General features: G+C 34.4%; 3 protein-coding genes and 1 pseudogene across 17 annotated transcripts; all 4 read left to right on the top strand.

Annotated features, from left to right (window-relative positions):
• Positions 1-21,559: 21,559 nt before the first annotated feature.
• LOC107911481 (ATP synthase subunit delta', mitochondrial) lies at positions 21,560-31,929 on the top strand. 2 transcript variants are annotated; one of them, XM_016839298.2, is made up of 2 exons: positions 21,560-22,106; positions 23,282-23,822. In XM_016839298.2, exons 1-2 carry the CDS (start codon positions 21,846-21,848, stop codon positions 23,330-23,332), a joined length of 312 nt encoding a protein of 103 aa, XP_016694787.1. In that variant the 5' UTR covers positions 21,560-21,845; the 3' UTR covers positions 23,333-23,822. The 2 variants fall into 2 exon arrangements, with proteins under 2 accessions (XP_016694787.1, XP_016694786.1); XM_016839297.2 differs by lacking the exon at positions 23,282-23,822 and adding an exon at positions 31,588-31,929 and having other exon boundaries at positions 21,577-22,106.
• A 2,977-nt stretch (positions 31,930-34,906) lies between these two features.
• LOC107911482 (EH domain-containing protein 1) lies at positions 34,907-49,013 on the top strand. 14 transcript variants are annotated; one of them, XR_005920606.1, is made up of 14 exons: positions 34,907-35,038; positions 38,643-38,726; positions 40,017-40,364; positions 40,624-40,765; positions 40,854-40,909; positions 41,000-41,042; positions 41,129-41,190; positions 41,473-41,586; positions 41,700-41,802; positions 41,905-41,954; positions 42,477-42,580; positions 42,838-42,930; positions 43,081-43,142; positions 48,782-49,013. XR_005920606.1 is itself a non-coding variant. In XM_041104509.1 (14 exons), the coding sequence occupies exons 6-13, from the start codon at positions 40,883-40,885 to the stop codon at positions 42,905-42,907; spliced, it is 573 nt and encodes a 190-aa protein (XP_040960443.1). In that variant the 5' UTR covers positions 34,907-35,038; positions 38,643-38,726; positions 40,017-40,245; positions 40,330-40,364; positions 40,624-40,765; positions 40,854-40,882; the 3' UTR covers positions 42,908-42,930; positions 43,081-43,287. The 14 variants fall into 14 exon arrangements, 13 of the variants coding, with proteins under 13 accessions (XP_040960443.1, XP_040960442.1, XP_016694789.1 ...); XM_041104509.1 differs by lacking the exon at positions 48,782-49,013 and having other exon boundaries at positions 40,017-40,245; positions 40,330-40,364; positions 43,081-43,287; XM_041104508.1 differs by lacking the exon at positions 48,782-49,013 and having other exon boundaries at positions 43,081-43,287.
• A 2,661-nt stretch (positions 49,014-51,674) lies between these two features.
• On the top strand, positions 51,675-56,294 carry LOC107911484 (dnaJ protein P58IPK homolog; annotated as a pseudogene).
• A 1,355-nt stretch (positions 56,295-57,649) lies between these two features.
• LOC107911485 (uncharacterized) lies at positions 57,650-62,265 on the top strand. Its single transcript, XM_041104506.1, has 3 exons — positions 57,650-58,208; positions 58,901-60,413; positions 61,027-62,265. Exons 1-3 carry the CDS (start codon positions 57,827-57,829, stop codon positions 62,150-62,152), a joined length of 3,021 nt encoding a protein of 1,006 aa, XP_040960440.1. The 5' UTR covers positions 57,650-57,826; the 3' UTR covers positions 62,153-62,265.
• The last annotated feature ends 9,824 nt before the right edge of the window (positions 62,266-72,089 follow it).

The following is a 72,089-nucleotide window of genomic DNA, read 5'->3' as shown; positions in this document are numbered from 1 at the left end:
CTAAGCAGTAGTGGAGCAGATCGAAGTCCCCAGCCTTATCTCCCTGAGCAGCAGTGGAGTAGGTCAAAAATTACAGATCTTATCTCCCTAAGCAGTAGTGTAGCAGATCAAAGTCCTCAGCCTTGTCTCCCTGAGCAGCAGTGGAGTATGTCAAAAATTACAGATCTTATCTTCCTAAGCAGTAGTGGAGCAGATCGAAGTCCCCAACTTTGTCTCCCTGAGCAGCAGTAGAGTAGGTTGAAAATTACAGATCTTATCTCCCTAAGCAGTAGTGGAGCAGATCAAAGTCCCCAGCCTTGTCTCCCTGAGTAGCAGTGGAGTAGGTTGAAAATTACAGATCTTATCTCCCTAAGCGGTAGTGGAGCAGATCGAAATCCCCAGCCTTGTCTCCCTGAGCAGCAGTGGAGTAGGTTGAAAATTACCGATCTTATCTCCCTAACAGTAGTGGAGCAGATCGAGGATGTGGAGTAGATTGAAGCACTATTTCCTATACCTCTGAAGATACAGCAGGAAGGAATGAGGCTACTTGAAGAACACCAAGGTCCAGCACGATTGGGCAAAATTGCCTATTTTTAAAGTCTTTGCTTCATTCCCGTTTCACGACAACGAGCAAAGAGGGGCAGCTGTAATACCCAATTTTCGCCCAGCCCGTTAAGGCCAAATAAAACCAAATGTCCAAATGCGATAGTCCATTTACAAGTTTCAGTCGGCCCAGAATACAAGGCCCATAAAACAAATAGTGGCCCAAACCCAATTACAACAAAATAGGCCTAAAATAAATTACCCAAACCTAAAGCCCAATTACAGTTTAGCCCAAATGGCGAGAACAGTTTCTGAAACCCCAGCAACAGCAACGCCTCGCGCCGCAGCCCTCCGAATCTCCGTGGGTCTTCACCTACGCATCAAGGAAAAACAAGAAAAGGAAACACAATCAAAGATTCGAAAATCAAATAAAGAAACAGATTTTGTTTCTTCTTTTAATTGTTTCATTCTGCTATAAAAAAGCCACCAATACATTGTAAAAGGGATCGAAATTCGAAATCAATAAAAAAGCACGATTATATTCACAACGAAAAAGAGAATAAAATACAGAGAAAAAGTTAGTCCAAAGGTTTACATTTATATTTTTATTTTAATTCGCTTTATTTTAATCTACTGTTGTTTTTATTTTTATTTTTTTATCTGTATATAAATAAAACAAAATAAAAAAGAAAGAAACCACCTTTCTTTGGACTCCAAAGCGGTGCTGAAGCGTTTGAGGGAGCCACGCTGAGGATCGGTGGCCAGAAACCGTAGCGTTTCCTTGACATCCTTGCGGTTTTCGTCGATATTTTGAAAACTCCAAACCCAGATTTGGGTTTAGAAAGGCCGAAGGAACTGAATGCGGAATTTTCGTATTTTTCGGCCACCGCAGACGGCGGTGCCGGCATCGGAGATCGGCGGCCGGCACGGTGGTCGGTGACCGGCCGATGACCGGACGACTGAGAAGGGGGGAGAGCTTTTTTAAAGTTTTTGGAAGTTTTTTTAAAAAAATGATGGAAAATGATTTTTTGAATAAATTTTTTGGCTTAAATAGCCTAGTGAAACGACATCGTTTCACCAGGCCTCCCCAGATGCCAAAACGACGTCATTTTGGGGAGGCCGACCCGACTTCGACCTGACCCGGCCTAGGATCAGCGTGTTTTTGAGCGGATGGGTAAATTGCGCTTTCAGCCCTTCCAACTTTTAATGCTTTTGCAATTGAGTTTTTGTTATTTTTAAATTTGCCCTTTAATTTATTTACAATTTCAATTCAGTCCTAATATGAACGACGCCGTTTTAGAGGAGAGGGGAAAATTTCCCTTCCAACCCCTCTATGTAATTCGTGTATTCAATTTAGTCCTTTGGGCTTTATTTATTTGCGAATCTACCCCGGATTTTTATATTTGTAGTTCAATTTAGTCTCTTTTAATATTTTTCTTAAAATTAATTAATTTTAATAAAGTAAGTATTATTTTTTAAAAAAACTATATTTATGTATATTTATTTTTTTACATGTACATATTTATTTTTTTAACTAATATTTTTCATATTTATAAATATATATTTTTAATGTAGATATTATTTAATTATTTTTAATGTATTTTACATGTATACATATTTATTTTTTCTCGAATATTCTATTATATTTTCGTATACATACGTACATTTCTTTATATTTTCGAAAATGCTTAAATACATATTTATATCTTTAACACATATGTTTAAAAAATTTACATATGTATATTTATTTATATTTCATAAATGCATTATATATATTTTGTTTTAAATTCTATAGTCCAAAATTTTATATGTAATCCCATGCGTATGTCTTCTATTCTTTCTATTTTTATGTATATATTTTGTACCTTTTTTTCTCTTTTTATTTTTTGTTTATTTCATTCATTTGCTTATTGATTTATGTTTTCATTTATATTTTGTTCATTTGATGCTTTGCATGTTGTTGTTTTTTTATGTACGTTAATTTCATTTATTTTCATAGATGTATTTATTATTACATTTTACACTTAATGTAGCATCACATCATTTTTACTCAATTTTAAAATTTTCAAAAAAATTGAGATAGCACTCGTATTTAGGATTTTCAAGGAAATTGAGCCCTAACGTATTGGGTTCCGGTTTTCTTCGTTTAATTTAACGATCGAGAGTTGCTCATTAATCAAAAATAATAAAATGAAAAGCTTGTCGTTGAGAATTTAATATGTTGTATCCTAACGTATTGGATGTGACGTATTTTTTTCTCGAGACAAAGATTTTTTTAAAATAATAAAGGAAATATTCCAAGTTTAGGATTTTGAGGAATTGTGCCCTAACGTATTGGGCCACGATTCCTTAAATCTTAAACAAATGAATATTCTTTTAAATTTTTATTAGACGAGTATTTTGGACTAATTCATTTTTGAGGAATTAGAATGTCGTGCTCTAACACATTGGGTGTGGCATTTTCTTTCTCCAAAATGATAAAAGTCTTAATAAGTAATGATTTTTTTTAGTTTTATTAAGGATCATATTTTTAAACTCTCGATTCTAAGACATTAATTAATCAATTTGGTACCAATTTTTGGGCGTTGCGAGGGTGCTAATCTTTCCTCGTACGTAACTGACTCCCGAACCCGTTTTTAAAACTCGTAGACCAAAGTCGTTTTTAGGTGGTCCAATCACACCTTAATAAAAGATTGGTGGCGACTCTAATTTTCATCGACAACTAATTTTTTGGTTTTAAAAGAAAATGGTTTCGACAATTATTATTATTATTATTATTATTATTATTATTATTATCACCGAAAAAAGCTTACTATTCTTTAATTTAATCAATTTACAATTCAAAAGAAGTAAATTTAGCATTTTAAAAGTGCTTACAAATATATTTAAAAATAATAATAATTAATTGCTTTAAAATCATACAATTAATGGTCTTTTTGTCATCCACCTCTTAATGTAGACTATTTGTTACCATCAATCCCACCCCCAAAACATTATTCTCACTTTTCCGAGAAACCGAAATTTTTTAAGTGTGAGTAAATGTGGTTCCCATTCTCTATTATGTGTATAAAAAAAATAAATTATCAAAATTTTGGTTTTTTATATATAAAGTATAATAATAAATGTAACTCTTGACTTTTACGCCTTTATTTAATTTGATCCCTATTTTATTTTATTTTGTGTAAATTGACCCTCAATCATTTGTTGCTAAGATGACACTATTTTGACATAAATTCATGTCAACAAATAATTTAATTTTTTAAAATTTAAAAATTCATAAATAAAATTTATAATTTTCAAAATTATGAAGATATTTTTTTCATAGGCTTATATGTCAAAAAAACCCTTAAGAATATTAAATTTTCACTCAATTAAGCCCCTCCATTAACAATTTTCGTCATTGACCACACTGACCGTTCAAATAAATTGATGAACCAATCAGATAGTGACACGTGGTGGCTTATGATTTAATCTAATATTTTTCCCATAAAAAATTAAAAATACTGAAATTGATACTAACTTATTAAAATTATAAAAAAAATAATAATAACCTATAAATATTATAAAAATACAATAAATATAATAAATTATTAAAAATTTTATAAAATTAATAAAACTTAAATATTTAAAATTAAAAAAATGTATTAGAATTCTTAAAAAAGAATAAAAATTGTAAAAAAAATTATTAAAATATATTAAAATTGATATAAACTTTAAAAATTATAAAAAAATCATTAAAACTTGAACAGGACAGATTAGCTCGAAACTAGCAAGTGTATTGATCCGAGAAAAGCTATTAGACCTGTTGACTTGGAAATCGAGCGGTTGAATCGATTTTTTATTTTTTAATATTTTTATCAAATCAGAAGTTCATTATCCAACTACTAGCATATGTCAGAATAAAACATTCTAATAAAGGTTTTCAAAACTAGACCAACCGATCAAACTATCGATTTTCCAGTTCGGTTGTCTGTCCAGTTCAATTAAATAAAATAATAATAGTAATAATAATAATAATAATTGATTCAACCTTTCGGTTTCCAAATCAACCGATCTAATGAGTTCCTCTGAACTGATACCTTTGCCAATTTCGGTCTAATCGGTCCAACCAAATGATTTGATCCAATTCAAGTTTTATGATTTTTTTTTATAAGTTTATATCAATTTTAATACTTTTGATATATTTTTTTTATAATTTTATGGTTTTTATAGAATTTTAATATGTTTTTTATAAAATTTTAAATATTTTAAAAATGTTTTGTTAATTTTATATATTTTTATAATTTATTAGAATTTTTATATTTTTATGATTTTTTTAATTTTTTTAATTTTTAAGTTTATATCAATTTTCATATTTTCTAATATTTAATATTTTTTATATTTTTCTGATTTTTGATAATTTATTATGATTTTTTAAACATTTTAATAGGAAAATATTAGAATAAACCAGAAGCTATCATGTGTCACCATATGATTAGTCAATCAATTTATTTTAACGATTAATGATGGAAACTGTTAACTGAGGAAATTAATTGATTATTTTAATTAATGGCAGAGCTTAATTATTTTATTTTATTTTTTGCATTTTCTTAAGGGCTTTTTTAACATATAAGATTTTTTTCATAAATTTTATAATTAGCATTTTTATTTATGATCTTTAAATTTTTTAAATGATGTAAAATATAAGATAAAATATGTTAGGTCAAGAAAAGAGGCTAAATTAAATAAAGGTGTAAACTTTTGGCTCTCCAGGAGTAGTTGAGGTTCATGAGGGAACAAATGGTTGTGCAATAGGCACGGTTCGAACAATAAAAGACTCTTCAACAGGAGTTACTAAAGCAGAATAAGGAGTTAAGAAAGAAGGTACACTCTAATAATTCTTATTTTTATGATAATGTAAATATATAAGATGACGTTCCAAGCATGCATGCAAGAGAATGGCGGAACGCGGTGGATGAATTGCGACAAGATGTGAGAGCATTACACCCCGAGTCTCAAGACATGTATTGGCTATTTTGTTCCAATAATCCATTGACCCCTGAAATAGCAGCGGTGAACTTGCTGCGTGACTTTAAGGTCCCAACGGACATCCCACGGGGCATTCATGAGTATGCCTATGGGGTTCATATCAGTGAAACAGAGAGAATCTGAGCCTGTCTAAGATTATATGAAGTGGATTCATGCGGTAACTTTGAACACGAAGAATTTAGAGGATCGGTGGGCTATTGACGCTTTCATCATGGGGGTCCAGAATGGTCATATAAAATACTCCTTTATTGATAATAGACCACAAAGTTTAGCAGATTTGTACGAGCGAGCTCACAAGTTTGCAGAAGTAGATGAAATTAAGATGGCATCGCGCGGCAACATCCAAAGGAAAGACAAGCAATTTAGAAATCGAGAGGGAGCACGTAGTAAGCAGGGACTACCAACTCAGGCCTTACGTGTTCGAAGCGATAGACAACAGAGAACATAAGCACCAGGAAGTTCTACCAGTGCACCTTAGAGATCTCAACCCGAGTAAACGAGGTATGTCCCACAAGGTGGGTTTGAAGCTTATACTCCATTGAACACTACTCGTGCATATATTTTGAACTGGGTGAAGAGTTCAGGCATCTTGCCCTATCCATCCCCTATGAGGTGTAGTGAGAGGAGGTTGAGTTCGACAGATATCTGTGCCTTCCATAATGATATGGGGCACCGAACTGAAGATTGTTTTACTTTGAAAGACACCATTGAAGAGGCAGCTAGGGATGGTGAGCTCGCCGAGTACATGGATCGTGGTACTCCTCAATAGGTGTAGGGTTTGCGTAACAACCCTTAAGGCAAACAGACGGTCAGAGGTATTATACACTAAGAGAAAACGCTCGTCACCTCAAAAAAATGTGTGTAAACTCTTATTTTTTAATAAAAAAGCATCATTTCATTAATATGCTTACTTCAAGTTGTCCCTCCAAAATAGTTAACGCGAGCTCAAGCTCTAATGCGATCCCAATCGCATCATGTTATGGCGCCACTCGTTGCCATCGAGATTGGCCTAAACACGAGGGCCCCAAGTGCAAGATGAAGCTCAACATCAGCTCAACGAGCTCAATCTTAGTTTTCCCAGCTTGAATTTAGCTCCTCAAGCTCCATTTAGCTCGGTTCAGCTCATATGAGTTTAATTCAGCTTACATGAGCTTAATTTAGCTCGTTTGAGCTCGGTTTAATTTCTTTTCAGCTCATTAATTTTATTTCCTGGAATAAAGTAGTTTAAAGTATTTAATTAATTTAGTTAAGTGTTAAATGTGTTTTTAAGCTATTTAGTGTGTCTGGATAATTTTGGTATTAATGAGTTTAAGGCCATTTAATTTTTCTTAATTCCTACAGCCATTCAATATGTCTCAGTCTAAGACAACTTAATTAGGTGCCATAATTAAATTTAATGTGCAGGTTTTTTTTGCTGCCGAATTTAATGTGTCTTAAGGTAATTAATTTTGTTCATTTGATTTGTGCAGCACATGTATGGATGGCATTAAAAAAAGGAATGGCTACCAAATTAAAACACATTCATGAAGGAGCTAGATGCATGAACAACAAGTTACAATGAAAGCAAGAATGCATGCATGTCTAGATACATGAATTTTGCTGATCCTTTGAATCTCCTGGGTGACCATTCGACCAAGAGGCATCTATTGGAGGTGTCCTTCAAGCCTTGGCCGAATTTAGACAAAACGATTCACCTCCCTACAGCCAAATTCATCCAGCTAAATTTTTCTTTATCATTAAGCTGCCCATTGGCGTCCCATGTGGCTGAATGTGGATTGGCCATTAGCCTCCCTCAAGCATTCACCTTTCCCAGTTTATTGCTCAATCTAGAAGCTAAATTTTCATACCTTCAAGGTTATTCACGTTCTCCTGTAATACTGGTATCTTTTCATCCAAGAATTGCATTTTAATGAACTCATTTAAGCTCAATTGGCTGAACGTAGCTGCTGCCATGCACCATTGACATTTCCAGGTTCATTTGCCCATTCTAGAAGCTGTCTTTTGGACTTCATTCAGCCGAATCTTGCTAAGGATTTTTAATGGTTTTATTTTGGAATTTTTTAGCTTATTCTAACTGAATTTTACTTAGTTCTTATGACTTATTTGTGACAATTCGGCTAGCTAGTGCCTAGGCTATAAATAGTTGTTTATTCTCATTGTAAAAGGACTTTTGAACCTTTGATTAATGTTTATACATTTTGTGAGTTTTTCAACTCTCTTATTTCGTTTTAGACTCAAGTAGACTTATCTAGCTTGCTAGTGGCGTCTTCCTTGTTTCTTCAAACTTATCACTCAATCCCGAGTGTGGCATTCAACCATTTGATACCTTTGGTTCCTAACTCTTATAGTTAGCGGGTCAAGGTCCTTTCCACCAGCTTTAAGTGTTTTTATAAGAATCGGGTTGGTACTCCATTTTAGTACTGGTTCCTTCTTGACCTTAAAGCCATTCTAACCATCCGCAAATCCGTCTTCAAATAACTTTTAGCCTCTTCACTTAACCGAATCCATTACATACCTTACTTAGCCATCTTGAACCTATTTTGGAAACTAAATACCACACTTAGCCGAATTTAACCCCTTTATTTTAAATCGAGAGATACTTCTCATTTTAACGATCGGGCACATTAACGACTCGACTCACATCATCGAGCCAGATCGCATCAAGCTCCTAGCTGTACTCTTAAGGCTCACTGATTTAATATCATGGCCTCCAAAATAGTTAGTGTGAGCTTAAGCTCTCAACTGTACTCTTAAGGCTCACTGATTCAATATTGCGGCCTCCAAAATTGTTAGCACAAGCTCAAGCTGTACTCTTAAGGCTTGCTAATTCAATATTGCGGCCTTTAAAATTGTTAGCACAAGCTCAAGCTCCCAACTGTACTCTTAAGGCTCGTTGATTCAATACCGCAGCCCCCAAAACAGTTAGCGGGAGCTTAAGCTGCCAGCTATATTCTTAAGGCTTGCTAATTCAATATTACGACCTCCAAAATAGTTAACCAGCAGTACTCTTAAGGTTCGCTGATTCAATATCGCGACCTCGAAAATAGTTAATACGAGCCTACACTCACAGTCGATATTATACTCGCATGCGCAAGCTCACAAATCCAATCAAATTAATGGCTCGAATTGCATTAAATTGCTTATAGATTTGGGAGAAGACAGTTTAAAATCTACTTGAGTTCAGAATTCACTTAAGTCCCAAATATGCTTAAGTTCCAGATTTGATTAAGCTCAAAATTTTCTAAGTTCAAAACATGCTTAGGACTTAATGTTTGATTATATTTGAGAGTTTACTCGAGTTTGTAGAAGAACACGATGCCATAACACCAATAAGTGAACTTCAAATATTTCCAACTCTAAATTTTTATTCAAAATATAAAAAGGGTAATACATGTACATAAACAATCAAATCGTATTTTCTCTTTAGGGCCTCTTATGACCTCAGCTTCCCTCTCTTCAACTTCAACATTTTCAGCAGGAGCAGTAGTGGTATCATTATTAGCGAGCACAACAGTCGACTCAGAAGGACCCTCCTCAAGGTAAAAATCCTTTGAGTTCTTCCACTTAAATGTGAACTCATCCCAAGTAGTTTCCGAAGGGACGTGAACACCAAAGTCTAACTAGTCCATATCAACCTCACAGAGGGCAATGAAATCAACCTTACGAGCATCAAAAGGCCCAACTGTGACTTGAGTGTGTAGGGGAATGTTTGACTTAAGTTCAGGGAAAAGGTTTTTTAGAGTTGCCAAAGTTTCTTCCTTAAATAATTCTAAGGCCTCTACTTGTTTCTGTTCTGAGGTTGCTATCACGAACTCATGTTCCGAGGTAATTCGGTTCATAGTAACTCTGTTCTCCTCCTTCACTCTCTGTAGCTTGACCCCTAAAGCTTTGTTCCTCTCTTTCTCACTAGTAACTTCGACAAATAGCTCATCATTTCTTACTTCAATAGCTCTTAAACTCCCATCGAGCTCCCCATTTTACTTATAGAGCTTCTTATTTTCCTCCCTCATTTTCAAGTATTGCTCATGGGTCCTCTCTAATTTTTGTGCGAGCTCCTTATGGTTAGTCTCAACCCACTAACATTTTTGTTAAGGCTTAGGCTAAGCACGGTGGCTTCTACCATAAAGGTTTGCAGAGACGTCGTTAACTTTGATAGGGAAGGCATATCAGAACTGGTCAATGCTTCAACGACACATATTTGCCTTATCGCAAACTCTGGCATTAAGGCCTTCCATTTTTCAATAATATTTTGTAATTCCTTTGTGCTTAAGCTACTGCATTGTAGGAACAGCTCACTTTCATCCTCAGAAATTGTTTCCCCAACTGGGGGAAAGAAGAGGAAGGAATACAGGGAGAAGAAGCATGAGGTGGGCTACTACGAACATCAATTGGAGGACTTACAAGATTAGGTAGTGGAGAGCTCACTCTTGGAGTAGCAAGGGTAGTAACTGCCACAGAAGAAGGCTCGGTATGGTCTGTTCTCCTTTTACAACGGGACTCTAATCTTTCACTGTTGATAAATATATTCACAGCCCCTGCCTCAGCTATGTGCTTCATTTACATACCTCTCAAAGTAGCTCGTAGGTCCATTACTTCGTTAAGCTCGCGGGATAGACTAGTAGTGTCCTCGAAGTCGCTTCTAAAAGTGCTAGTTCTGTCTACACCACCAATAATTCTAGTATCAGTATGAACAGTTATCAAATTATTAGTGGCATTGCTTTCTTCTCGAGATGAGACCTTTGAAATCTAGGGGCAAGGTCTCATCCTACAGTAAGTGTAAAAGAATTTTTTAGGTTCCCTTTGGAACCATGTCAAAATCAGACCAAATTTATCTTGGGCACTCTTGGGAACGTGAGGCTATATACGTTTTTCAAAGTCCGCACCTAGCGCTTCAGCAACCTCCTTACTATCACCTTGCCTGTACCTATTAGGGCTAAGGCCCTCCAAGCAGTATTGATATACATTTCTCACAGTTATGGTATCTTCAATGACCAAAGGACTCCCGACACGAAGCCTTTCGAGCTGGGCTAAACCGTTATCTTTCCTAATGGTGCGTTTGAATGAACACATGTCCTTGCTCAGTGCGAACCACTCTATGGGAAAGCCAAAACCATTGATGAGATTGCATCTAACCCTAATATACTTTTCCCAATTCAGGAAAAAGTTGGTGTATTGGTTCGCAATTATGGTCTCAACTTTGTCGCAATGAGAGAAATAGTATAATCCCACCGAATTTCCCCACTTTTGGGCCTTTAGCAGGTATAAGCTTTGAAATACTGCAAGCTATGGTGCTTCTTTGTGCAAGCAGCAATCGATAAAGTAAGCCACCGTGATCCACTAGAAGAACCCGTAAATTTGACCCAGAGCTATTTGGTATTCTTAAAGAAGATGGCAGAAAAATAAATACAATAGCAAGTGAAATCTGGCCTCCAAGGCATGGAGGGGAGCAGGAAGCTGCCATTGCTTGTGTCGTCGAGCCTGTGTAGCCCCTCATGTATGGAGAAATCGTATGCAAAGTTAGGAATTTGGATCCCTCGTACGCTGAAAACTCGAATCATTTCTTCTCCTTTGGTACTGAAATAGAAGAAGTTGGCGTTTACAAGCACTCTCAAAGAACATTCTTATGGTAGGTAACTAGAAATTACCTAACCTCTAGCTCCTCTCATTATTCTCATGATTTCAATGATAGAAAAAGCTAAAGTTTAAAGTGCAGAGAGAGATAAGTTTTACCTTGCAAAGAGAGCTTTAATTAAGTCTAGTTACAGAAGTATTGAGTTGTGAATTTTGGGTTTTCAAATTTCCCCTTTTAAAGAGTTCTTCCCCCATGTTTTGACGATTCAAGTAACCGAGGGCCACCAGTGTTCAGATGAAGATAGATAAAATCCAATCATACACATGGCAGAACCAACGTCATGTGTCAACACTTGAAACGTTCCCAACAAGGCCTTTTAAGTACGAGCTAATGGCTCTAAGAAACGTCACTTTATAACCCTTTTTAGATCCAGCTGGGGGGACAAGATTGTTATGTATTAATGACTGTCGACCCGAAACCTGGATAGAGTTCGGGTCGCGAAGATCCTACTAGTGGAATGTTTACAGGTCTTATGGAGGGAGTTCGCCAAGCAAGCTCGCCAGTGTGGATTGCATCGCCAACGCTCATGTACCAAGTAGTTCACAGGCGAGGACTATGAATTATGACAGAAAGAGCATTATACGTGTCTAACATGCCAGGAGTTCACTCAGAACGTCAGTTCCATGAATAGTAAATTCATTTTTATGAATAGTGGCAACCTGTATAAATATTTGATTGTCCCCTTTAATGGGACAAAATGAAAAATTACTCAACAAGCAATGTTATTATTTCATTCACAATTTTAGGTAGGTTTTTTTTAAAGTTAGGTAGTTGTTATTTAAACACTAATCCTGAGATTGTAAACATTTTATTAATTAATTAAAATTATTAATTTTATAAAAAAATGTGAATAAGTTTGTTTAAAGAAAAAGGAAAGGACTTTTATTTATGATAAATAAGTAAAAATAACTCAGAGTGGAAAAAGGAAATGCAATTTATTTTGGGTTAGCACCCAAATCCGAACCATGGAGTTTGAATCAAACAAGAACACAGTAGCATTATCGAGCATTATAATTATATCCAACATTCATTAGCATGCCATTGACTTTATCTAGAAGAAGAAGAAGAAGAAGAAGCGTATCTGTGTTTGAAGATGTTTATCTAGGCGGCTCCAACTGTATAAAGAAAAAGAAAAATATTGATGGAGAAATCCCACTACATTAACCATTTCTTCTACTTGAAATGTTTATAGTACTGTAACGTCCCAAGCCCGGCCTAGACATTATGGCTAGATTGAGAAGGCTACATTAGCCACCAAAATGGTTAAGCTAACTTACATTACTTTTGAAGACTTTAAATAAATTCATTTTAGAGAAAACCGTAGTTGTACTTTGAGTTAGCTTAAAAGCATTCATTCATTAGGTCGTGTATGTTTATGATTCATTTTATTTTTGATAGTGTTGTTTTAGAAAAATCGTTTGCTTGTCGCTATTCTTTAAAAAAAACTCCATGTTAAACTAATACAGCAGAAAAACCATTTTTCAAGTCATTTTGGAAACTTGGTTGCCTTATTGATTTTTTTTTAAATGGTTCATTTGCAATGCAACGGAAACTAGGAAACAGTATCAAAACATTATCTGGTTATTATGTTTGAGTAATCCATGCATGTAAGAATCCCCAAAAGAAAAGTTACCAAGCCACAAACCAGAAATAATTAAAAGTTACAAACAAAAACCAATAAAGACTTAATAATACTTATTAAGAAAAATAATCTGAGGCCTAAGGTGATTCTCCAAATGCCGAGTCTAGTCCTAATTTCAAGGTTTACCTAAAAAGTTAAACACTATTGGGCGTGAGCTTATGAAAAGGTCAGTGTGAGTCGAACAATTATTTAAACAAACAAAAATATCAAATATAGGGAAACATATTAGCATTAAGAGAAGAACACAGAACCATCACCGAAACTCCATATCATTACATAGTCATTATCAATATCGATGTCAAACGGTGTATGAGCATAGGTCATCATTCATTCGAGTAACAATCATTAATCCTGACACCATTCAATACAACAAAATACAATAGTAGCATAAATCAATAACATTCGAATATGTCTTGCACATGATACAATGTAAAAAGGTTCCTTCCCATACCATTCATTACACACCACGAGTTCCCCAAAACCCATCATCCGAACTCCAAAACATTATGGGCTTAAGCCCGTGTGTTTAAAACCACCGGTGACAATATGCAAAAAACTCTGCCAATAAAAATGAAGACAAGCTGCCAAAAAAATGTGATAAATCACCATTCCCCTCGGTACTCCAGGTGCGATGCACTGACTACGAATAATACGGACTTAATATGCCGTCGGTACTCCACAGAACTCCTCCGTCAACCACAAAATCCCAACCCAATGCATATGCAATATGTCACACAATCTCATACATAATCATATCTCATTACTTATCACATTCATTTGACATGCTCAGCATGTCCTCAACAATCACATACTTTCAGCAAATGGAAACAGTATTCCAATATTTTAAATTACCATTGTGTTAGTATCAATGTATATCGTTCAATTTCACATACTTTATGGATTTTCATTGTGCATAAATAGTGCCCTTTTCAATACACAATATAACAAATATCTCATGTGTTTAAATCAAACATAAGTTTAATATCACGACACATTATATCATTCAGTCAAACATTCTCATATCTCATAACTCAAATATGAAATTACAAACTCAATCAAACATTCATACTATCAAACTAGCAATTTTGCCAACATGTCAATCTTTTAAGGCTCGAAACATACTTGGTTCGACCACTCACTAAATCAATAATTTGGATATTAAGAAAATCCAATCAGCAAAGCTAATTCATCAAATATAACATGGTATTTAACATTTTCAAACAATTTTATGAGTTTGGGACCCACACCTTATTTTTTGCTTCCTCGCAGCACACTAACGAATCTGCCAATGAACCTAAACCAAAATTCAGTGTAAATTCAATCAATTTACCATTAAACCAGCCCTCAAACACCCACTTATGAGTTCAAACCAATCATTGAAATTATAACTATTTTATGAATCCAAACTAGTTAGATTCCTTACAATGTATCGATGCAAACCGTACGTACAATCATTCTTCGCCTTTACAGATGGTTTTGGGCATTTGGGTAAGCACTTAATTCAATAATATACTGGAAAATTAGTAGCTAATTAGTGATTAAATTTCTTCACTTAATCAATTCATTACCTTTACCTAAAAACTACGTCGAAAAAACAAACTAGTTATCCTTAATTGCACTTACGCTACATGATTTGCGAGTTTCGAATTACAAATCGATCAAGAACATTTTTCCTTAATTGACATGGGTTTAAAAGCTAATTAGGAGGGTTCAAGAACTCAAATTAAGGTTATAATTAATTGGTCAAGATTCAAGAAACAAAACAGCCCCCTTTCTTGCACATAAGCGCACGCACCACCACCTATGGTGGCCAAAATTGAGGTTGAATTTTAAAACGATTTGAGATCTCATTAAAATCTAGAAAAATACCTTTGAATTCATTTAAAATCCTCCAAATTCTATATCTAGAAATTTTAGTTTTTAATTGAAAAGATTAATCAAGAAATTAAAGAGAAAAGAGATCTTATCTAAGCTAGTTAGGAGAAACGGCAATAACACTTTCTTGGCAATGTTCGGGATCGATCTTGGAGTTCAAGATTTTAGATTTGGGGTTGATTTTAATGAGGATAAATGGAATAAATATAATAAATAAGATGGTGCACAATCTTGATGTAAAAAGAAAAAGAAAGAGATTGTAAAATGGGAGGTGTAGGCGACGACATTAACGGAGGAAAGGAAAAAAATAAAATCAAAGAGAGGGAGAGGAGGAGATGATCGACTAGGGAAATGAGGAGGAGGGTTAAAGGCTGATTATTTGTGAAAAATTAACATCTATACCTAGGGTTACAAGGCTTGGGTGGCACACACATTAAAAACAAGTGATTTTTGCCAAAAATTAATTTATTTCGCAAAAGAAAGGATTCGAACATGACCTCTTTTAATTTTCATGCTTTCTCTTATTTCTTTTAACCATTAGGATTTTTCCTCATTATTGAAATAATTTTTCAATATTTATCTTAAAAACAAGGCATGTCGCATACTAAGGTTTAAGGCAAAATTTGCAAATTAATAAAATGATGAGAGAGAAGGGATTTGAACTTGGGTTTCAAGGTACGTTTCACTAACACTTATCTAACAAACCAATACCTCATTTATTTCCTAAAAATGCATAGATAATTTTAAAAAAATTAAGGCATGACTACTCTCTCTCAATTTACAAACCTGATTCTACTAATCCCCTATTTTTAGGATGTTACAAGTATTATTGGGGGGTAGGGTGGGAGAATCTTGACACAGTGAAAAGGGAAAACTTGTAACCTTCTTAGATGGAAAAAGCTTAACAGACACATGCATCAATTAAAGTATTTGGAAATTGCATGGCATCCCAAGAATAACCACATAAATTGGTAATAAAGAAATGAATCTAGCTGCCTTTTTTCTTCTTTGATGCCAAATATGGATCTAAGAATTGTAAAGGAGAGCATTTTTGTTAATCATGAATTATGGCAGCATAATAAGTTTCTTAATTAATTCATATTGTATATCATAGCCAACGTAATGTACGTAATTGTATCAAATCATATTCCTCAATGATGGTATTGTGGAGATTGCTGTTAAAGATCACAGAAGAAGGGAGTTGCTCCATTGAATGACGACTGTGTAACTGCACCTCATTTCTCTTCTAAACCATTCCAATAAGATTGAGCTAAGTCGTAAGTAACTTCACCAACTTTCTCCAGAACCAATTAAAAGACCAAACAACCATTTCTAATATCTATTACATATCTATAAAACTAATATAAGTGTGAATACATAATTAGGGACTGTATATGTCCTTACCCATGCTAATGAGACGTGTTCAAACTTTTTTTCGTTTTTCAATTTGGCTAGCGTAAAGAAGAAATGGAGATGGGAAAGGAAAAGAGCAATAAATAAACAAATAAAGGAAAGAAAGCAAAACAAAACGAATAAAACTATTTTGTATTTTTTTCTATTTAAAATATTATAAACTTGTATGAATTTGGTATGTATTGAGATATTTGTGTATTTGTAATGTCTTTATGCTATTTTTCATTTCTTTTTTTAGTTTTTTTTTAGTTTGAAGGTAAAAAAAAGCCTCAAAAAAAATCATCCTATTGAGTCCTTAATGACCAAAAAATAATTAACTATGCCTTTTCGTTAACGGACACCATTAGTTGATCAGTTTGACCATTAAAGGCAATGACAGACTAATGACAACCACCAGGAAAGGACATGTAGAAGAATGTTGATGTGGCATGCCACATCAGCAATTTTTTTAAAATACTTTTTATGAAAATAATTATTTTTTGGAAAAGAATTACAAAAAATAATTAACATTACATCTAAAATTAACCTAGACATATGATTGTTCATGTTCACTTGACAACTCTTTCTAGATGAGTTAAAAACTATAAAAAAATATTATTAATAATTTTAAAATTCTAAAAGACTATGAAAATTTTTTAAAAAATTAAAAAAATTCAAATTTTAATTTTTATTAATAATTTATATATATTTGATTGTTTGTATGTAACGACCCGGTTTCTAGTGGTGTCAAAGAATGCAGTTTCAGGATCTCATTTCCACAAATCGAGTTCATAAATATTAAATAAGAATATTTATGAAGTTAGCGTATAGATGAATTGAAACTTGCTTAAGCAATTTAGCCGAAATTGCAAGTAATCATGGCTTAGGGACTAAATCGTAAAAGTTTAATCATTATAGATTTTTAATTAGAATAAGGTTTGGGGACTTAAATAACAGTTATTCAAAGGACCAAAATAGCAAATGGACCAAAGTGAGATAGATGTTAGTGGGATGTGATGTTAATTATCATAAGATTAAATTAATTAAAGTTTAAGCCTAATTAATTATAATTAAGTTAATTAACTAAGTTTAAATAAAACAAACCTAAGTATATAAGCAAATTAAGTGGGAAAAAGATGAAAAAAGTTGCCATCTTCTTCCCAAAGACAATAGAAACCATTTTAGGAGAAAAGAGAAAGCTTTCAAACTTTATTCAATATTTGACCCTTAATTGCAAGTAAGTCCCTGGCCATTTTTCATTGAATTTTATAGATTTGAGATCGTGGGAGCTTGATTTAGCTAGCCCATGTACCAATTTTTGAAAATATTAAAGTTCCTAAATAGTTAGAAATTAAGCTTAGTATATGAAAAAGGACTAAATTGTAAAGTTTAATTATTTGTTTTGTACATTAGGGACTAAATTAAATAAAATGTAAAACTATCATGAAAAGTTGGTAGGGATAGAAAATAAAAGGTCCCTAATGATTTATGGTGAAATCAAATTTTAATCCAAAGCCTTAAATTGAAAGTTTCGCTTGTCCTGGTTTTAGGGACTAAATTGAATAAATTGTAAAATGTGTGTAACTTGATAATTGGTTATGAATTCGTTGGAATTTTATTGTATAATATGTTTTGTGATTATTCATAGCTAATGATGACACAAAACCGTCAAGAGGGAAAGAAAAAGTGAAAGTCGTCGACGAGTGATGCACAAAACATCGATTTGTACTTTTATGATTCGGGAAAGATTTAATTTTTTGTGTATATATTTGTTAATTTATTGATTTATCATTGAGATAAGTATATACTAATAGTATGAATTGTTTTGATTGAGTTTGATGTGAGATATATCGAAATATAGGACTAAAATGAATAAAATGAAAAATAACATGAAATACTTGAATTATGTTATATGAAATGGTAAATGGATAAAAATATGCCGTATGGTAACTAGTACATGTGATTTGATGATGAATTGGATTATAGTTGTGATTATGATCTAGTAATGATATATATACTAAATTGCAAAGCGAAATGTGATAAATGATTGTTATGCAATAGAACAGTGAACAAGGTACGAAAATGCATATGTGATCGAATATAGGGTATGAGTATGTGAATAAGTTTATTACAAGTATGGAAATGCTTATATGTATAATTGATGCACATGTGAACTTAGTAAAAGGTTAGGATACAGCATGCTAATAAGGTTATATGTGTAACACCCCAATCCCGATTGACAAGATTTGACCTGAATCTGGCGTGCCACATTAGCCACCTAAGTGAATCTCTGTTAACTCCCAACTTAACCTCCAACACACCACTTACCGATAGCATGCAAATAAGTCTTTTAAACTTTAAAAAAACAGCGAAAATCATACATTCATAAAACACAAAGGGTCGCATGCAAGATAGATTAAAGTATATAATCATGCAAAACAATAATTCCATTTACTTAGAAATATTTATAAGTTCGCATTACACTTAGGCACTCACAGAGCAATCAAACATAGGTTGTATATCTTACTATCATAAGAGATCGTAGACCAACACACAGACATGAGTTCACAGTTTAATATAGGTTCGCACACACATAAGGTTTCGCAAAGCTAAGGGTACGCATGTAAATATGGTAAACATTCCTAGGGTCTCGCATGTCATAAAATTATCACAACAAGGGTGCGCTTGTAAATATGATTCGCAGTAAATAGTGGTTCGCATGTGAATAAACTAACACTACATGGGTACGCAAGTAATTTATGTAACATACATGGATCACAAATCACGATACTCAGCAAAACAACAAATTGCTCATGCATGAATAACATTGATTTAGTAATAAATAAAAACTAAATTCCAAGTCATGGTTCGTAGAAATAAAATTTAACTTGAAGCAAAATATTCTAAATTCAAACTTGAGTAAATTGTTCAGTAATCAAATCAATGATATAAATAATGTTCTAATCCACATAATATAAACCCATCGCCCATCCTTATGGTTTGCCCATATCAGTCAAGTGCCTCACCAGATCGCCAACCTCGCCAATGTTATCTGCAACCTACTTACCTGAGAAGTAAGAGAGGAGTGGGTGAGTTCATTGAAAACTCAATGAATGATCATAAACCAATAGGTTATACTTAAAGATAGTATTTGAAAATAGTAGAAAACTTTAGTTTGAAAACATTTTGCGTATTGGGTTCGGATGTAAGGTTGCGAGACCTAGTTCGCATAGGAAAACATATTTTGTGAAAACAGTGTTAAAAAGAATGCTTATTAATCCTTTCTTTAAAAACTTGCTAAAGAATGTTTATTAATCCTTTCTTTAAAAACTTTCTTTAAAAAGGCTCGCTTTGAAATCATGAGGCCAATACTTTCAAAATCATTTAAAAACCTAAGACTAGGTTCGCCTTAGGTCGCGAAACCAACTCGCTTATAGTTTTTAGAAAACTTTGAATAAGGTCTGCCTTAGGTCGCAAGACTGATAACTCTTGAAAGGAGTTATAATTCATAATTTTTAAACTTAATTAATTGCTTGTGCTTAAGTAAAATTAGCTTCATTTTAGGTAATTGCATGATCATTTCTATTCAATCGAGTAGTGCATCTAATAACTTGCGATGGTGATTACTTTATTGCATCTTTACTTTTAATTACTTTTGGAAATGTCTTGTTGTGGTTGAATGACATGTTTGAGGGAGAATGCTAGTAAAGGATGGAGGTTTGTCTAGGCATTATGAGAGATTGACATGGTAATGCTGGTGAAGAAAATGACAAACACCCAATCGGCAATGAGGGCACTCAGTATTTGGTCCCCTACATGCACGTGTAATAGAGAATATTCAACTTAAAATTAGGGAAAAAAACAATCATTGGCTGACGGATTTTACCCTAGAGGACAACCCAGTATAAAAGGCAAAGAAAGGAGGGAGACATGAGATGTTTTCGGAGCTTGGACAGAGGTCTCATTGTGGCAATAAGGGCAAGTTGAGCTGACTGTGAACTTTGGTGAAGGCGAGCAACAAGATATCGAGTTGGGAGGATTGGAGTTTTGAAACCCAGATTTCTTCTTCTACATTTTGTTTCAATTCTTTTATTCTAAAATGATATTTTGGGATATTGATGTGTAGCCAAGCCATGAGCTAACTTAATACGGTTGGGGTTTGCTTTAAATGATGTTTTAACTTTGATTAATATTTATGGATTAATATGGTTCATGTTTCTGCTTTAATCAATGGTTGTTTTAGTTTAAAAGCTTAAGAAAGTGTTGATGAATGCTCAATAAGTCTTAAGGTAGCTTGACACCGACGGATTAGGTTACCTAGACTGAAGTTGGGTAATATAAGTGAGTGTTGAATGAAATACTAGTGTAAACTCTAGACATAGAGCCTTACCTTATACAATTTAGAAGGTTGAGTTTTAGTAGTAGTTGTTAATCCCGAGCCTATAGACATATAGTGTCTTAGGGGTGAGTAACTCTAGGTCTTGCTTTCGATAGAGGTAAACCACAATAGTGCCCAATCGAATAGTAAGTTCGCCATAGTTTTGCCACGACATTCACGGGTTAGAACATATTCCTTAGTAATCCCAGCCTTCACGACCAATATTCCAACCTTGCTATAGTCCTTAGTACTCTTGTTTGATTTGTTGCCATGGTAATCTCTGTTAGTATACTTGATTACTCTCATTTCTAATGTGTTAATCCCATTTTAATTTCATTAAACATCATTCGATACATTTATCTTTTATATTCAATTGTGATAACATAGACAAAGAGCACTCATCCAATCCTCGTGGGAATGATACTCATTCAACATGCACAATTGCACAATTCGCACATCATATTCACACGCGACAAAGACCAGTTCACATATATCATAACAGAGTCGGCCTTAGGTCGCACGATGGTTTGTCAAACAAAAAACATGAATAGGGTCTACCTTAGGTCACAAGACCGGTTCGGTTAAAGCATGCTTACTAACAAGCTGATGAGCACTCACAATCTTTGATATACCAATCAAAAGGCTCACAAAAGAGCTCACAGAACAAAAAGCTCGCACTAAAGCAAAGCTAAACAAGTAGCTCATACAAAGCGAACTTAATAAAGAGCACGCACGAAGCAGAGCTGAAACATTTGCTTATAAAAAACTTGGACATTAAGTGCCTTTAAAACACAATTTAAAAACCATTCTTTCAAAACATACCTAAAACATTGGCTCACATAAAACTATGTTTTAAAATAATCTTTTCAAAATCGTGTTTTGAAAATAGAGTTTCGTAGATTAAAACAGATCTTTTTCAGAAAACTTACTTTTGGTTTCAAAAATAAAGTTTCTTTTGAAAAAACCAAAACAATTAATATAGATTGTGTTTGTTTACTTGTAAAAATAAAAGAGCCTTTTTTAAGGTTTGTTTGGCTAAAAATAGTTTCCCATCCTAAACCTTTTACAAAACATGGAAAAATAAATGTTTATTTTACGAAAATGTCTTACAAATTTTATTTTGGTAAGACCTTTTTCAAAGATTTTCCCTTCACCAGTAAACTCAACCTGATGCCTCTTCCCCTTCCCCCTTCCCCCTTCCCCCTTCCCCCATCCTTGTCACCCTGATCTACTGCTTGCCGTTAGCCAGCAGCGGTTTCAAAAATACAAAGTACCAAAACAAAAAAGAGTGAAGAAAGAGACTGAACGACCCCTCTTCTCCGACGCTGTCTCTGACCTTGCAATAGCCGAGCGATCACCACCAACCCCCTCCCAGAATGTTGCGTCCAGCATCAATGCTATTGGCCCGTCGACCCATTTTGGCAGCAAGGGCTCGATCGTTCTCCACTGATCTGCCAGCGGCTCCCTTTGCGGATGCCACGTTCACGGAGGCGTGTTCTAAAGTGATCCCCAATATGGAACCTCCTAAAACTCCTCTCTCTTTCATGCAACCTCATCCTCCCACTCCTTCCTCCATTCCTTCCAAACTCACTGTCCATTTCGTCCTTCCTTATGCTTCTGAGTTGGCCACCATAGAGGTAACATTTGGGTTTTTTTCTTTAAATTCTATTTGGGATATTTCCGATTTGTCTTCAATTCTGTTTTCTGGGATTAGGATTGTGGAAATGAATATTTTCATGCTATTATCTGGTACAAGGCAAAATGTCAAACCTTTATTTTTTATTTTTGCTAAAATTATGTTAGTTGTTTTTTCGATAGAATGCAATGCCAATTACTTTTATTTTGTCTTGATTATCTGAATGGGTCTATAATTGTACGGCATTACTGTTGATTTCAAACATTTGCCCCATACAACTCCTATTGATGAATTTATTTGATAATGATACCATTCAATGCAGTCTTTAAATCGGGTTACAAATTCTGAAACAAAATTAAATTCCCTGGAAGACAAGACAACAAACTGTGGTATTGCACTGCAATTTAGAGTGTATTCGTATTACCTTTACTGATTTTCATATTCAGAAACTGATCATAGGATATCTTTTAGGCTTTTAGCTGCAGCTCATTTATCCCAAAAGAAATATTTGTTTTCATATTTGTTGTCTATTTCTTGTCAATGCCAATTCTGCTACTCCTTTTAGATGAAAAAGTTAATGGCCATATCAGGATTATTGGATTGTGAGTTCATTGGGAATGCACTTAAAAATGCAGTGACATTGATAACTAGTGTCCTTAAAATCCTTGAGTAGACAAATAGAGAGTGAGGGTTGTATTTTTATTAGCATTTGCTATCCTACTTTACTTCGTGCACTTGCACGCCTTACCGTCATGATATTTCTAAGCATTCACTCGGATACCTGGAGCATTTGTGTTGGAAAGTTGGATTTGCTTATAAAAAACTTATGTGTTCATAATTTTAGTTCCACAATATTCCTTATTATGCTATATATATTTTTATTTAATTTTCAAAAGCATTTGCCTTGCTCTGAATTTTGGACATCGAATGGAACCTCATAATTTTGCACAAAGATAATTAATTTCAGCTCATGGGCATAGATTGGTAATGAGGGAAAAGATGTAATTCTAAAGGATTGCACCTAACTACCAAAACTAATGTCTATCTATCACTTATATTTGTTCCTTGAAGGATGATGATAATACTGATACTTGATCAAGTTTGCCAATCCTTGCTATGATTTGATTCCACTATTCAAACATTTTTCTTCCATTCTGTCTTTATTTCTTTTGATAGGTTCCAACACCAAAGGCCACTAAGAAGTCTCCTAATATTCTCAAAATGTAATTCTAGCCATATCTATCCCTTCCTTTTAAACAGGTCACTCAAGTGACAAAGTTAACTGTTGAAGGTTTTTTTGCATAAATACACTTTTTTTTTAAGGGGAAAGGGGTAAGAGATTAATTCAGAGATCAAACTTGAGACCAATGTCAACTGAAGACTTGATAGTAAATCCTTTGTCACTCCACTAGTGTTTATTTATGTTCTACTCTTTGTGTTTTGGTATGGGTTTGCCTATGAAAATTGAAAATAAGAATGCAACTTTTCATGGTGCCTTTGCCAAGTAGGAAAAACGTAGAGTGTATGAAGGAAAGTAATGGATAATATAGTCTTTTATGAATTAGCTCGGTTATTATCAGCTTCTTGTGTTACTAGAAATATGTTCCTCCATTGGTAATTAATAATTTAATAGGATAGGATGTTTAAAAGTGGAGATGTTTTGATTTGTTGAGTTTAGTTACTGCAAATGTTACAAATATGATATTGTGATTCCAAGATTTTGAGTATTGTTGTATGAAAAATGAATATTTATAAATAAATCATTGCAATATATGTAAAAATAATGTAAAATATAAATTTAATAGATATAAAATAAGCTCAATTAAACAATGAAAAAATAATAAATTCTCAAATGTATGTTTAATTTAAATTAGTTTTTATAAAATATTTTCAGGAAATCTACCAAACAATAGAAAATATTTTACACAGATTCATTCAAACACAAAAAAATATCAACATTTTCAGAAAAGTAAGTCATTTTTCAGAAATCATTTTTCGGAAATTATTTTCAGTCAAACAAACGGGCCCATAGTTTCTGAACACAATTAGAATAATTTCTGGCCACTTACACTTTTGAAAGGCATAGCGATTAGCAATAATCTGACAATTACCTATCACTTACCGAAAACGAAGAAACTTAAAAGAGTTTGGCTTCGCCTTTGTCCTTGCTAGAAGATGGTCGAATTGGTCGTAACAAACAAACAGATTACTAACAGAGCATAGAAATTTCACACATGCAAGCGAACCTAGCTTTTGGGACGATCAACTTTAACAAGACAGAGACTTACCAGGATTGCTACTAACAGAAACTAGAATAGAGACTTTGATGGCAGAATTTTCAGTGAAGAATTTCATAGAATTAAGGGTCGTCTTTATAGACCTAAAGTCCTAGATATCTTTGGATACTCTATCTGACTTAGGAAAGTTGTTACTTGCATGTAAAGTATTCCTAGATACACTAAATCACTTTTTCCTAATTTGAGTCTAATTGTATCTTTGACCGGCAAACCCAGTTTGCAACTCAATTGGTGAACCCAGTTCGCAACTTACCTGGCGAACCTAATTCACCACATAGATTGGCAAACCCCCAACTTACCAACACATTAGCGAACCTGCCTCGCAATGAAACTGATGAACCGCTTACCATTTCATTTGATGCACACTACTGCTGGCGAGCACCCCTTATTGAAACTCTCTTAGTGAACACCCAGCTCGTCTGAATCTTGGCGAACCTTCACAATGTACGACCAAAACTTCCAGCCCCGATCTCGGGACGTGACAATATGCACGCTTGTACGGAATATGTGATTATACGTAGATCATTACAGATTATATCGAGATCTAGCATTTGTTGCGGATCATCAAGTATTATATGTCTCTACGAAGACCTTGGTGTGGTGGAAGGAATATGAGAATGCATTTGATGCCTACGGGCTTTGCACTTCGGTGCTCTAGTGTGGAATACTTTAAGCACTTACGAGCTATCTAAAGTGATGCAGTTTACTTGTGTATCCAGGTCTGTTTTACTAGGTTTCCATTGAGCGTAACATTATACTTGAAATTGGAAAACTTGAAAAGGTAGTGGAATAGACTAATAATAGAATATAGTATTGAAATGAATATGAATGAGTCGATAAACTCAAAGAGATTCAGACGATATGTTAAACAAATTTTTTATATGAAATAAACTTGATATTGAATGTTATAATGAATAGATTATAAATGTTTTAAATTGTGCATTGGTATTCATAGCTAAAGACCTTAAGATAGGTTTTGGTATATATAATTAGATTTGATCATTCTTTTGCCAGGATAGTTGAATTAGTTTGCCCTTGATACTTTCATACCTTCATATGTAATTGTTTATATACTTGTGTTACAATATAGAATATGTATTTGTAACATCTAGAATTTTAGCTTAATAGGAATGCAAAATTATTTCAAAAATGAGGAAATAACCCAGTGGTTAAAAGGAAAATATGAAAGCATGGAAATTAGATTAAGGTTCCAAGTTTGATTCCCTTCCGTTGCAAAATAATTTAATTTTGCAAAAATCCCTCTTTCTTTTATATGTGCTGCCCATACCTAGTAAAACCTAGGTATAAATACTACTTTTAATTAATTTGATCAGCCTTTAATCAATCTTTCTCTACCTTAGTCGCCCCTTCCTCTCCTCTCCTCTTCTTCAATTTTTCTTTTCTTTTCCCCTTAGCGTTTAAAAACCAAATTGCAAAGAAAATTTTCACAAAAAATATGATTAAGGCAATAGTCCTCAGCAACGGTGCCAAAAACTTGTAACACGTAAGTTTGTACGAGTGTACACAATCGTTATCAAGTAATAAGTAAGTAAAAGAATTATCGTCTCCACAAGGACTGTATATGTTAATCAAATAATTACAAAATTATGAATTTACAAGTTGGTAAAGAAAACAAAATAATTTTGAAGTGGTGGATGTTAAAATTAAATTGATTAACTAGATGCAAATTAACCTAAATGTAAATGAGATAAAATAAAATGCAGGGTGATGGTTTAGCAGCAATTTCAGAAGTTCAACAATAATAACATGAATAAGCTAGAATAATTACAACACTTGACTCAATTCATTTTCATCATGTTTAACAATGTTTACAAAATATTTCATGGCAACTCGATTGTTCATTAACTAGGAATCTTATATAAGTTCAACTGAATCTTATACTTAGAAAAATATGCATAAATCAATGTCATAATTTAACTAAGGATTCATTAGAATTTATATAAAGTAACAGAGATAGATTAGGTTTGAAACAATTTAATCACATAAACCTAAAGTTATGCAAGGTAATAAGTTCTATTATTCTATTATGAACCCCTAATTTATTCTGATTAGGATATAAGTTAAGCATGCGCATTCCAATTAGTGTGTCCATTAGTTAGCATCTGATTAGGATTGACTAACTAATTCTAATGCATTCAAACATATTTTAATGTATGAAATACATAATGATTTTAATTGGAAGTATGAACAATTAATGCACAGAACAATATAAACATGAATTAAATGAATTTTATCTAGTAATTGCAATTATTCTAACTAAACAAAATTAAGTCAATATTGTCAATGGAAAAACATCACTACAATTTGAAAACATGTTGAATAACTAAAAACAAAATTAAAGAATAAGGAAGAAGAAAGAAGAAACTCTTGATGATTTCGGTGATTCTCCGAAGACTGATTGTGGAGGCTTCCTCTGATTCTCGTGATTACTCCTTCGCAAAATGCTCCTCAAGGTGGCTGACCAAGAGTGATTTTCCTTAAGGGAAAGACTAGCTAAATAAAATGGGAATGGGAATGTCTTGTACGTGAAGAGAGAAACAAAGAGAAGGAAAAATAAGAGATAAATGAATGACGAAGGATTATGGAAATGGGAATGGGAATGAAAGGTGGTATTTATAGTAGAGGGATGGTTAAGAAGTTTGCTAAAAATAGCATGGAGATCCCTTGAAATGCTCTCTTTCTTGGTCGGCCATGAAATGTGGAGGAAGAGGTTGGTGGTTGCTTGATTCATGCTTGATTTCATACATGAATCATGCAAAGGGTTGGATGATCTCCTGGGTATTAGTTGGAGGCTGATTTCTGATTTTTTTTTTCACAACTGTAGGGGCCTCCAAATAATTCTTCCAAAAGTTAATTTTGGGCTACTCATATGCCTTTGCCGAATTTGGGTCATTCTCCCCTTATTAGACGGTTTTTGACACCCAACTAAGAGCAAACTTTATCCTTTTGAACAAACATCTTCCAAGTTTGGTTGAATGGAATCTTTGGGTCCAATTCGATGAGCTTGTCGTCCACATGAAGTACAATTTAACTTGTGCTCATGTGTGATATTAATTAGCTCCCTTACTTTATTAATTCGATGGTCCATCTGCAACTTTTTGAGTAAAAAATTAACATCCAACATAAAATAATAAAATAATGCAAAATTAATACTATTTTATATAAAATTGAAAACTTCACTTAATTTATGTTTAATGTCTTAATATGAATTAAAATAACTCAATTAGCTACCCATATGCTCGAAATTTGCATCAATTATGAATAAAAATGGGTTAATAAAACCTATATAATTTAAATGTATCACACCCCCAAACTTAATTCGTTGCTCGTCCCGAGTAATGCAAAGAAAAAATTTAGGGCAATCTTGCATAATATTTCCATAGAATCAACTTTTCACATAATCATGCATCAACAACTTTATACTCACAAACTCTTCTTACTAATAAATTGCTCACATGTAGTTATCATTTCATAATCTTTTGTTAAGTAAAAGAAAATGCTATCATAAGTCATAATTTGCATGTATCTCAAAGTTGTATATAAAATTCACCATTCAACAAATTTTCCTTATCTAATTAGACAAATAAATCATAAGGATTAATTATTGGCCTTCATATGTTGCACCTAGTAATTTCTCTTCACTAATGCAGTTGGCATAATCATCAAAATCAATAGGTCTTTAATAAGGTTGTAATTGGCCTAGGTGTAAGGTAGAGATTAAGAGAAGTGATTTTTTTAGGTTCGATCATCTTAACCTTAACTTTGTCTTGGATCTTTTGGGGTACAACCTTTCTAATAATGGGTTTTAACACCCCCAAACTTAATTTGAGACTTATGCTCAACAATACATTTCATCAACTGAGCATATTTTTTTTCAAATATATACATCTTTTTGTATTTTTCCCTGAAATTTTCTCACCAAGACAAGTATAGTTAGGATAGGTGTAAAATAGGATAAAAATTTAAAATATGGAAATATGGTGGTTTATTGGGTAAATAAAATAGGCTATATGGCTCAAACTAATTTTTCAAAGGTTAAATTTGCATGGTAAGCTTGAAAGACTCAAATGATCCAAAAAAAATTGTGCCTAAATCATATTTAGATTCTTATGTCTCATAGGATTTCGCATCAAGAAAGTTACTAAGACAATTCTAAAGATTTAAACCTTCATGCATGTCTATTTTTAAGGAGAGTAAGGTTTCATGGCACAGACTATATAAAACTAATGAAAATACAAACATATTATAACTAAGCTAGCATATAACAAGAACTTAAATAATATTAGAAATTATATTTGCATATGAGCTAACTTATTAACAAAAATTATTTCTAAACATCATTTTATTTCAACATACTTATGTGAAAAAATTGAAATTCATAAAAGATTGGCCCTTACCCCCTTTAAAAAGATGCAATGTCCTCATTGCAAAATAACAGAGTAGTGAATGAAAACTGTACACTAGGTAGGACCCAAAAAAGAGGGGTGAGTCATGAAGACTACTTAAGTACCAATTCTTTTTTGAAAAATTCAATCCTTAGACATGTACATTCACATTGCCACATTACTATGCTTTTTACTAGAGAACAAAATTAATGAAAGGTATTAGGTTAGTTTATTCATAGAAAGCAAATTATTCAACTTTATTATGCAATAAATAAAATATTCCTAAAATAAATAAAATGTCTTAAAAGTAATACTAAGAAAAAAGAATTCCCCCTTTTTATTAATCTAAATTATCCCGCTTATCTTGCTCCTTTGCCTTCTCATTCTCATTTATATTCTCATTCTCTTTTGTCCATGACTTGAAGATATGATCTCGGATACCAGGAATAAAATTGTTAGAGATATTCTTAAAAGTATTCCTTATGGAATCATCTCGAATTTTCGTATATTTCTAGTAAGTTTGTTGTTGGTTATGTATAAATTTCCACATATCTATCATAGTTGAAAATTTCAATTTCTTCAGTGTTTAAAGAAGTGGGCATAGGAATGGTCAACTCGGGATTAACACTTGACTCAACTAGTTTAGCAATGTTTGGCTCCACTCTCAGTTTAGGGCTATTTGGTTCCACTCTCGGTAAAAGACTGTTTGGTTCTCCTTCAAATTTTGCTTCATCTATTTCATTTACTGAGTCATAGCACTTCCTCAAGCAAAGTAAAGTAATCAATAATGGAAAGTAGGTACTTCCTCCCTTTTTCATAGCACAATCTTGGATTTCTTTGAGAATAATTTTTCCAACATTGATAGACGTTTCTGTCATAATTGCATATAACAAAAGCATTCGTTCTATCGAGATGGTGGAACTATGTGAGATAAACATGAAGTTATATCGAACAAAGTAGAACCATACATTCGCCACTAGTTTTAAGTATTCCCTTCAGCAAGAATGACTACCATACTTTCTTATAATCGATTGGGATATCGGGTTTGTAACGACATTAAGTACTTGTTGAAGAAAATCCTAATTGATATTTGTCATCATGGAAAAATACTCATATTCTTCAACATCAGGTAGATTAAACAAATCATTAATGGATTTAGAAGCAAGGGGTACCTTCTTTTTTCGAACAATAACTTTACAAGCATCTGCCACAATTAAGTTGGCGTAAAACTCTCATACTAGTTCCTCTTTAGGCAGTAATCGTGCATCACAAATTCATCTTCTTCTTTCTTGTTTATCTACCATCGATACACCATGGTTGAAGAACACCAAGGTTTGGCCAAGCTATTTCCCCTTGCATGGTATGATATTTAAGTTAGTTTTTAGTAATTTTTATGTTTTTGAGATCGTTGTAGCTTAATCTAGCTAACCATTTGTGAAATTTTTAAAAATTATAAGGACTTACCATAAATAGATTGAATGTGTTTTAGGTTTAGTTGATAGATTATTAAGTTTGGTTGTTAAATAAAAGCATTTTGTTAAATGATTTTTTGTAATTTTAATGTTTAAAGATTTTTTTTTGTGAAAATAGTAAAACTTAATGGAATTTTAGTGAATTTTTGATAAAAGTGGGCTGAGTAGGGAGTAAGTAAAAATCGACTAGCATGGGTTTTCTTTAATTGTGCTTAATTTGTGAGTTTTGAGTTTAAGGATTAAATTGTATAAAAGGTAAAATGTTGGCGTAATTTTATAAAATGATGATGGAAGGACTTAATTGAATAAAATTGTTTATTTAAGTGTTGGAATTATATTAATTGAATGAAATTATTATTTAGATCAAGAAATTGGCCAATTAGTTTTAAATCGTGGAAAAGCTAAAGTATCAAATTAGTCGTCGACTTCAGTTTTACAACTGTTTTCGTCTAGGTAAGTTTCTATATCATTTTAAAGTATTACATATGAATTTATAAGATTAATTGATATCTTTACATATGTATCAATGAATTGGTGTTTGGAATAGCCTTGATTGAGAAAAGGAAAAAACCGTGATTAAAATACATCATGATATTATTCTCAAAAAGAAAAAAAGACCATGGTTGAAAGATACCATGGCATTACATTCGGTATTTCTGAATCAACGAAAAGGTTGAAAAAGATGTTATCCGAAAAGGTCAGTATCTCATCCTTTAATCATTCGTTATTTAGGTAATATGTTTTAGGTGAGATATATATCATAAGTATGAATATGAGATGAATGTTTTGATTAGTATAGTTGATAATGAATATTAATGCCTTGGTAAATATATGTTTCATATGTCTATAAATATGTTATCTAGTTATGTTGTGTGTTTAGAGAATTAAATAGTTATATAAGTATTTTTCCAAGTATCCGATGATATTCTATTTGGCTCAACGAGAAAATAAAGCTTTAAATGGTATATGATTACATGAAATGAATCATGATTTTTGAGTAATGATATGGATTGTGATGAAATGTGTAATTTAAAGGTAAAGATGGTTTACTGTATATGTATGAGTAATGAATTATGAAAATAAAATCTTGGATATGATTTTTATGTCATGCTTTGATTGGATTTATATATGCAATGTTACACTCACTAACTTTGTAAGGTGGTGTGTATAGGAAAGGAAAATTGGCTTATGACATAATGAAATTATGTTTGGTTGTTTAACTTAAATTGTTCGGTAAGTTTAAGTTTCCTTTATACGAGTTTATTAAGCATTAGTTGCTTTCACAGGTGTTTTTCTTTATTTTGTAGATCATCGGAAAGCTCAATCAGTTGGAATCTTGTCGAAGTACCATCATACTATCCATTCGTCATATTGGTAGTTTTGGTTAACGGTTATAAATGGCATGCAATAGGAGTTTATTTTATGCTTTTTATCAATGTGTGATGTAGTTTAAAATATGAATTTATGGTATTGAGTTTAAGTTGATTTGGATGTTAACTTATGGTACCAATGAGGGTACATTGGATAAACATTTAGATTAAATGATTTATGTGTGTTTTGGCAATTTGGTATGTTTGAGTGGTGCTAAGGTTATGTATGCCTTAATGTTTATAGTTAATGGATGGTATAAATTGATAGGTTGTTGAATACTTATGCATTACTTGTTTTGATAGGTAAATCATGGTTGAATGACATGTATGTTTGAAATGAATTTGGTATATTTGATATGCGCTTAATTAATGAACTTGAGATGTTGGTTGGATTGATTTTGGTGTATGAATTGTGGTGCCTTTTGGTGGCATATTAGTTAAGTTTATAGGATGGTTGATTTGGTATGGCTGAAAGTGTTTTGGTCATGTGAAAATGATTGGAAATGGTTTGGTTTGTTGTGCAAGAAAAGGGTAATGTTTTGGCATATTTTAGGGGCAACTTATCTTGCACACAACTTGGGACATAGGTTGTCCCATGGTCGAGTGTTTTTCAAGTTAGTATGCTACACGGTTTAAGACACAGCCTACGATATGGCCATGTGGCCCTATTTTGAATATTGCATGTGCTGGGACACGGTCTTCGAATGTCCACATGGTCTCGGCTATGTCATATGGCCATGTGACCCTTGTTTCTAAAATGTCATATGTCCACATTTGACTATACAAAGCCTTGCACACATAAAGCTTCCACTGATGAGATTTCATAGGTGTAATATCAGAATACAAGTTTATAAATGTTTGGCCTCTTGGCGGATTATCCTTCTTGTGGATTCTACATTCACTAGTTGCCTTTGCGAACTTTTATGCATCTAATTCTTTGAGAGAAAATCCTTATGCATTCTTACTTGCAGACTTATGAAGGAAAACCCATAGATAATTCCCATAGCACGTCTTGCACAAATAAATACATATAACCAAATAAGATAGATCTTGACGAATAGTTCCTGGTGCGAACTGTTATTAGTAGCTCGCCCTAACAGACTCAGATTCGTAGTACAATCCTTGTGGATTCATGTTTTAGACCCAATTACGCGAATTCATACTTTACGAAACATATCAATGGATTCATAACGAAGACCCTCATTACGGATTAAAAAGAAAGACAGCCTCATTTAGCGAAGTCATTAACTCCTTTCTTAAATTTCCATAATAAAACTCGTACCATATTCAAAAACCCTATTTTAACAAAATTAAACTATCTTTGAATTATTCGTAACCCTATATTTATAATACAGACGTGGTGATCAGTTAGACCTTTAATTAATTAACATACTTTTTTTTATTGACTCCTTTAATCTTAATTTAATAATTTTATAATTTAATCTAAAGATGTCAAATTCGAATTATTGTTTTGATATAATTTTTGATTTAACAAGAGCTGAATCATACTCTATAGGATTTGAACCTTGGACGATAGGTTTTGAAGACCCACGTGCTACCGAACTAAACTAATATCACTTTCTTATCATAATAAATAAAATTGTAAAAAAAAATCCTTTTATTTTATAACCCTAATACAATACATTGTATGTCGTATATAATATGAGAAAATGATAGATTGAGCAAAATTGCATAATAGGTTGTGTTCAAAATTCAAATTCTTTTTGGTTTAGAGGGTTTTATGTTTGGTCAGTGATAAATTAATGTATCAGATTGATATGGATAGGAATTGAATAATATAAAATCATGATTAATGTCTCAATCTTTAATACAAATTTGATATATAAGAGATTAATTGCTTACATTAGATAATTCTAACTTAATAATTTTTTTTTTGAAATAAGTTTCAGATTGGGCTTTATTTTAAAATAAATAAATGTTACACATAATATCCTAGAAAAAACAACCAACGAGCCCAATTAAAAAAATTGAGCCCAGCAAAAGAAAACTAAAAGACAAAAATTGAAAAACCAACTCTCCTAGAGAAATGAAAAAGGAAACAAAATCTGATTCTAATAAATGTTTACTATTCTACCTGCCCAATCAGTCTTAAAAGACTACAAACGTCTTATCTCTTCAATTTTATTTACTTTTCCAAGACGCTTGAGATTACTCTAGGGCTGCTGAAATAACTTTGATGTCTGCCCTTCTCTATACTCTCATCCCTTCATTTCTCGCTTTCTTCCTTCAATCTGGTTCTTTTGCCCTCTCAGTTTCTGCTTGGATTTCTGCCGCTTCAGGGACTCGTCCGATCAGGTAGGCTCCTCTACTACTCTTCAGCGCTTTATTTGCTAATATATGCGCAAGGTTGTTTGCTAATCTTGGGATATGCTCAAACCTACACTCCTTGAATTTAAGCAGAAGTTGATGAATATCATGTAAATACGCACTAATCAATGATTTATCGGGCCTTTTTGTTTTACATTTTCTTATTATTGATAAAGAATCCCCTTCAATAATAACTTTTTCCCACTTCATGTTAACGCCGATCTGGAGGGCTTTCCGAGATGCTATTGCTTCAGCCCCAAAGGCTGAGGGAACTCTTTGATGAACCTCCGTACATGATAGAAGAACTGAACCCTCCTTATCGCGGGCCATAACCCCAATAGCCGCTTTACTTTGTCTACCGTCGTATGCTGCATCGAAATTGATTTTGACTACCTTGTCCACTGGCTTTGTCCATATTTTTACAGGTATGGAAGATTGCAACCTATTTTTACCAACTGCATCAAGATCTGAAATATAGCTATGAACAAATCTCCCAACTTCTTTTCCAGATTTACCATCTTTTTTATGCAATCTATTGTTCCTGTCTCCCCAGATGGCCCATACTGCAACACAAAAGATTCGATGCTGAGGAGTCGAGCTTTGTGAGAAAACCCAGGCTAGCCACTGTAGAAACCCCATTTGATTGTCTTGCAAAAACCTATGAAAAGATAACTCTCTCCATACTGCTATTGTAGTAGGACATTCCCGGAAGAGATGGTCCATAGTTTTAGTTCCTGAACTACAGCGAGGACATACTGACGTGTTCGTCAGTCTTCTAAGTAGCATATTAGCTCGCGTAGCTAGAAAATTCCAAGATATCTTCCAAACTGTAATTTTAATTTTTGAAGGAAGATCAAGTAGCCATAGTTTTCTATAGAAGTCCTTGTAGTCATTTTGTAAAGCATAAGCTTCAGGGTTATTTTCAATGCTTTGTAATAGTTTATAGGTGCTCCGTGTTGTGAACTCACCCGTCGCTTCAACGCTCCAAACTTGGAAATCTTCGTGCGGTGTTTCAGCTAGTGGGATACTGAGGATCTTCTCTGCTACATCCTCCGGAAAGGTATGCTCTACCAACTCTTGTTTCCATGTTCTGCTACTTGAATCAATTAGCTCTGCAACTTTACTATCATTCAAATTTGAACTTAAAACTGGTAATCTATCACGAGGTAAAACTGGAATCCAATAATCACGACTGATTGAAATTCTTGTACCTCGCCCCACCTTCCAACATAAGCCCTCTGCTAGGATGCCCTTAGCAGCCCAAATACTTTTCCATGTATACAATATATTATTCCCCAACTGTGAGTTTAAAAAATCAACACTTGGAAAATATTTCGCTTTTAATACTTGCGCAACTAAAGAATTTGGATTGTTTATAATACGCCATCCTTGCTTAGCTAAAAGTGAAACATTAAATTGAGCCATATTTCTAAAGCCCAATCCACCCTCTTCTTTAGGACGGCATAAGAACTTCCACTGACACCAATGAATACCTCTCCTACCATGCGTTTTTTGCCACCAAAATTTAGCAAAAATATTTTCAAATTCTCCACAAAGAGTCTTTGGTAATAAGAAGCATGACATAGCGTATGTTGGAATGGCCTGTAACACCGATTTAATAAAGACTTCTTTACCTCCTTGAGATAACATTCTAGTACTCCACCCATCAATCCTGGTAGCAATCTTTTCTTTTAAATGCTGAAAGGATTCCTTCTTTCGTCGACCAACCATGTTTGGAAGCCCTAGATATCGTTCTAAGTTTGTTGAGATCCTAACCCCCAATTTTGCCGAAACTTCATTCATTTTTTCTTCTGACGTATTGGTGCTGAAAAATATGGTAGACTTGTTGAAATTAACGCACTGTCCAGAACACTTTTCATATTCCTTCAAAATTTCCTTTAGTATATTGGCACCCCTATCAGATGCTTCCCCAAACAACATACAATCATCTGCAAAGAGTAGATGTGAAATTTCTGGTCCTCTTCTGCTTGCTTTTGCACCCTTTATCAGTCCCTTTTCTGAAGCCAATCTCATTAAAGATGATAACCCCTCACTACAAATTAGAAAAAGAAAGGGGCTCAGCGGATCTCCTTGACGTAAGCCTTGAGACGGTGAAAAAACTCTTCCACTTCTACCATTTGTATTAACTGCATAGGATGTTGTGGAAACACAAGCCATAATCAGCTTAACCCACTCTGGTGTGAAGCCCATTCGTAACATCACTTCCTTCAAGAATCCCCACTCAACCCTATCATAGGCTTTGCTCATGTCAAGTTTAACTGCCATGTATCCTTTTTTCCTGTGCGCTTTTGCCGAAAAGTATGTAAGATCTTATAAGCTAGTATCACATTGTCTGTTATTAGCCTTCCCGGGACGAACGCACTTTGAGCAGCATCAATGCATCTTCTAATAACTGCTTGTAGTCGAGTTGCAATTGTTTTTGCCATCATTTTGTAGATTACTGAACATAAACTGATAGGTCTGAAATTAACTATGCTAGTGGGATTTGGAATTTTTGGAATCAGCACAATGTCGGTGTGATTTAAATTACCAAAACTTGCACCGTTATTTAAAATTTCCAAGCAAAGATTGGTTATTTCCTTACCTACGATATGCCAGAATTTCTGAAAGAAAATGGCTGAAAAACCATCATATCCTGGAGCTTTTGTTGGTCCCATTTCCTTTAATGCCGCATACAATTCTTCTGCTGTAAAGGTTAACATTAGCTCTCTATTGATATCAGATGAAATATTTTCCTTTATTCCTGATAGGAGATATGAACATTCCGCCCTTCCTTTTGTCGTGAAAAGTTTTTGAAAATAGGAGATGGCCACATCATTAATCTCACTCTCCTCAGTTGCTTCTCCGCCCACAGATTTCTCCAATTTGGATATTGAATTTATACGTCTTCTAGAAGTAGCAAACCTGTGAAAAAAAACTGTATTTTTATCACCCACTTTCAGCCAATTTGCCCTTGCTCTTTGTTCTCAATATATTTCGTCCTTATCAATTTCTATATTTAGGTGGATCTTAGTGTCTACAATGTCTGCCATTGTGTTGTCATTCCTTTCTTTCCCTATTAACACTTCCAGCTGCTTCGTTAACTTTTTCTTTAGCCCCTCCCGACCTTTCTTAATCCTTCTCACCCAATCTAATAAATCTGCTTGCAACTTTCCAAGTTTCTCAGCTACTGGGCCTGTTCCTGACTCCCAAGATTCTTTAATTATTTTTTCACAAGTATCCTCCATCAACCACCACGCTTCAAATTTAAATTTTGAATTGCCATTATGAATGCTTTCGCCATCTGTGTTAATTAGAAGTGGGCAGTGGTCTGACATTGTGTGGGGTAGATGGTTAACTCTACCTGCTGGGAAAAGGAGACTCCATTTATCATTTACCACCCCCTATCAAGTCTTTCTCTAATATTTGTCTCTGGTAAATTTCCCCTTTCCCATGTAAACCATACTCCCGAAAAACCCAAATCTTCTAAATGGCAATTCTCTAAGACCTCTCGAAATGCCTTCATTCTGTTCTCTTCCCTTGGGGCACCCCCACATTTCTCAAAAGAATACATGATCTCATTGAAGTCACCACTTACCAACCATGGGTGGTTGTTATCTTGCCCCAGATTTATCAGCAAATCCCACGAATCACTCTTATTGTGGACATATGGAGAGCCATAGAAACCTGTAAATCTCCACTCTTTGTTACCCTGTTCCTCTTCAACCAGAACATCAATGTGATTCCTAGAAAAACTTCGTAAACTTACTTTGGTGTCACCTTTCCATGCTAAGCATAATCCTCCTTTCGAACCTTGTGCTTCTATATCAATACCATTCATAAAACCGCATCTCTGTCTGATTTTTTCCATCCTCTGTCTATCAACTTTGGTCTCCATTAAGAAGACCATTTGGGGATTGTGCTGCTTGAGGAAGTAACGCAGCCTTCTTCCAGCTCGTGGACTCCCCAATCCACAAACATTCCAGCTGATGGTTTTCATTGCGTCCGGTCGGCTTGCCTATTAGCAACCACCGATATCAATAAATCTTGAACTTCAATTTGCTCATTAGTGTCTGTCACCATTTCCACAGGGCTTTTGTAGTAGTCTGAATTATCCTGTTTCAACCTTTTAATTCCATCTCTATCTCCTTTTCCTGTATGATCGCTGGTAAAATCTGCATCAATGGGCTTCCTCTTCCTCGTATTATTTCCAGCTTTTGTCGTTGTTGTGCCATGTTGAATGCTTATCCATTTTGCTTGTTTCTCTTGATTTGGATTTTGGCTCTTCTCTCTATTACAATTACTCACCTTCTCAGCTTCCCCTTGTTTCCAAATACCTGCATATTCTTTTAGCATCTTCCCCCTTTCCTTTAAATTCACCTTTTCAGCTTCCTCTACCTCCAAAATACCTTCCTGTTCTTCTGGCATCTCCTACCCTTCTTTTAATTTCAAATTCTCCTGCGGGCCCCCCTCTTCATTGCTTCCTTTCTCAGCACATTTAATACTATTGGGTGAAATTATCTCTTCTCCGATATAAGAACTCTGAACCCCCGTCTGTTTCTTCAAACTATTAAATTTCACACTTTCTTTTCCAATTAATCTTGATTCTGCTTTTAAGGCCACAGAATAAGGAGGATTTTCACTGATTTTATTTTTTCTTGCAGGTAATAGCTGGGTGCAATTACTCATCCCATGCCCCATTCTTCCGCATTCAAAACAGAATATTGGCAAGTTTTCATACTTGAAGGGTATCCAAACTTTACTAACATAAGCATTAGAAACAAAAATACCTCTTCTAAGTGGTCTTTGAACATCCAAATTAACTCTGAGTCGGCAGAAATCTTCACTAATTTCAGATCTGAGGACCCCAGCAAACGTAGAACCAATGGCATGCAATAGATCTTTCTTGTCGAACTCTGGGAAACACGACTCAATTTTTATCCAAAACGGGGATGAAGTTAACTTTATCTGATCTCTTTCCACCGCTTGGCGTAACCTGTCAAATAAAATTAAGTTTTTACGAAAGAGCCAAGGTCTCCCCTCCAAAATCAACTCTAGATCTTCTACCATCTCAAAAATTATTAGAAATAAGTTTTGTCCCACCAATCTGATTTCAAACTTTTTTCTTGTCTTCCATAAACTTTTCATATGAGCCCTAAAACTATCTAGGTTATATAATTTCCCCATCCAAACCGTACAAATCAATGTAGGTTTGGAACTTGGTACCACCAACGATCCTTTGACTGATAGTTGAACTAATTCTTCAGCAATAAGACCGATCTCATCCCCTTCCTCTCTATCGTCGCCACCGCTTGCTTCCATCCCCAGCCACAGCAGTTACTGCTATCTCTAGGGTTTCTCAACCAAGCACTCTTGGGAGTAGAGAAAGAATTTATTCCTTAATTCTAACTTAATAATTAATTACAGTCATTTAATCATTTTTTTGTTATTAAAATATACGATATTTATTTTGAGAGTACTTGAATTTTAAAAAAAAAATCAATTTATAAAAAAAATAATAAATGTTTTATAAAATCACTTAAAATGATATTATTTTTTGCGGCGTTTTTATGAAAAAAGTAGCAAAAGGTAAGCAATAGTGGCATTTTTATAAAAAACGCCACGAAAAATAATTTTACTTTAAAATAAATTTTAGAAGACAAAATAAAAAAATTTTACCATAGCAAAACGGCGTTGTTTTGTACAAAATTAAATGATTTTTTGCGACATTTCTATAAAAAACGCCGCAAAAAGTAAACAATAGCGGCGTTTTTTATAAAAACGCCACAAAAAATATTCAAATTCCCGCTCACTCCCAAAAAAAAAAGATTTTTGGTTACCCGTTCGTTACTCCCTCTTCTTCTCATGTACTTAATTCTTTTTCCCTTTTAATATCAAAATTCCATGAGTTCCTTTGCCCAACATCTCGTAATACCGTTCAAATCCCTAAACCTTTTCTTTTTCTCTCCATGAATTTATATATATATGCATATAACAAATGAGTCATTGATTTGGGGTTTTGTTTCTCTCTGAATCAGGACAAAAGGGTTTTCCGATCTATACCAAAAGACCACAGGGATTGATCTATGGAATTCCTTTTTCAGCAATGTATTTTCATTTTCCTTTATCAGTTTTGTTCAATTTTTTTTACTTATTTTCTTTCTCTCTCCACTGTTTCGAAGCCAGCTTCTCTTTTGTCGAAGCCATCGGAGCTCGGTAATTATTCTCAGCTTCAAGTGATTTAGCTTCATTCGAATCGATTGATCGGTAATGTAACGGCGAATTTCTCTCGGTTGTCTCGTTTAAAAGAGCTTGATTTGGGTTCTAACAAGTTAAATGGTGAAATCCCAGAAGAAATCGCATTTTAGATGGAAATCGCCTTACAGGTAACATACCAGATTCATTTTCAAACATGTCTAATTTGAAGTACTTTAATTTATCTAGAAATAATCTTGAAGGTGAGATTCCAAGTGGATTAGGTTCTTTATTCAATGATAGTTCTATATTTTCAATGAATGAAAATTTATGTGGTAAGCCATTGAATAATGACTGTAAAAATGTGAGAAAAAAGAAACAGAGGAAGCTGATTTTGTTGATTGCTATGGTTGTTGGTGGTATTGGGCTATTTGTCGTGTTTTGTTGCAGTTACATTTACAGTCTTCTACGGTGGTGGAAGAGGTGGATGACCGGAGAGAAGAAGCGGAGTACGGGTAGTGCTAGTTCGGGAGTAGATCAAAGTCGTGGAAGTTCAACTTCTTTTCGTTGAAGTTCAACTTCGCTGATTCAGGTACAATTTTAGCTTTACTTTTTGTTCAAATTTTCATTTTACAATTTTTTAATATTTTCTAATGTTAAGGTATGCTGATATATTGCAGTAGACTTTGAGAATATTAGACCTCCTGTAATGGAAGGCTTAGATACATTAATCATGGTATGTGGCTTCTTACTTTTACCTTCTTAAACTCTATGTTCCATATGCTTAGTGTCTGGAATTTCTTATCATTTTGCTTGATTTATTCAGAGAAAGAAACAATCTTCAAAGTCAAGTAGCCTTGAAGGCAATGGTATGACTTTCTTGTTGTAACCTTTGATGATTAGTTTACTCCGATTTCACTATCATATGTTATTTTTACAAGTTGGGGGCTTGCAGGTAGTTCTTCAAATCAAACATCACCTGCATCTCAATGGTTTTCTTCAAAATCATCAAAGAAGGTTTGTTTTGTCATTTTATAGTTGATTTTGCTGCTGACGCTCTTGTTACTACCATTTTAGTCTAGGTATAGGGTTTAAGGTTATAAATAATTCCTTTATTTATATCAAATTCATATTTGTCTCTTTATTTTACTTCCATAACACTTATGTTTTTTAGCTTTGGTATTTGTGTTGTTAATGATGTTAATATCTGTCTAATTCCTTTACTTGATCCTTCTTTAGTGTGTTTTTATTTATCTGCATCCTTAGCATGTGTAACTAATCCTTACTTGTGTAGAACAGATATCTTTGTCCTCTGTGACTTCAATTATAGATGGCTTAAAGAGATTGTACCTTCAGAAGTTGAAGCCTTTAGAAGTTACATATCATTTTAATGATTTTGTATCCCCATTGTTGGTGAGTGAGTTGTAGATCCAACTCAGTTTTAACTATCCTTGACTATATGCTAAAAGTTCTATTTAACAGCTCTGTAAAGATAATCAGCTAGTTCTGATTTTTGTTTATTGCAGAAAAATAGTGATTTTGATGCCAAACCAATGGTTATGCTTTTGGGTCAATATTCCACTAGGAAAACAACCTTCATTAAACATTTGCTTAAGACTAGTTATCTAGGCAAGTGATCCTCTCCCTCTCCTTCTCACTCTGACTCAGACAAATCACTAATTTAGAAGCCCCCCTCCTTTTTCATTCATATATTTTTGTTATTATTTTCAGGAGCTCACATTGGACTTGAACCAACGACCAACAGATTTGTTGTTGTTATGGTAATTCAGAATTGTTGTTCTGCAGATCTAGCTTGGAGAGTTTCCATTACTTGGTGGTTTTAAAATCAATTATGGAAATTGAATCTTAATTTTCTGTATACTGTCTATACTGCTTTGTTTGTTATCATTGTTACTGCAATTATATTATTGGTTTTGATGCAGAACATATATGTTTCAGCAAGTAAATATTTAGGGATGGGATACTTGTATTTTAAGCCTGAAAAGTCATTAATAGGTTGAATAAATACTGCTTATAATTTTTGTTCAATTTTTTCTTGAATTTTAGTGAACTCCTTTAGTAATTATTTGGGGCTTTTTATGCTACGAATTGGTATTGAGTAGATATGGATATTCTCTGAGAATTTTTTTTACTTGCATCATAGCCTTTTTTATGATGTTTGCCTTGTGTTTACAAAGATTTTGTAGTTTGTTTTCTACCTAGTTTTTTTTTCGTGCTGCCTAATTTGTCGAACTTCTAGCATTAGTGAAGTTTTTATTCAAATTACTTGTGTGCTATCATAGGTGCTATTGGCTGGGGTTTACAAGGAGCTACGTCAGGCATGGAGGATGCCAAAGAGCAAATTGTACAGGAGTCCAAAAATTCCACGCTACCATCTCAAGATGAGGTTGTGTTCTTATCTTGGTTCATTGTGGAATATTTTATTGGTTAAAGATCATAGCTACGTACAGGATTAAAATTTTATTCTCTGGAGTTCTATAGTTGCTTTTTATTGATTGGATTGATTGGAATTTTAGGTGTTCATTTGTAAAATTTTCATAACTTGTTTGTTCTATTGTTTCAGAAACTGAATATGACCTACTTTGATTGTTGTTATTTGTGATTCTTTAAGCTGATCTTAAACTGCTTCCTACATTGTTTCAGCCTTGGGAAGAAAGTTTGCGGGATGCACACGAGTTTGGAAAACTTGTTCTGTTTTAGAACTTGGATCTAGCTTACTCTTCAGTAGAAGTGGAGGTAATATTTATTATAAATCACAATTAGGTTGTGTTTGAAGCATTTTGTATTTACACACATAAATTTCTGTTTTCTTTCTCTTTTCCTCTCCCTACATGTGTGGTTTGTACCTTTTATCCTTCTTATGAATAATGCATGTTTATATTGCAGGATATAGTTTGGAATGCCTTCAATGAAACTTGCAGAGCAAAGATGGTGCAGCAGACTGCATTGTATGTTTTATTACCTTGCAATGTGTATAGTCATAGGCAAGTTCAACTAGTCAGTCTGTTTCTCCTATGTATTAGTTATTTTAGTTTTGATTCTAAATTTTTATTTTTACTTTAATATTTACGACAACTTGAGTTCTAACTTTTAGATTTTAATTGTGTTATTAATTTATTATTTTAAATTCTAAAACTAAATTCATTAATTTTATATTTAGTTTTAAAGTTAAAATTTTCATAGAAAATTTAATTTAAATAATATATTTTTATTTATCCTTGAAAGTATATTTAAAGTTCAAATTTAAAAAATAAAACATAATATACTATTTATCATAAAAATAAATATTATTTGATTAAAATAAATTTTTTAAATGTTATGTTTTTAGTGGCGTTTTAGCGAGAAGCGTCGCTAAAGGTTTGTTCTATAGCGGCTTTTGTGAAAAAGCGCCGCTAAAGGTCTTGATCTATAGCGGCGTTTGTGGGAAAGCGCCGCTAAAGGTCTAGATCTATAGTGGCATTTGTGGAAAAAGCGTCGCTAAAGGTCTTGGTCTATAGCAGCGTTTGTGGTAAAAGTGCCGCTAAAGGTCACGGTCTATAGCGGCGTTTGGGGGAAAAGTGCCGTTAAAGGTCTTGATCTGTAGCGGCGTTTGTGGAAAAGCGCCGCTAAAAGTCATGGTCTATAGCGGCGTTTGTGGGAAAAACACCGCAAAAGTTAGCGACGCGTTCAATAGCGGCGTTTTTTGCGGCGCTTGTCGAAGCGCCGCTAAAGGCCTAAAAAAGCGCCGCTAAAAACCTATTTTGGTGTTGTGAGAGACACGTATGTGCATCAGGGGTACTGAAGTACAATAGGGGCACTGAAGTACAACAGGGGCACGCATGTGCATCAGGGGTACCGAAGTACAACAGGGGCACGTATGTGCATCGGGTATAATTACATAACAATTAACCACTTAATTATAAAATACGAATACATATGAAAATTTAATTATACAATTTAATACTATGAACTTCGACAACTAGCGCTGGGGGTACGATCGGCTAATTCACAACTTTCGCCTTCCCTCGATTTAAATTTGGTTGAGGTTTGTCTTGATCTAAATAAATAAATTCAACCAATTTAATAACTATTCTATTCAATTCAATCCAAATTCACATTCTTGGAAAATTATACTTTTACCCTTAATATGTTGATTTCTTTACAATTTAGTCATTAAGTTTGTAAAATGAAAATCACTTAACAAAATTCATTTATCTAACAACAACTATCCTTTCTCTTCCATAAAAAAATCAAAACAACCTATATTCATTCATGGCACAACACTAACCTTTTAACAGTTTTACAAATTAGTCCCCAAGCTAGCTAGATTAAGCTACAATGACCCCGAAGACATAGAAACCATTAAAAACGAGACAAAAATCACTTACAATGCAAGAAAATTGGTTAGCCAAAACTTCCTCCTTAGTTTAAAAATGGTGGTCAATTTTCTCTAAGGTAATTTGAAGAAGATGATGTTTTAATTTCATCTTTTTCTTTTATTAATTTAACTTATTTTACTTAATTACAAAATTAACCTTAATGATTTATTAAAATTTCCATAAAACCATGTCATGGATGTCCACTATCCATTTAAATGGTCCAATTACCTTATAAGGACCCTTACATTAAGATTCTATAGCTATTTAATACCTTTAGCATGTAGAACTCCAGTTTTACACCTTTTGCAATTTAGTTCTTTTTATCAAATTAAGCATGCAAACGACAATACTAACATGTTGTAGACATTAAAATAATAATAAAATAAGTATTTATACGTCAAATTTTTGGTCCCAAAACCACTGTTCTAATTTTACTGAAAACGGACTGTTACAATCACCCTTTTTTGGCATATTCCAACACATTTATCCGCTAAAGGTCATCATCCAAGGGGACTCGACTGGAATGGTCCACTTTAGTGCTCGCATGGGCCACAAACCCATTGTTTAAAATTGGGCTTCAAATTTCCATTTGAATTGCTACAAGTACATCCGAGTAAGGAGAATACTTGAAAGTGGTTTTGACTTCTACATTAAGTGGTCCATCCCTCGAGAATCCACCTGTCTCCAGCGGTAAATATTTGATTCAGAAATTTTCATGGAGAAATACAGGTGGTTGAAATTTGGTTGTACATTAAAGCTTGAGAAGCTTCTAAAAGTTAGGAACAACTTTCAACACTGTTTAGATGGGAAAAACCCCAATGGCTTTCAGGTAGCAGATTTGATGTTGGGTGTGGATCCTTTAAAGAGTACAATCCACCAATGAAGCGTGGCTTTAAGGGCCAATAATGATTTAGCTTTGGCGTTGATAGGGAAGAGAAGGAAACCTACCAACTTCTTTTACATAGTCAGTAACATGCATCCCTGCCGCTAGTCTTCCTCTCCAACGGGTGATAGATGTGAGTCTCCAATAGAGCTCTAGTTCTCAGTAGGACTGACACTGCTGTTGCTACTACAACAAGCTCTTCTGATTCCTCTAGTTCTTCTAGTTATCAACAGAATATGGACATGGAAGCTCTGATGGACAATTTATAAGAGGATAAAGAAGTGATTACCCCCAAAGCAAGGGCCAGCAATAGTCGCCGCAATAGGCCAAGGGTGGAGGAAGGGTTCCATAACATTGGAGATAGTAGTGGGAAGATGTTGATTCACCGTAGACAAGGAAAAGAACCAGTTACATCTAAGGGAGGAATCACTCCTCCTGGTGTCTCGCAAGTTCTTGAGTCTTAGACAGAATCCACCATTCTCACTACTCACCACTTCCTACGGAGCCAGGTTTTGGTACAACTAGCTCCTCATTTTGGCTCCATGCAATTAAGTTCTTCTTTTGGCGAGGTGAATACATTCTTCTTTTGACAGAATCACCTTCATGCGGGTCAATATCCTTTGTCTCCATCTGTTGTCAAACAAAAGCAAGATGATAATCTGCCCTAAGGATTTAATGAGTTTATATACCTTTCTTCCTTTTTCTTTGATGTTCATAAACCTTCGCTAGCAAAATTGGTGGGTCCATATCATATGGTAGCAGTGGAGTGCAGACTTATTGGCTAGGCCCTCCAAGAAGCCTGTAATGAACACAAGGCAAAACTGGCATAAATTGAGAAGGCCATTCATTTTGGTGAACAAATACTTGCCCAACTTTGCTAACTACTCGAGGCCACGATCCATCACAACCAAGAACTCATTGACTCTGTTCCACTTGGGAGACTGAGTATAAATCATTGGAGGCCAATGAGAAAAGGTTGGAAGAGATGGTCTGCCAATATAAAGCTAAGGAAGCTGAATGGGAGGGGAAGATGAAAGCTCTTAAGGGGTAATGCCTTGTAGATCTTGAGTAGTTATAGAATGAAAGCAACGAGGCCTTTAAGAACTACAAAGCATATACCAAGGGCAAGATGAAAGAATATCTGCCCAAGTTGAGATCCAACCTTATGCTACGTGCCCAAGTCACCTTAGGTCTTTTTGACGCGAGTCAAATGGACTTCAACTGCATACGAAAACATACCAATTGGGATCTCATCTTTGAAGTTCTCAACCCTTTATGCGAAGAATGAGAAGAATTCTAAAAAGAACAGAATGAGTCAGGTAAACTCTTCTTCCCCCAAGAACCCGAGATAACTAGCCCAGCTCCTGTAGAAGTAACTTTTTTTGACTTTCATGATTGCTTACTTTCCTTGCTTACTTTCTCTTCCATTTTGTACAAACTATTCACCAACAAGACTTAACTCTACAATACACATCACATTAATAACAGTTCGAGGAACTAAGCTAGAATTGAGTAACAAGCATACAGAGACTAACTTTCAAAATCCTATGTCCTAAGGATCGACTAAACTAATACTCTAATGCCAGTAAAATTGTAACACCCTAAACTTAACTCTGATACCACTAAAAGCTCACCCCTTTAGTTTCATAACCTTTCAGGTGATACATGAACTTAGGGTTTGGATTTGGCATTCGGAGGAGCTTCTCGGATGGATTTTTAATAATGAGTTTAAAAACTATTTTGGATGTTATTTTGGACTTTGGACATTGAAGTTTTTATTGGGTTGTTTCTTTATTTTACAACTTTAAACTGCCATACATGTATGTTTGATGAGTTTACAAATATTTTAAATTATTGAAATATTTTAAATTATTTATGATTTTTACTTGATTTTAAACAAGCTTATAAAATTGTGATTTTCTAATTATTTTCAAAAGCCTGCTGCAAAAGATTTATATTAAAATCATTTTAAAGGAACAATTAAAATTATTACAAAACCTTTGCTTAAATGATTTAAGACGATATCTTGATATAATAATGAACTTCTCAAATGTTCATGTTTTGATAAGTGTTTTCTGAAAACAAAATTGATCGATATTTAATCTTTTTGAGTTTTCGTAAAAACAATCGAAACCTAGCTACCTTCAACAAGTAAATGGTTTCTAATGGTTTTAATGTGGCTTCTTAAATTTCGTCATAACATCTAGGCCAGATTTTTAGGGTTATAGAAGGCTACACAATGAGTATTTTCATATCATATTAAGATGCCATGAGTCATAGCCTCATGGTCTTACACTTGTTTTCTTATCATTATCTGCTAATTTGGTTAGCAATATAATTGTCCTACCAGAGGCTTCATAGATGGACATTGCTCAATATTCACTTACCTAGAATTGTTTGCATTCCTAACTGACTCATACTTTACGTATATCAAACTTTACGTGCATGCTTACCAATCAACAGAAATTTATACATATAACACATATCTCATCCTTACTTTACTCATACACTTACCAATTATTATAGATATCATCATCCTTTATATATATACTTCTACTTGAACAGTCCACATATAAAAGTCAGGATAGAGACTCACCTGATACTCACCCACTGTAGTTCGAAGTTCCAGACTTAAACATCCTTCACGAACCGACAGGAACAACTGCTTAAAGAACATATGATTATTGTTAAAACTTTATTACATACAAATTACTATTATCTTAACCACTGATAACCCCCATCAAAAGCCTTGTTCTTACAACTTACTATTCATACACCTCTCCTAGACTTACTCTTCCAAAAACTTAACATGTAAAGCTGTAATACTTACCAGGAGGTGGAACAACCACTAATAAATCCAAAAATCTTACCTTCCAGCTCGAAGAGAAAAAAATCACATTTAGATTTAGAAAAGGAACAGAGAGTAATATTGAAGGAAGAAAAACTTCCTTTTAAATCCTTTTCACCCATATATATAACTCACTTAACTTATTGGAGCTTAACAAGTGTCGCTTAAACCCATAATTTGTCTCTCATAATGGCCTATCGTTTTTGAGAAAAACATAAATGAGAATCCTGAAATAATGATATTTGACAAATCAATCTTGTTTTTCCCTAACTAAGTCACTTTAAACCGAACTAGCACAGTACTCCAGACAAACAAGGCATAGTATACCTTAAGCGGTAACTTATACCTTGATTACCTTTTTACTTTAATAAGATATTTCTCTTTACATAGCAGTATAACCTGAAACAGAGTCTTCACGTCCTGCCACGACGGTTACTATATGCCCACACGTATTCACTAAATTTGTATGAACTTACTCTATTATCTTTTCCTTCTCAGACGTGCTGTTTAAAGGAAAGCTTTTTGTTGAAGGGACTACGCCAGAGTACTGTTGCTATTGTGAGCAATCTATTTTGTCCTATATCATGCATGATCTTTGGAGGTGGCGTGTAAATGTATTTTTGAAACTAATCTATATAACGATCTATTATTTTGTTAAGACACTGTCGTTTTATGAGAATCTTCTTAACTTTCAATGCTTGGATTTGAATTATTATAATTTGTTCATGAACCTATTTATTTGAACTTATCTGCCAAATGAATTGAACCCTATTTTAAAACACTAATGGTGTACATTGAAACCTTTAAAAAATAATAGCCATCACATGTTTTATACTCATAAATTTGTAAAGCTTTATAAGCTTCCATTGAATGATTTATTTAAGAATTAGTCTAATTTTAAGCTGTGACACATCATATTTGGATCCAATTATCAGGTCGGGTTTGGTGCGTTATAAATTTTGTTTGGGTTATGAGAGATAATTTAAGAAGAAAAAGTTTAAAAAATAATTATGTTGATAATGTGTTATGAAAATAAAGATAAAAGAGAGTAAAAGAACAAGAAATAAAAGAGCAAAAGAAAAGTACGTATTTTTATTGATCAATTGAGATGTTTACAATATTTTTCCAAAGTTTATATTTATATACATGAAATAAAATTGTACTTCTAATGAATATTAAAGTCATAAAATGCATCAAATTTATCTTGATACTGATGAACATTCACTTAATAATAAAATTTATAACACAATTATATATATTAAGTTTAAAGCCTTCAGGTATAGTTTTAATCAAATTTAAAATCTTTAAGCATCTTGATAAAAGAGATCTAATAGATATCAGTAACCCATCCGAGACATTACCAATATTTAAGAAAGCTACAAATTGTTTCTCCAAAACTTGCCTTTTTTATTATTATTGTGATTTGTGAGGTCTAAAAGCGCAAGAATATTTGGATGGGAATACTGATACGATCCGGCTCGGTGATGAGAGTCGAGTCGTTGATGTGCCCGATCGTGAATTGGAGTAATACTTGAGGTTGGCCGAAATAGGTTAAGAAAGAAGAGATAAAGGCTCGAATTAGTTCAAAAGAGGTTATGGAATGTATTGGGTTGATAGGTGAACGAAAATCAAGTATTCAAGTTGAACTAACACAATATAAGTGTGTTAACCCGAAACTTATATGAATGCTTAGGTTGAGATAATAACGGTTGGAAGGTAGGTGATAGAATGGCAACCTTGACCCACTATCAATATTGATAGGAACCTCGGTATAACTTGAACGCCACACTTTGGGGACAAAGTGATAAGTTCGAAATACAAAAACGGGTTGACGCCATAAGGGTTACTTGATAAGTCTAACCAGTCCTGGGAGAACAATGAGAGTTGAAAACAAACTCACAAAGCACATAAAATTCATAAAAGATTCATAAGTATATTGTCTAACCCCAAAACGATTACAAAGAAAACTATTTATAGCTAAAGACTAAGCTAGCCGAACAGCCACTTGCATCCTTAAAAACTAAGCAAATGAATCTATTTAATGAGGCTAACAAAATTCAGCTAAATGTGAGCTTGAATGGACAGCTTAAAACTTAAGTAAATATACTTAAAAATATGAATGCATCAGGAGACCAATAGACATGTCTAGATTCGGCTATAGTCTTGAATGACTCCTTAAATTGGTATCTTTTGGCTGAATGGTGATGAGCGTTAAAGGTGGTCTTTGAACAGCCAAATGAGTGTGAAAAGTCAGTCTTGAAGAGTCTTCTAGGTGTGAACACGTTCAGCTGAATGGTCATTGGTGTGAACACCATATGTGGACGGCATTATGCTGATTTGGGGAATGAATTTGGTCAGCTGAACATTCACTTGAAAATCCATGTATGTATCATCAAGTTCATTGAATCTGAGGTGGATGCACCTTGCTTAATGTCTCTTCCAAATTCGGCTCACCTACACAAAAGATGAATGGAATTAAATTAATGCACATTCAGCAAGTAAAGATGAATTATAACACATTAAAAACTAGCAACAACCAAACAATTGACCTGCTCATAAATTCGGCTGAACTTGGGCATAATAAATCAGCAATAAGACACATTAATTAATTGTAATAAGACAAACACATTTATGCTATGTAATAATTAAAACAAATTAAAAACATGCATTAAACAAACATAATTTAAAATGTCCAGATTTCTTAATTAAATACTTAGTAATTATTTGAGCTAAAATAACTAACTCAACCAATTAATTTATTCCAGCAAATTAAATTAGATGAGCTAAAGAGCTAATAACGAGCTGAATTGAGTCGAATGAGCTAACTTGAGCTCAAGTGAGCTGAACCACATGAAAAGAAGTTCGATTGAGCTAAAAATGAGCTTCATCTTGCACTTGGGGCCCTCGTGTTTGGGCCAATCTCGACGGCAGTGGGTTGTGTCATTACATGATGCGATCGGGATCACATCAAATACTACTAATGATTTTTTTAAAAAATATTAATTTTATTATATCTGCTCTTCTCAACCCTTAAATAGGAGGATAATGCACTTCAATGTATTTGAAATCACACCCTCCTGTACTGGCAACAATACCAATATCAATAAAATTAAGACTCAATCAAACAATACTACTAAGAAATTTTATGTATTTTTTAAACTTACTATAATATTTTAAAATCTTTTAGGATCACCACAACACCGACACATGTAAATATTGAAAATGAAAAATTAAGATAAAATTAAGATAATATATAAATTTTAAAAGTTGACATTATCCTTCTGTTAACTATTTAACTACTGGCTGAAAAAAAATCCTGATAAGTGACTAATCCAAGTGTAATCTTTTATATGATATAGTTGAGTGACAAAGATATAAAAGTTTTGGGCTCTAAGTTAATCTTTAACCAACTCTTATTCAGCTGGGCCTACGTTTAGCTCCCTTGGGAGTTTACCGATTCAGGTCTCTGCAATTGCCTGAGAACAATGAAAGGATCCATCCGATCCTAGTATCCAACCCCAAAACCCTTAATTTGAACATGTTTCGGTTCGACTTTCTGCTTCAGTTTCATCATTAGCTAAACTTTCAGACATCCAAATCAACTGAGAAACATAAGGTTCTCCTATCATCCTCTACCTGGAAAAGATTTAACCCTTTTGTTACTTAGAGCCAATTCTTTTTACCACCAAAAAGAAAACCCAAAGCTTCCTCTATTGGTGCTGCTAATTTTGAAGAGAGTGTGTTTTTGTCTTGATTTTATCGGTTATGCATATACCTAGATGGCGAAACGTATTTCTTCTGAAGAGTTCATTGGTCCTACCTTTCTTATCTTCAAAAGCAACGGCTACTGTTGCAACAACCCACGTTGCTTCGTTTCATTCTACGCCTATTACCTGTGAAAAATGGAAGAGCAAATGGGATTTTGTGAGTTTGGGGAGAGCTTGAATTTCTATTTTTATTTGAATGGCTGTAGATAGGGTTTCTGAAATTTCAAACCCTTGAATAGCTCTAATTTGTGGCATTTCTTCGATGAAAGAAATAGTCTTGTTCTCTGAATGCTATGTAAATTGATCTTTAACGTCAAAATTAAATTCAGAAATTTGAGCTTCAATGCTTATGCTAAAAAGTTTCTGCTTGCTGATTGTTATAGATGCTACTGTTGAGATTTATTCTATATTCATTATTTTTAGCTTCCCATATTGTCTGTTCCTGGTTCTCATCAAAGTTCTTCATCTTCTATGTGAATAAGTACGCCTACTTGTTCCCTCCTCTGGCCACCATCAGTTGCATAGAATTGAGCTTCAGATGTTTGTAATGCATGAAAATTTTGGTTTAGGAATTCGGATAAATCTGTATGCATTGCTTTTGATGAGAAAATTTAACAATTAACCATATTTTTGCTGGAGGAAAGAACACAACAACCAACTAAGGTATATAGCTTTGGCAGCCTCTATTTATGTAATTATCTGCATGCATCTTTTAATCATCTTGTTCCTAGTATATCATATAGGCACGTTTTTAGATTGGTAATTTTCTGAAAACTTAGCAGACCAAATTCCAGTTCAAGTTTGTATGCCGAGGATAACCATGCTTGATTGCTAAAACAGCTATCTTATTCATCTTGGACTGGGAACATTCCTAGCAATCTTTTAGTGCAAATAAAATTCTAATGCATCTCACAAAAGGATTCCCCATGATTAATTTTAATGTTCACATTGACCGGGTGATGGGTGTCATCTAGTAACAGATTAAGATGTTGCTATTTGTTAATTTCATCCTTCCGAAGTAGCTTTGTTATGAACCTTTTGTCTTCTTCTGGCATTTTATTTCTTACTTTATATGTTCATAAAAAATAGAAATTTTCTGACATTTCAAATATTAATGCAGAATCACATAAGGTATACAGTACGTCAAAAGCGTGCTGAACAAAGAGTGCTCTAAAAAACCTGCTCTATAATAGTGGTTGCTCAAATGTTTCATTCCAGGTAAACTTTTCTGGACTCCTATTTGGTTTAGAACCTTGATCTTATTCAAGACGTGAACTTCAATATTTTTTATGCACTATTTATGTTATAGTTATGGCATAATTAGATTGCGATAAAATCTATTATTGAAACTTACGCTAACCTGTATGACCCACCCAGTTGTCTGCATCAGAAGTTGACCTAACTTGATTTGACCATCTATAATCCAACCAAAATTGAAATTATCTGAACCTAAAATTGTCGAATTCAGAGATGATCCAGACCTGAATAAACCAAGATCCTAACCTTGTATTAAACTGGTTTTAACTTAAAACTAAACAATTTGAACCTGAAATGACTTGAACTGAGCGAAACCCAATTTTTTTTATGCACTGAAGTTATCTGACCCAAACCCGACTAAACTTGCCCGGTTGACACCCATAGTTTCTTTCCAATTTTATTTGCTTATTCTGATGTATTAAGGAGTTTTTCAATTATTTTACAAATAATGGACCAACAGTCTTCCCAGTGCTTTGGAGTTTCAATTGAAAGAATCCAATTTATATAGTTTTATCTGAGTTTAATTTTTTTGGTCATGCTGAAAGTATTAGAACTGTTTAGGTGTCATCTAACCAAATGGACTACAAGTTGGCCGAATTGTAAATGTTTGGACATGTTGATAGTGCAATCTCATGGTAGAAGGTTGGATCCTGAGGACTAATTTATAGAGTGAGAATCATGGCACCCAGTTATCTTTTTCTGAAATCTTTGGAGAGAGAGCACCCTAAGAAATACCATTGATTTTTGTTTGTTACAAGCATATTTCTTCATGTTTGCTAACCAAAGTTTTTTATGCCTCTTTTTCTGCTAATTTTTATTTTTCGGATATGTTAAACCACTAGGGTGAATAAGAACATGTTAATTGAAAGGGTTTAGAGAATTTTAGTAATACTTAAGTTGTTGAAGAGATGAAGGCTCTCGTATAATGGATCCCAATGCCGATAATTTCCATTTTTGTTAATGATGTAACTGGCCGCTTGAGAGGCAGAATTTTAAATTTGTTTACTGTACTATTTCCAAAACTTATCTTATCCAAAGACGATAGATTCTATTAAACCATGCAATTGTTCAGTAATTCCACTGCAAAATTAAATGGGTTTTAGCATGGGTTATTGTGACAATTCATCGATAAAATTACTTTCGTATTCAATAAGCAGGATTTATGAACTTTAAAGGATCTTTCCACTTCCTAGGCAAATTATTTTATTAGGATAGGACCAAGTTTAAATTGTTTTATTTGGAGGAGCCAATAATTCATTAAAGATCTATCCAATCTGCCTACATTGTAGGCTCATAAAACCTCATTTCCCGGTTTGTTATTGCCATTTAATTATCTCCCACAAAAAACCTCTATGAAGCATGTTTACATTGCATTACAAGTTGTAACATAAAACGAGTTAGTGTTCCTGAACAAACATAGGTTTAAGCCTTGAAATTAGTTTTAGTTTCTTCATTATTGGCATTGCTGTCGTTTTTATGTAACCAAAATTGTTAAATTTACGGTTCATACAACATCCCATAAAATGTGCATCTAGGGTCCGAGCATAGAAGAAGCCTATGATTTCAGTTAGGCCGTTGAAAGACTGAGGTTGCTGTTCGTTTTCGACGGACGATGATAAGTTGGTTTTTTAAAAATCCAGTGGACTTGACATGCATGTAGAGCTTGAATGTTATTTATTTACCAAGAAACCATTGGACCGGAATGTATCTAAAACATGAATGCCTTTTATCTTCCTTCTGCTTTACATTGTACCAAAAGATTGAGTTTACAGTTTTCATTAGTACCTGAAATTAAAATATAAACCTTGCCTTTGGCTTTTATCTAGGATGAAGTTCGAACATGGAAATTTGATGGGGCGGAAGGCTGGGAAATCTAACTGCAAAAAAGTTAAACGTGAGCTTTCTCTTTCTTTTTTCATTCATTTCCTCTTATTGTTTATTGAAACACAACTAAAAAGAAAAAAAGAAGCCTCCTTTATGCACTATTTTTAGCAGAACTAGCTCTCATATTTGACGCTCATTGTCCTTTTTGTTACATGGTGCAGGAAAGTTTAAAAGAGAGAGTTTCTCTGACGACTTTGATCATCCTGAGAGAATCTTTCAAGCTAAATTTGGGAACAAATGGTATACTTGGTCTTCTGGTGGAGATAAGTCTTTCAAGAATCCAGAATCTGGATTTGAGTGGAGAGGAAAATCAGGCTGGACAAATCAAAGAACGAAGGAGTGGGAAAATACTAGTGACTCTGAGTCTGAGTCTGAGGAGGAGAAGTCGTATGATGTAGGATCATGTTCTGATAGAGAAATCCTTGGTTTGCCTCAGAGCAGGCCCCATAAAGATTGAAGACGTTAAGAATGCGTAAGTACTCAACTTAATATTTGAGAGGCCTGTCATCTTGAAGATTGGACATTACATATTTGAGTTTTCCCTTGCTCCAATTCTTTTTATACGCATGTATTCTAAAGTTCATTAAAATTGCCATTCAGCTTTCGCTTATCAGCTTTGAAGTGGCATCCTGATAAGCATCAAGGTCCTTCACAGGTTAGTTAGAATTTGCAAAAATTTTGTTTTTGGCTGCTCATCTAATTTCAAACGAAATTTTGATGGATTTTAATTTCTGGTTTATCAAATTTGTTGTGTTTCTGTAGTGAAGCGGATCCCGTCATGGTTTCTTGTTATTTTTTTGTAGTGACGTAACATCTATACATTTATGGAGGAGATGGCTGAAGAGAAATTTAAGATGTGTGTAGAGGCGTACAAATCATTATGCCATGCTCTATCCTAAGCCTTAGGAGGTTACATTGCTCCAACCAAGTAAGTGGTCTCGGAGAATAATAGCTAAGAGGTATAATTGAATCTGTTCTATTTTATTCTGATTATCATAATCATAGTCAAATTGTCAAAAAATTTGTTCGGCCCAACAATTGACAATGGTCCATTATTTTGTGGCTAAAACTCCAAAAAAAGTAATTACATTCTGATTTAGTAATACTCTCCTTTATCTTGCTTTTTTTTTTGTTTTTTGGGTCTTGGTATGTTTCTTTCCCAATATTATTATATAGCTTTGAATTATACAAATCTACCCATGTAGTTTCTTGATTTAAGCTTCATTTGCCGCGTCATAATCCAGCTACCCGTGTATGACCAATCAATAGTATTTGCTTGGAACCTTCTTCCAAAATAGCAGATTGAAACCCCATATGATAAGCAAATTCCAGAGTCTTGGGTGCTGCCAGAGCTTCAGCTATATTCAGGACCAGGACATTAATTAATGGAGCAAACCTTCATGATCACGTACTATAACTCCAATGCCGCCAAAATTTCAATGAAATTTCCTCATTTTCTTGAAAACAAAACCAAAGTTTTTAAACTTTTCTTTCAAAAAAAAAAAACCATCAACTGGCACTAAATCAAACTCGACCTTTCCCATTCATTTTTCTAACAACCAAATAGAAAATAACACCCAAAAACGAAAAGGTATACTAACTACATTAAGATAGCAGCGACGCAAATCCCATTCAGTATTAACAAATAGTCCTGTTAGGGAAACATAGCCCACAATTTGATTTGAAATCCACACATCTAATGTAAGGCTGACCCTTCTTGGAATTTCGTTGATAAAATTGGTAAGGTTTTTCTTCTCTTTTAAGTACATAGCGACACAATCTTCTGGAATGGTGTTGAAACTTATCATATGGAACTGGGGTTGAAGAGTTCTCACAAAATCAATAAAATCGGGGTGTTCCACAATGTGGAGGGGATAGATACATTATGATCATCTTTACTATCTCGTAGTAGTAATTTTCTTGATTAAAACTAATGCTTACAATTCTCCAAGTTATTTATCTATTTTTTGTGATTCGTAAGTGATATTACTAGATTCAAGGTTAATATCTATAAATTTCTCTAACGAACTACAGGGCAGATACCCAAGGCAATGTCTTTTGAAGTGATTAGTGCCAACTAGATTTGAACCGATAATATAAACAAATATTTTTATGGGAATAAATTATATTAGAATCATCTTAAAAAGTATTATTTGTAGGCATTAATAAAATAGTGACATGGCATTAAATTTTAAAGATAACAAAGTATTATTATACACTTATCTATATCTAATATTTTTCTAACTTAATTTAACTTTAATTAAATTACTTAAAATATATAATTTTTTTATTTTACAAATTTTAATTTTTTGTTTTTTTCAAGTTAATATTTTTTATTTTTGCAACCAATTTAAAAAAATTAATAATTTTTGTACAATTTTTCATATCACATAATTTTAGTAATTATTTTAGTATGTCTCATAACACAATGTCGGTTTCTGAAAAATAGAAATGATTCTGTGCAATATGTGGGTTTGTTTGGGCTTGTAGTGTTTATTCAAAGCTCGCTGAGGCATTGGGTTTTCGCTATGCCCCCGATCTCCACTTAAAACCGTAGCTTGTCTCTCCTCAATCCTCACCGATCTCCACCATCTCAATATCTTTGGAATCGCAAAAACCCCCCATTTTATCAACTATGAAACTTAAACACGTCCATCTTAGAACCCTCCTTTCCTTTTCACCTTCGGCTCCTTCTCCATCTCTATATTCATTCTCAATCTTCATTTCTCATTTCTCCACTTCCCATAACCAGCCTTTACATTCCTATTCTTCGTCGTGGCGCCATGAGGAGGTTTCACGGCACGTAAAGGTTTCGGTTTGGTGGGATTTTGAGAACTGCAATCCTCCCGTAGGTTTCAATGTGTATAAGATTGCTCATATGATCACTTCCGCTGTCAGGGCCAATGGAATTAAGGGTCCTGTTCAGATAACTGCTTTTGGAGATATTTTGCAACTCTCTAGAACAAACCAGGAGGCGCTTTCTTCTACCGGGGTTAATCTTGCTCACGTTCCCCAGGGTATGCCATTTTGTTTCTTTAGTTGGCAAGTGGGGTTTTCTTTGTTTTATTATTATTATTATTTAGAATTTATTGATTGTTTGCACCCAAGATTTTAGTGCTATATTGGGCTTCCCCTGGAGTAATTTAGTGGTTTCTGGAAACTTTAGTTAATCAAAATATATTTGATTAAAAAAGGAGAAAATAAAATGAATTTAGCAACTGTTTAAATATAATTTTTATTGTTAGAGCATGGTGCCGGCAGGGAAGGTGTTGCTATCTTTTAGTGCCGGCGGTGAGCAGAGAATTTAGGGATGTCTGTTGATTCCTGAACAGACTATGACTGCTGAAGGGTTTTGCTTATGTGGAGTAGAGACACAAATTTTTACCACTTACTTTCTTTAATCTAATAACCCCTCTTCCTGATCAGCAAAAAGAACGCCTTGCACGATTCTAGAATCCTAGCATCTCAAGTGTGCTACATCTGTCTACATTTTTAAATCATGGTTTACCTTTGAAAGACACTTTTCTTTTTCTACTGAAAGACCTAGCTGGGAAGAGGTAGGGTGGAACACTGTTATGAAGTGTCATCATTGCACAAATGATTTTTGTGAGAGAACATGCATTTCAGGTCTTACCGGTTTTTTTTCCTTTCTTTCCTAATTTGTATTCTCTTCATGTTATTTTACCATGCAAACTCTCCATCAATGCAGGTGGAAAAAACAGTGCTGATAGATCACTTCTGGTTGATCTTTTGTATTGGGTTTCTCAAAATCCTCCTCCAGCCCATCTTTTTTTAATCTCTGGTGACAGGGACTTTGCCAGCATATTGCATAGATTACGGATGAGCAACTACAATATTCTGCTTGCTACATCAGATTCAGCTCCTAGTGTTCTTTGCGGTGCTGCCAGTATCATGTGGAATTGGAATGCACTGCTCAAAGGAGAGAACCTGACTGGAAAGCACTATAACCATCCTCCTGATGGTCCTTATGGTTCTTGGTATGGCCATTGCAAGGGGCCTCTCGATGATCCATTTTTAGTTGAACAACCAGCATGTACACAAACTGAAGAATTTTCTGAGAGTTGTTCAGATTCTGTGCCTCGAACAGTTCCAAAGGCAGTCATAAAGCATATACGACAGATTTTGAACTCATACCCAAATGGAATTTCTATAATGGACCTTCGTTCTGAGCTGAAGAAAAGTAATGTTAGCCTTGATAAAAATTTCTATGGGTATAAAAAGTTCTCCTGCTTTCTTTCGTCCATGCCACACATTTTGAGGCTTCAGTCGGAACGTGATGGTAATTATCTTATACATGGAATTTTCCCGAAAGCTGGTGAACCATCTAAGACTAGTCCTTGTTTATCCACCAGACCTGTCTGTAGAACTGGAGATGAGCTCACTGTTTCTTCTAGGTCGAGTGGTGATGGCAGGAGAGTAGATAGTGGTTTAAATGAAAAGTCCAGGTTGCATCATTTCCCTGAGGTTAATTCGGGAGTTGCTCCTGGAAAGATACAACAAACCCCTTCAGCAAATGGTAATCTTGTTAAAGTAAATGCAGAGAAGCCACAGGAGGAAGTCCAACAGCCCCTTCCAGTTGATCAGAAGACTACTGAAGCATCTAATGATCAGGTACCTGAGAGTCTTCATAATCATGTACTGGAACAAGATTCTGCATCTAAAGGTAGCTTCATAAGGAAGGTTTGGCAAAGATGGTTTGGTGGTAGTGATTACACACGTGCAGGAAAAGATCATGACAATCTTGCGGGAAAAGATTATCACCTTCCAGGAAAGCCTGGTGATTCTGCAGATATCACTGAGAAACAAAATAACAATCCTCTGAAAAAATTCATTGACGTCAGCTCTGATAGGGAAGGAATGAAGGTAGAATGTGAGGAGAAGTCACATGTAGTTCCATATTCATTAACCATTTCTTCATCAAGTAATGACTCGACTTTTGACACTAAAGCAACTGATGAAGCAAGTGAAAATCCCTCCGGGAAGAGGGCAGGTTTATTTAACTGGATTGCCAGCCGGTGTAAGTTTTGGAGAAGTAGCAAAGACTCTGAGGTATCAAGTGATCAATCCTATGAAAAGCTAAACCAAACAAACACGAACATTTTAAAGCATGAGGTTTTTAAACAGGGATCCTTCTGGGAAGACATGGAAATCTTAATAGACTCACTTAGGGGATCACTTTTTGTCACACAGTCTAGGACCAGGTTTGTTAATTCTCACCCTCAAGTTTTTACTGCGTGCCTTGCTGACAAAAATCTGCTAGTTTGCTTGTTCTCGTCTTTAGCTTGCAAATTTTTATATACTCCCCCTTTCGTAATGGAATCTAGAATGGCATTTACTCTTTGTTAAATATTCACACATATTTGCTGACTTTTGTAATATATTGCGGTTGCTTTCTTTAGATCTTTGTATTTTGCACATGCCAACGTTTATTTGACAGAAAGTAAAATAAATATCTGGACTTATGAACTTGTCAAATTTTCGTTTCAGCTTTTAGTTCTGTTCTACAGTCCTTGTGGTTTCGAGCATCCTGTACTTGCATTTTTATGTGTCGATGGAAGAGGGTGTGTTTGTTTACATGCAGAGATAGTAGAAAGAGCAACCTTTCATCTGTTTTCTCTGTTCTAATGTGTTAATAATTATCATGATTGAATATGTAAGGTGATCAAACACTGCGTTTTGTTCAAATGTTAGTACCTGTTGGAAGCAATCTGCAGTTTCTGAATGTATATATTGAATTGGAAATTTGTTTTCCAACTATAAACGGTGAAGTAGTTTTAACAAAATCATGTCTTAGCAGTTGTCAAACTTTTGCAGGGAAGAGATGGTTGAAAATCTGCTGAAGGAAGGGCCATTTGTTCTTAGATCTCTCAGTAATACCGATCTTCTTCATTTGGTCGATTTGTTAATATCTGATAAGAAATGGATAGAAGAATGCCCCTCCCAAGCATCACCTTTCAAGATCACTAAGGCTTCTGGGAAGAGTCCCAGTTTGGGTCATTCTCATGCTTCAAATGGGTTGAGATCGATCTTTATGCGCACTCCATCGCAGGCAAACTTGCAGACAGAACATGAAGGAGAGAAAAAGTTGCAGAATATTCCTCATTCTGGGGTTTCATCTACCATCCCTGATAAGAACTCTTCAGATCGTTCTAGATTTCAAGTATTGTCCGACTGTCAAAATCTTGTGAAAGATATACTAAAGGAACACCCTGAAGGACATAATGTGGCCAACTTCAGAAAACTGTTCCTTGAGAGGTACGGTTATCCTCTTGATATACAAAGGCTTGGTTGCAAAAAGTTAGTATCTGTGCTAAAGAACGTGCCTGGAATTAAAATAGAGTCCACCTATATATTTCCTGCAAACATTCAAGAAAATGCCAGCCATGCATTAGGTGAATTGCCTGATGATGCAACAACAAAAGGTGATGCTTTAGACACAACATGGGATGAACTAGGACCTGTGTCCAACGCGACTTCAACCAGAAACGAATCGCAATCAGGATTAGGGAGCAAAAGAATGGGCACAAAGGCAACTTATCCCGACTGTCCTCTCTCAGATGATGAATTTTCTGATTCCGAAAGGGAAATCTCAAGTGCAGAGCGATCTGGGATACAACAGAAGCCTGGAGTAGATGAGGAAGACAGCTCTTTGCTGCAAATCCTTGATTCATGGTACAGTAGTAAGGAAGGTAAGGATAAAACAGATAATTCAGAGAACTCTGAGGGTTTGGTCGATTGTTCTGACTATGATGTCAAGCCGTCTGGTGCTGCTGGAGAAAGCACGAAGACCGGAAAATGTTTGGAGGGCTATGGAAAGAAGCAAAGGATGCAAAAGAAGTATTCTTTTGTTGCAGACCCAGTGGGGAATGACAGGGATAAGTTGCTTAATGTAATGTTAGGTAGTTTGAAAAAAATAAGTGAGTCGAGAATGAAGGCGTGAATGGTTATGTCTGGTTTTGACGGTATCAGTCTTCATGTATTTTGCTATTATTTCTCACTTGTGTTAGCTTTCATACAACATTCAAGCTATAGTGGAGGAAATTTTTGGGCCTACAAGTAGTTCATGGTTACAAATAATGGTCAATGGTACAGCTATGATAATAGTGCATTCTATTAGGTGATGCTCCAGTAAAACACAACCATCAATATCACACGAATAAGATAAAATATAATCATTTATTCTTTCACATAAATTTGTCTTTGATTTCTACTTGATAAATTAGTATTAGAAATTTAGAACACAGTAAAATATTGCTCTTTTCATCAAATCTTCTTTTAGGACGTTACAAAGTGTCCTTTCTTGAACACCTGTTTTCCTTTTATGTATGAAAGCCTTTTCTGATGAAGTTTATTATTTGAGGTTTTTATATAGGTATTATATTTTATTTTAATACTTTCTAAAATATTTATTTTTTTTCATAATGTTATTTATTTATTGGGCAAATTACATATAAAAGTTCATATTTTAAAAAATTTACCGAAATGGGCCCGATAAATAATTATTTACCAGAATGACCCTATTTCATCGAAAGCGCGTTCACGTCAGCGCGTTGTCAGGTGATGAAGTAGGAAAATGCGTTCTTGAGGAAGCGTTTTGCCTACGTGGACAAAAATCGCTCCCTTAAGGGTGCGCTTTATGTCCAAGTAGGCAAAACGCTTCCTCAAGGACGTTTTTTGCCCGTTAGGGTTTTGGGTTATTGGTTTAGGGTTAGGGTTAGGGTTTTGGTGTTTTTAGGTTTAGGGTTTTAGAGAAAAAAATTAAATAAATAAGGGCTTAGAGTTTAGGATTTGTTAATTAAATTAATTATAAAATTTTCAAAATTGGATTAGGTTTCGTGTTTATTGTTTTTTAAGAAAAAATCAATTAAATTAAGATTTAGGGTTACTTGAGTAATTTAATTAAAATTTTTTAAAAAATTAGATTAGGGTTTAGAGTTAGGGTTTTTAAGGAAAAATCAAATAAATTAGGGTTCAGGGTTACTTGAATAAATTAATTATAAATTTTTAAAAAATTAGATTAGGGTTTAGTGTTTAGTGTTTTTAAGTAAAAACTTAAATAAATTAGGGTTTGGGGTTTAAGGTTAATTAAATTATTTGTTAATTTAAAAAAGCTCTCACGTGGACGTGCTTTTGCTACAGTAGCTCCTAAAAATATAATTTCGAGTTGATATTTCTGAGTAAATAGTGTCAAAAACGCTTTAAGCAAGATGCTTTGTCAGCAATAGTACTGAAAGAAGCTCTCACGTGGACGCGCTTTTACTACAGTAGTTCCTGAAAAAAATAATTTCGTGTAGACGTTTCTGAGCAAATAGTGTCAAAAACGCTTTAAACAAGATGCTTTGTCAGCAATAGTACTGAAAAAAGCTCCCACGTGGACGCGCTTTTGCTACAGTAGCTCCTGAAAAAATAATTTCGAGTAGACGTTTTTGAGCAAATAGTGTCAAAAACACTTTAAGCAGGATGCTTTGTCAGCAGAAGTACTGAAAGAAGCTCCCATGTGGACACGCTTTTGCTACAGTAGCGCATGTTTGGCCTGAGGCTATAAATGAGACAAATTTTTTTCTCAGATTGAATAAGTTACAGCAAAAAAAATTTAGAGAGGCTAAGAAAGATAGAAATTGAAGATGAGTGAACGTATTAGTGTTGTTATTTACTATGATAGTGATGTTTGCCACACCGAGAACGGTGTTCTTTTTTTATTGGAGAATATAGTACAATTGGTTTTTAACCAGAACATAGATTTGACAGAACTTTGTAAAAGAATTAGGCGTAAAATATTCGGAATGACGCCAATGAAAGTTCTATCTATTATGTATCGATTTTGTTCTTCTGTTGATCCAGTGACATATGACTCATTTGACATAAAAGGTGCTCGTAGCTTGGAGGCAATGGTGCAGACCCATCTCGCTAGTGGAGCACCCTATATTGAGTTATATGTACAATTTACATCGCCAAATGATGCACTTGCGACTGGTGTTTGAGAGGTATACGCGACCCCTGCCTGACACTCGGTTAGTGGGTTACAAAACACGGAACAGTCCATGTTTGGTAGCGGTATAGAATACACATCCCCTGCACGACACTCTGTCGGTGGATGGGACATGCACCTCGGTGGGTCAATGTTTGATGCTGGAAATACGTACTGGGGAACGACATCATCTAGTGGCTGGCAATCTACATCCAATTGGGGACGTTATGAAACGCCTAGAAGAAGAGATGATGTACTCCTTACGATGTCCACCAGTGAGGGGACCTCGTACGTTGCAGATGATGGTGGGTTAGAAGATGACTCTGATATGGATCCACCTCGAGAGCCCGGGCCCGATGGTGTAGAAGTTGTATTATTTTTTGAAACGGAGCCTATTCCAACCGAACCTGAAGATGTTGAAGGGGGTTCAGATGAATAAGAAGATTCACGATTCAAGGCATACTCACCTTCAGCCCACATGTATAATGTCGATCTGTCTACAGATGATACATTAGAGTTTCCAGATCTACCACACCTATTGCGTGATCGTACAAGTTCGCTACTAGATTTGGGTGAATTTGAAGTTGGTAATCAGTTTTCCAACAAGGATAGTTTTATTGGTGCTTTGAAACAACATAGCATCAATAACGGTGTTAACTACCACGTCGTTAAGTCCAAAGCTGATAAGTTTGAGGCGAAGTGTGCAGTGCAAGACGGTACATGTTCATGAAAAATCTACGCCTCGTTGAGGAAAAAGACAGGGTTGTAGAAGATAAAAAAGTACAAAGGTCCACATACATGTACTGTGGGTACAGTATTTAGGGTTTCTGAATAATACTATTATTATGTAATGTTACATTATTTAATGTACTCCGTTTAAAGGTATTTCACAAGATCATCCGAAGATGGATTCAGTTATGTTAGCTAGCTTGATACTACTCACGGTGAAGGTAGATACCAAGACTTCAGTGCCAGTTTTAATTACCAATATTCGTAGCCAAATGGGGTACACGCCCTCTTACCGCAAGGCTTGGATAGCTAAGCAGAAGGCGTTGAAGAAGATGCATAGTGGGTGGGATGCTTCATATAATGAAATATGACAGTGGTGTCAAGTGCTACAGAGATACGTCCTACGTTGCATAACAGACCTTGAAACGGAACATGCATACTACAACAGTCGATTGCTACGTGGATGCCAAGTGTTCAAACGCCTGTTTTGGACCTTTAAGCAATGTCGAGACGCATTTCTATACTGCAAGCCATTGGTACAAATTGACAGTACCTTTATGTTTGGTAGATATACCCATTGACTATTGCTAGCAGTGGCACAGGATGGCAGTGGGAGAATTCTTCTAATTGCGTTTGCAATAACACCAGGGGAGTCAGCTGATGACTGGGATTTCTTTCTATCTAGGTTAAGGAGGCATGTGTGCCTTCAACCTGATATCTGTGTTATTTCAAATCGGAGCACCGGCATACTAGCTGCAATTGATCGACAGGGAAGCTTATGGCAGTGCACACACCATCTGTATTACCTAAGGCATGTTGCTTCCAACTACTATAGATAATATCCATCTAAGAGTGAACAACGACAAGTGACCAACATGAATATTTAGTCTCTATTAATATAATTTCGTTTGTCATTTTAAATTTATTCTAATTGAAAGAGTGGTATGTAATATTCGCTATGAACTTATATTGGCAGGGTATGAAATAAATAAAGATCGTTTTCATGAGATGTTGGCAGTTTTGCATTCAATTAATGGCGAAGGCGCGGACTACCTTTGTAACATACCTTTCGAACAGTGGTCACAAGCATACGACGGCGACCTACGATATGGTCATATGACCTCAAACCTGGCTGAATGCATAAATTCTGTTCTAAAAGAAACGCGCCATCTACTGATAACATCAGTTGTGCGAGAGACATATTTTCGTTTAGCGGCGCTATTTCCAAAGCGAGCAGGGAGTTATGCAGGCCAGATGTAAGGAGGCCATGTATGGTGCAGTAAGGTAGTGCAAGAAATTAATAAGGCCAAGGCGCGAGAGAACACCAAGCACACAGTCTGTCACGATCGAGACAACTTATGGTTTCGCGTGATAGAGTTTGACAGACCGCACCAAAGTGTTCTTGGCGGGCAATATAGTGTACACTTGCGAAATAGGACTTGCGACTGTGGGATGTTTGACGCACTTCGTTATCCGTACGCTCACGTAATTGCAGCTTGTCATAATCTCCTTCTGGATCCGATGAGCTATGTCGACGAATTGTACAAATTAGAAAACATGTATAACGTCTGGAGACACGTATTCCCACCGGTCCCAGATGAACGTAAGTGGCCGTCTATATCGCTTGCTCCCTTTAAGCTATTATCGGATAGAAAATTACGTCGCAAACTAAAGGGTCGACCTTGCTCGACTAAAATACGTAACAATATAGATATCCGAGAAACAACCAGCCAACAGAAGTTGTGCGGATGGTGTAGGAACCCAGGCCATACAAGCCAATCATCCCCAAATCGCAATAGTTGAACGTTATTGTAAAAAAATTTGTATTATTTATATTTTTTAAATAAAAAATTGGTACAAATATTCAGAATATTGACTTATTTAAAAGAAAATCTATTTCATTAAAAATATTAAAGTAAATTACAATTACTTTATTCAAAATAACGTTTTATTTTATTAAATGAAATAATATAGAAATATTCAACATATTGCCTTATTTAAAAGAATTTCTATTATATTAAAAATGTAAAAGTAAATTTCTATTTTATTACATGAAATAATATAGAAGAATTTCTATTTTATTACATCAAATAATATCAAAATATTCAAAATGTTTGTACAAATATATTAAAATAAAAATCAATCTTCGTGCCCGCCGAATTCAGTGCCACATGGCGGCCGTCGACGATTATGCGCTGGATTCCTTCTTTGTCCAGCTTTCAGCGGGGGTTGTGGTTGCTCCGGCAGGGATTCTAGTTCTTCCGGTAGAGGATTTAGTTGTCGGTGTTGGGATGATGAGCCACCTTGATAGAATAGTAACTGTGGAGGTGTTTGCATCACTAACGGCGAAGCTGTTTGAAACCCATACGGTGATAGGGATTGGTAAAAATAAGAGCTCCCCGACGACCCCTCTTACGATCCCTCGTGCGATGCTGACCTATACATCTGTGGTCCACTCAGCGTAATCGAAAATAGAGATGAACCGGGCCATGGATTCCTACCTGCCATAGGACTAAAAAAAGGAAACATATAAGGGTTAGGATACATAAAAGGGCTAGGATACGCACCTGGCATCATCTGAAAAGGCTGTGTCATGGGTATTGTCGGTTGAACTGCTGGGTCGGGTGACTGTGTCGGTGCTGTTGCTGGGCCTGATGATTGTATGGGTGCTGATGATGAGTTGGGTGATTGTCTGGGCCTCGTTGATAAACCTGCATCGTCGTCTCTTTTTATTGGATTTAAAGGGCCACGTCGTTCCCTTTGGACACGCAATTATCGCTGCCTCTCTTCTACCGACAGTAAATACGGCTTGCCATGGATCCTAAATCAGGGCATGTATTCCGGCACGCACGCTAACTCTGGAACGATGATCGGTTCCTAAGTAGGTATATAGTCATACCAATCTTCCCACATTTGGATGTAGTATGACCAGAATCTCGGCCAATCCGTATGCAATTGTCATAGGTCGATTTTGTGATGATCATCCAATACCTTAGGTACCACGGGGATCGGTTGTCAAAATCTAATTTACCGTAATAGTCAGTCCAACTGGTGCATCTCCACGGTCGCATAGTTGACCAATGCGACTTTCACATGCCAAGCGTTTGGATTTTAGAAGTACTCATCTGGAATTACTGCCCGAATTGCCGGATCCTCATATGGTGTCCATTGAAACTATATGAACGTGATGAAAATATTAGTTATATACATAATACATAATACATAATACTAAATACTAAATACTAAATACTAAATACTAAATACCGATCGACTAGCTCGTGATGGAAATATCTATTTTATTTAATACTTACTTGTGCTTCCAACTGTTGGTCTAATAAAAGTCGTATATCTTCAAGAGAGGTAGGTAATCGAGCATAACTTGCTGAATGGTTCCACCTAATTAAATAAATTTTTAGCATACTATTATATTTTAAATCTATGTAATAATTATAAAATCTAATATAAAATTTACCTCGTTATGAGTGAGAATGTATATGGGTAGTCCACTCGAGGACGTAAAAATGGAGAGCGAAACCATGCCCATAACTGCAGTAGTGACAGGCAACCTCTGATTTTTACTTTATTCGGTCGCGTCGCCCCGCACATCTTCCGGTACAATGTGGCCAAAACGACAGACCCCCAACTAAATTCACCAGCTTCTCTAAAATCAACGAGTTTCAGCAGCCATCTTAGATGTACAAGGTTCCGTGACAAGTCCGGCATGAGATAACCTCCAATTATCTGAAGAATGTACGCCCGAGCATATCAGATTCTTTCTAGTTCGGTAGAATCATCATTCGGCTCCGAGAATGTGTCTCGTAACCAGCCCATCTCAATTCGACATCCGTTAATATTCTCCGGAATAGCGCCCAAAATCTCGTAGCATACCGCTCCCCAATCACCAGATTGAACAGACCCGGTGACTACGTACCCGTCCACTGGCAATTCCAACTGCAAATTGACATCTTCCAAAGTGATAGTACACTCTCCACATAGAAGATGGAATGTGTGCGTCTCGGGTCTCCACCTCTCAATCAACGCACTGATGAATTTCAGGTTCAACTTGCATCTCCGGCCTACCGTCGCCACGTGTCAAAAACCCGCTTCCCGCAAGTAATTCTCTACCAGCGGTGATGGAGGACCACACATATTACGGATATAGCATTGCAATATCCGATCTACAGACTTTTATAACAAATAATAAAATAATAATTATTTAAAATTACATAAATAAAAAATATCTTAAATAATATTTAAAAGTTAAATTTAACACTTACCATTTTCATTTGTTCGACGGGTATGTGCTTGTCATCAAGACGAATTAATTCTCCGGCCATTGCTAACACGATCAAATTTTTACGATTTAAAAAAAATTTCAAAAAAATAAAATTTAAAACTTTTTTAAAAATAATTAAAAAAATTAAAGCTTTTTTAAATAGGAATTTGAGAGAATATTACAGAGAAATTGAGAGAAAGGATTTAGTTGTGAAAAAAAATGAAGGGGGTTTTTATAGTTTTTTTTTTACCGTTGGAGGGGTCACCAACAGTAAAAAAAGTAGCCGTCGCTACTGATCATGCGCGGGCAAAACGCGTCCCCAAGGGAGCGTTAACGTGGTAGGAAAACACGTCCTTGAGGCGCGCTTTTTGTCCATGTGGACAAAGCGCTCCCTTGAGGAAGAGTTTTCCTACCACGTCCCCTGACATCGCGTTAACGTGGACGCGCTTTCGGGGAATTGGGTCATTCCAGTAATTAATTATTTACCGGGCCCATTTCAATAAATTTTTAAAAAAATTGACTTTTATTAGTATGTTGCCCTTATTTATTGAATTCATGTCTTTTGAGATAAAGACAAACGAAGAGTTGGGATGATTAAACTTCTCAACTACTTGAATCAATGTGTTTGGTATGATTTCATTAGCCCTGAGCATTGACACTAAGCTAAAGACACTGATTTAGTCATTTATTACTCGTGGGTCTAGCCGAGATTTTGATATTCATTAGTATTGACGTCTCATCTTATATGTACTCCATTTTTTTTTATACAAAATCTTAAACCCTAATATTTTTTCTCCTACTTTAATTCCTTTACTATAACTTGAATTTTAGGTAAATTGGTTGTTGAAATAGCAAAATCACATACCTCCAAAAACTTCAAACATTGTAAATTTACTTGCTCTATCATTAAATTTTGGTTTTTTATTAAATATTGTTATTACTAATTTATTATCAATAGATTCTGTAAATAATATTTTTTCTCATAAATACTAATAGCTTGAATATTAAAATTTGAGTCTGACATTATATGAGTTTTGGTATCCCGAACAATTGGATCAAAGGCTAGTTACTTGGGATTTATTTATATTAGAAACCCTAACACATGCGTATGCGTGTAAAAATCACGGATTTAAAACATACAGAAGGCCATAAACTTATTGGTATAATGATAAAGAATTTGTTTATAAATTTATTAAATATGAGTTCAATCCTTAAACATGTTAATTTTAGTTCTTTTATTTAAAAACTATATAAAAGTATGAAAAGACAAAAGGCTATAAAAACAATAATAGTAGTCATTTAGTAAAAGGGTATATTAGTAATTTTCTAATCAAGTTGGCACTCGGTTAACCCGTGACACCAACTTAGTCAAGAATTTTATTAGTAGTATAGATGTTGTATCTCAAATATGCCACTGCAAAATCATACCAAAGTTGCCTTAGTTGAAAAGTAAAGGCTAGAGACACATACTTTTCATTTTGGCTTAACGGTAAAACATGCCCCTTCTTAAAAAAAAAAATCAATTAAGCCCTTAAAAAAGTTTACCCTATTGAGCCATCAATATAAAAAAAAAATCAACTAAACCCTTTTGTTAACGAAAATCATCAGTTCATCAGTTTGACCATTAACTGTGCTAACGTGGCAAATGACATTAACATGGCATGCCATATCAACAAAAAATTAAAAAAATAAAAATTAATAAAAAATATATACATATGGAATGAACCTTGAAAAATAGTTGTTCAGGTTCATTTGAATATGGACAAATATTTGTCCAGATTTATTCTTGATGAGTGCAAACCAATAAAAAATTTCATAATTGTAAAAAATTCTTAAATATTCGTAAAGTTAAAAATTTCATAATTTCATAATTGAAAATTTTAGGACCAAGACATTAATTAATGGAGAAAACCTTCATGATTACGTACTATAACTCCAATGCCGCCAAAATTTCAAAGAAATTTCCTCATTTTCTCGAAAACAAAACAAAAGTTTTTTAAACTTTTCTTTCAAATAAAAAAAAACCATCACCTGGTGCTAAATCAAACTTGACCTTTCCCATTCATTTTCCTAACAACCAAATAGAAAATAACACCCAAAAACGAAAAGGTACACTAACTACATTAAGATGGCAGCAATGCAAATCCCATTCAGTATCAACAAATAGTCCTGTTAGGGAAACATTGCCCACAATTTGATTTGAAATCCACACATCTAATGTAAGACTGACTCTTCCTGGAATTTTGTTGATAAAATTGATAAGGCTCTGCTTCTCTTTCAAGTACATAGCAACACAATCTCCTTGAATAGTGTTGAAACTTATCATATGGAACTGGGGTTGAAGAGTTCTCACAAAATCAATAAAATCGGGGTGTTCCACAATGTGGAGGGGATAAATACATTATGATCATCTTTACTATCTCGTAGTTGTAATTTTCTTGATTAAAACTAATACTTACAATTCTTCAAGTTACTTATCTATTTTTTGTGATTCGTAAGTGATATTACTAGATTCAAGGTTGATATCTGTAAATTTCTCTAACGAACTATAAGGCAGATACCCAAGGGAATGTCTTTTGAAGTGATTAGTGCCAACTAGATTTGAACCGATAATATAAACAAATATTTTTATGGGAATAAATTATATTAGGATCATCTTAAAAAGTATTATTTGTAGGCACTAATAAAATAGTGATATGTTATTAAATTTTAAAGATAACAAAGTATTATTATACTCATCTATATCTAATATTTTTTCCAACTTAATTTAACTTTAATTAATTAGTTAAATTAATTAATTTTTTAAATTATAAATAAACATTTTTGTTCTTTTACAAATTTTAATCATTTTATTTATTTCAAGTTAATATTTTTTATTTTCACAACCAATTTAAAAAAATTAAT

The sequence above is a fragment of the Gossypium hirsutum genome, chromosome D11 (assembly GCF_007990345.1).
Source record: "Gossypium hirsutum isolate 1008001.06 chromosome D11, Gossypium_hirsutum_v2.1, whole genome shotgun sequence".
NCBI lineage: Eukaryota > Viridiplantae > Streptophyta > Magnoliopsida > Malvales > Malvaceae > Gossypium > Gossypium hirsutum.
This window is presented reverse-complemented; position numbering and strand designations above follow the sequence as displayed.

Bases quoted from the DNA above. Each gene is read 5' to 3' on its own strand.
- LOC107911485 (XM_041104506.1), top strand. From the start codon at position 57,827: ATGAAACTTAAACACGTCCATCTTAGAACCCTCCTTTCCTTTTCACCT. The intron at 58,209-58,900 runs GTATGCCATTTT...CCATCAATGCAG, and splicing joins TCTTGCTCACGTTCCCCAGG to GTGGAAAAAACAGTGCTGAT. The intron at 60,414-61,026 runs GTTTGTTAATTC...AAACTTTTGCAG, and splicing joins GTCACACAGTCTAGGACCAG to GGAAGAGATGGTTGAAAATC.
- LOC107911482 (XM_041104509.1), top strand. From the start codon at position 40,883: ATGGAAGGCTTAGATACATTAATCATG. The intron at 40,910-40,999 runs GTATGTGGCTTC...TGATTTATTCAG, and splicing joins GCTTAGATACATTAATCATG to AGAAAGAAACAATCTTCAAA. The intron at 41,955-42,476 runs GTAATTCAGAAT...GTGCTATCATAG, and splicing joins ACAGATTTGTTGTTGTTATG to GTGCTATTGGCTGGGGTTTA.
- LOC107911481 (XM_016839297.2), top strand. From the start codon at position 21,846: ATGTTGCGTCCAGCATCAATGCTATTGGCCCGTCGACCCATTTTGGCA. The intron at 22,107-31,587 runs GTAACATTTGGG...TTTATTTTGTAG, and splicing joins CTGAGTTGGCCACCATAGAG to ATCATCGGAAAGCTCAATCA.